The sequence below is a fragment of the Leptodactylus fuscus genome, chromosome 5 (assembly GCF_031893055.1).
Source record: "Leptodactylus fuscus isolate aLepFus1 chromosome 5, aLepFus1.hap2, whole genome shotgun sequence".
Lineage (NCBI taxonomy): Eukaryota > Metazoa > Chordata > Amphibia > Anura > Leptodactylidae > Leptodactylus > Leptodactylus fuscus.
The window spans coordinates 14,584,270-14,656,358 of NC_134269.1; the positions used below are offsets into that span (position 1 = coordinate 14,584,270).

The window sequence follows — 72,089 nt, forward strand, 5'->3', positions numbered from 1 at the left end:
ACTTGTCTCAGGGCCACTGTGGGGTATTACTACTTGTCTCAAGGCCAGAATGGGGCATTACTACTTGTCTCAGGGCCACTGTGGCCATTACTACTCGTCTCAGGGCCACTGTGGGCACTACTACTCGTCTCAGGGCCACTGTGGGCACTACTACTTGTCTCAGGGCCACTGTGGGCACTACCACTTGTCTCAGGGCCACTGTGGGGCACTACATGAGACTATACTGGGATTAATAAGGGAGCTGGGGATGGTTAGGTGGAAATTTTTTTTATGGGTGCCTGAGTTTGTGTTCCTGTGCTGCTTGGTATACAGGTAATATTTATTATGCCATGATCTGCGCTGGTCACGGCCCCACGTAGGATTGTGATCTGATGACTGGGGGTAAAATAGAGCGATTTTCAGTTAAAAAGAAAAAAAGGTGTGGGGATTATATCCCTGACCCTGATGGAACGAAACAACTTTTCTCGACTATATAAACTGCAAATGTCAAATGGGTTTAATTATGCGGAGCTTATACAAATGACCTTCATTCTCGATACACGGCGACGCGGATAAAAGAACTTTCCAGCCTCACAAGTTTCCGGAAACAGACTTTGAACTTGGAGGAGAAGAAAGCTTAGAAGTGCAGCGCTCGTCTAATCTGAACGGATTCTTTTTCTTCTACCTTAACAATAATTTGCAGACTATTACTTTTCTAATCGCTCTCTGGAGACATTTATGACTAACCCTCTGCTCCCCTCACAATTCCCTGACAGAGAGATAATAGCGTTCTCCGGGTATGTGACCAGCCGCTCTGAGTAATTTCAGACTCGTCACTCACCAGTTCAGTCACACTAACACTTTTCTAACTGCGGATTCATGTGCCTCTTAAAGGGACGCTCACTTCCTTCTTCTCGTACAATAAAAATATATATACATTACCTTTAGGAAGTCTTCGCTATTTTCACACTTGGTTATGTTGAGGAAAAAGAAAACCTCAATGCCCGATAGGTAGAATGTGAATTTTTGGAAAAATTTATTGAAAGGGAAAAACAAAACTTTTATATGGATGTGAGTCGTCAGATTTCTGCTGTACTAAAAAATAGCAAGGGCACAGTGGTCTCCATAATTCTTTAAAGGGGTCCTATCATTGCATACACTTTTTTTTCTGACTAACACGTAGGAATAGCCTTAAGAAAGGCTATTCTTCTCCTATCTTTAGATGTCTTCTCCGCGCAGCCGTTTGGTAGATATCTCGGTTCTTGTCGGTATGCAAATGAGCTCTCTCGCAGCTTTGGGGGTGGGCCCCAGCGCTCAGACAGCACTGGAGGCGTCCCCAATGCTGCGAGAGAAATCTCTACAGCGCCGCCTCCATCTCAGCAGCAGCATCCTCTTCAGCATGTTCTTCCAGCGGTGGCTTGTGACTTCTAGGCCTCAGGCAGAGCCGACTGCACATGCCCACAGGCCACGAGAAAATGGCCGCTTGCACAGTATTGTAAGCGGCCATTTTCTCATGGCTTGTGGGCATACGCAGTCTGCTTTGCCCAAGGCCCGAGGCCTAGAAGTTACAAGCCACCGCCGGAAGAAGGCGCTGAAGAGGACGCTACTGACAAAGATGGAGGCGGCGCTGGAGAAGACGCTGAAGAGGATGCTGTTGACGAAAATGGAGGCGGCGCTGGAGTAGACGCTGAAGAGGACGCTGCTGATGAAGATGGAGGCGGCTCTGGAGAGAGTTCTCGCGCAGCATTGTGAATGCTCCCCATGCTGTCTGAACACTGGGCCCGCCCCCAGTAGTACGAGAGAGCTCATTTGCATACCGACAAGAACCGGGATATCTACGGAACGGCGGCACAGAGAAGACGATGAAAGGTAGGAAACGAATAGCCTTTCTTAAGGATATTCCGACGTGGTACCTAGAAAAAAGTGTGACTGATAGAATCCTTTAAGGCTATTCCTACGTGTTAGTCAGAAAAAAAGGGTAACCAATGATAGGATCCCTTTAATGGAGGAAGCTTGAAACAACCATGATACTTCCTAGACGTAGCTGCCATTACGTAGTCATTATGACCAGAGGAGTTACGTTAGAAAGGATCCAAGATGAGTCAAAGCATCCAAATGGTTGGGAAACCTGACGCCACCCTAGATGGGTGCACTATGCAATTGGCTTCTTCAGTCAAACTCCACACCTAGAACTCCACACCTATGACCTGCATCAAAAACATCTTCTCCAGCCATCCAAAAACTTGCTCTGTAACAACCCGGTGCAAGACCCTCAAAACAATGGTCTACTGATGAGCGACTGTTCCTTTTCTTCTTCTCTGGTTTGGCTCATAAGATAAAGCACTAAGACAACCGCTTTACATGACCTGGATCTCTTCCATGAGAACCAACAGCATCAAACTGCATCAAAAGCAACTTTTACAGCCACATGGTATCCTGCTCTGTACCGATAAGGAATCCAAAACAGCTGCAAACAGGCGGGTTTCATTTGCTTTTTAGAAGTCTCTATTTTAGTTGGTATGTGAAGGTTTTCCACCTCCTTGCCTAGAGGAAGCTTGATTTCCATAGAGCAACATCTTTAAGTAAGTTCCCATATGCCACTAGATGTCATCCATGAGGAACCTCAAGCTGTGTGAAGGACGTCTTACTCAGCTAACCAGAACCTTGCTCTGTAGCCCAAGGGCGGGCAACCCGACAGATGGTTCTAACTGTATTAGGACATCTCTGGTTTGACTGATATAAGGATGGTTTCTTTCTTCCTCCGTGGCCCATTCTTTACAGTTGGAGCGCTCTCTGAATCTCTTCTATGAGTAGGAGTATCCCTCTGGTTTTCTTCTGGAGAAATCATGGGTTTCTGGGCTGGGTTTGATCTCAGGTCATATGATCAGAACCAACATCTGGACCCCAAATTGCTCCAACTCCTCTCCTGTGTTCACTTCTATTTACCTGCATACAGTGTTGGCCAAAAGTATTGGTCCCCCTGCAGTTCTGTCAGATAATCCTTGTTGTCCCCAAGATAATGATTACAAGCACAAACTCTTTGGTAATATCTTCATTTATTTTGCTTGCAATGAAAAAACACAAAAGAGAATGAAAAAAAGTCAAATCATTGATCATTTTCCACAAAACTCCAAAAATGGTCCGGACAGAAGTATTGGCGCCCTCAGCCTAATACTTGGTAGCACAACCTTTAGACACAATAACTGCACACAACCGCTTCCGCTAACCAGCAATGAGTTTCTTACAAGGCTCTGCTGGAATCTTAGACCATTCTTCTTTGGCAAACTGCTCGCGGTCCCCCCTGAGATGTGAAGGGGCCTTCTCCAAACTGCCACCAAGAGATCTCTCCCCCTCCCCCACAGGTGTTCTATGGGATTCAGGGCTGGACTCATTGCTGCCACTTTACAAGTCTCCAGGGCTTTCTCTCAAACCATTTTCTAGTGCTGACCTGAAGTGTGTTTTGGGTCATTGTCCTGCTGGAAGAGCCCTGACCTCTGAGGGAGACCCCGCTTTCTCACACTGGGCCCTACATTATGCTGCACAATGTGTTGGTCGTCTTCAGACTTCATAATGCCATGCACACGGTCAGTGCCAGAGGCAGCAAAGCAACCGCAAAACATCAGGGAACCTCCGCCATGTCTGACTGTAGGGACCGTCTTCTTTTCTTTGAAGGCCTCTTTTTTTTCCTGTAAACTCTATGTTGATGCCTTTTCCTACTTTTGTCTCATCTGACCAGAGAACATTCTTCCAAAACATTTTTGGCTTTCTCAGGTAAGTTTTGGCAAACTCCAGCCTTTCTTTTTTATGTCTCTGGGTAAGAAGTGGGGTCTTCCTTGAGATTGCTCATGCTTCCTCACAATTTTGCTTCTCAAGTCCTCAGACAGTTCTTTGGTCTTCTTTCTTTTCTCCATGCTCAATGTGGTCACACAAGGACACAGGACAGAGGTGGTGTCAACTTTAATCCATTTCAACTGGCTGCAAGTGTGATTTAGTTATTGCCACCACCTGTTAGGTGTCTCAGGTAAGTAACAGGTGCTGTTAATTACACAAATTAGAGACGCATCACATGATTTTTCAAACAGTGCCAATACATTTGTCCACCCCCATTTTTATGTTTGATGTGGAATTATGTCCAATTTGGCTTTTTGACAATTCTTTTTGTGGTTTTCCATTGAAGACAAATTAAATGAAGAAAATACCAAAGAATTTGTGATTGCAATCATTTTCTGGAAGAAAATGAGTATTATCTGACAGAATTGCAGGGGTGCCAATACTTTGGCCAACACTGTATGGGTGGATGGCTTTTCTATTAAAATGATGTAACCAGCCAGACACCATAGCACAGGTAACTAGCGGTGAGCATGGAAGAGGAGGAACGAAGAGGAGCAACTAAGGAGCTAAGGTCGAAATCAGTCCAGAAAGCCATGATCCATTCACAACAGAAAGTATGGAAGAGATAGGAATGACAGATACAGCAGATCTAAGGGTAGGCTACAGTTGTGCACTGGGTTGCGGCATTCAGTAGGTCACAAGCAATGTGTAAAACCCAGTCCAACGCAAGATGTAATAGTGAAGTCAGTATTAAGACAGCCTCACATCACAAGAGGAAAAAGATGGGTTAAGATTTGAGGTTGTCCCTCAGTATATTCTAGGCTTGGTCTATGAAATGACCCAGGTTTCGGCATTCTCCCCGTGTCCTATGACTCACAACAGTGATATCAGACATCATTATTACAGAGAGAATTCATATGGGTAAAAAGTTTCCCTTTAAAAAGGTTGTGACAGGTTTGGCGGTATTATCCAAACTAAATTAGGAAAAGCGTTGAAATGTTGAAGCTTTGCTTGGAGCCTGTGCAAGGGGATAAGGTAAATCCTATGCGAGGTAAATCTATTCCCCTTAGCTAGGCACAATTAATCTCTGAGGATATAGTGACTTACACCGAGCGCAGACACACTGCAGGCACACAGATGTCCAGATACCGCTAATATACACCCACAGGGCAAGTAATCCTTACTCAGGAGGAACAGACCGGGAATACTCATTAACAGCGCCACGATTTCATCACCGCTGCTCCGCATCAACTGGTTTTTAAAGGGCAATTCCAGAGGCATCCAACACAACTAATAAAGTAATCAATACATAATATACGGTATATATAATACATGGAGTATTTCCAGTTGTGAATGTCCCCTCACCCACTTCCCCATCATATATCTATCTAATCTAAGATATATCGTGCTCCAGAGTAACCACCTGCCGGGCAATTTATCAACAAGAATGGAGCAAGGAAAGTGACAACTACCCACAGCACATTACTGATAATAAATCTTCCATCTACAGCGAATATATTTACTACTATAATACTGCCCTCTATGTGCCAGAATAGAACTACTATAATACTGCCCTCTATGTGCCAGAATAGAACTACTATAATACTGCTCCTATGTACAAGAATATAATTACTATAATACTGCTCCTATGTACAAGAATATAACTACTATAATACTACCTCCTATGTACAAGAATATAACTACTATAATACTACCTCCTATGTACAAGAATATAACTACTATAATACTGCTCCTATGTACAAGAATATAACTACTATAATACTGCTCCTATGTACAAGAATATAACTACTATAATACTACTCCTATGTACAAGAATATAACTACTATAATACTACCTCCTATGTACAAGAATATAACTACTATAAAACTACCTCCTATGTACAAGAATATAACTACTATAATACTACTCCTATGTACAAGAATATAACTACTATAATACTACCTCCTATGTACAAGAATATAACTACTATAATACTACCTCCTATGTACAAGAATATAACTACTATAATACTACCTCCTATGTACAAGAATATAACTACTATAATACTGCTCCTATGTACAAGAATATAACTACTATAATACTACTCCTATGTACAAGAATATAACTACTATAATACTACCTCCTATGTACAAGAATATAACTACTATAATACTACCTCCTATGTACAAGAATATAACTACTATAATACTGCTCCTATGTACAAGAATATAACTACTATAATACTGCTCCTATGTACAAGAATATAACTACTATAATACTGCTCCTATGTACAAGAATATAACTACTATAATACTGCTCCTATGTACAAGAATATAACTACTATAATACTGCTCCTATGTACAAGAATATAACTACTATAATACTACCTCCTATGTACAAGAATATAACTACTATAATACTACCCCCTATGTACAAGAATATAACTACTATAATACTACTCCTATGTACAAGAATATAACTACTATAATACTACCCCCTATGTACAAGAATATAACTACTATAATACTACTCCTATGTACAAGAATATAACTACTATAATACTACTCCTATGTACAAGAATATAACTACTATAATACTGCTCCTATGTACAAGAATATAACTACTATAATACTGCTCCTATGTACAAGAATATAACTACTATAATACTGCTCCTATGTACAAGAATATAACTACTATAATACTGCTCCTATGTACAAGAATATAACTACTATAATACTGCTCCTATGTACAAGAATATAACTACTATAATACTGCTCCTATGTACAAGAATATAACTACTATAATACTACCTCCTATGTACAAGAATATAATTACTATAATACTACCCCCTATGTACAAGAATATAACTACTATAATACTACTCCTATGTACAAGAATATAACTACTATAATACTACCCCCTATGTACAAGAATATAACTACTATAATACTACTCCTATGTACAAGAATATAACTACTATAATACTACTCCTATGTACAAGAATATAACTACTATAATACTGCTCCTATGTACAAGAATATAACTACTATAATACTGCTCCTATGTACAAGAATATAACTACTATAATACTGTTCCTATGTACAAGAATATAACTACTATAATACTACTCCTATGTACAAGAATATAACTACTATAATACTACTCCTATGTACAAGAATATAACTACTATAATACTGCTCCTATGTACAAGAATATAACTACTATAATATTACTCCTATGTACAAGAATATAACTACTATAATACTACTCCTATGTACAAGAATATAACTACTATAATACTGCCCCTATGTACAAGAATATAACTACTATAATACTGCCCCCTATGTACAAGAATATAACTACTATAATACTGCCCCTATGTACAAGAATATAACTACTATAATACTACTCGTATGTACAAGAATATAACTACTATAATACTACTCCTATGTACAAGAATATAACTACTATAATGCTACTCCTATGTACAAGAATATAACTACTATAATACTGCCCCTATGTACAAGAATATAACTACTATAATACTACCCCCTATGTACAAGAATATAACTACTATACTACTCCTATGTATAAGAATATACAGTAACTACTATAATACTTCCCCTATGTACAAGAATAACTACTATAATACTGCTCCTATGTACAAGAATATAACTACTATAATACTACTCCTATGTACAAGAATATAACTACTATAATACTACTCCTATGTACAATAATATAACTACTATAATACTGCTCCTATGTGCAAGAATATAACTACTATAATACTACCTCCTATGTACAAGAATATAACTACTATAATACTACTCCTATGTACAAGAATATAACTACTATAATACTACTCCTATGTACAAGAATATAACTACTATAATACTACTCCTATGTACAAGAATATAACTACTATAATACTACTCCTATGTACAAGAATATAACTACTATAATACTACTCCTATGTACAAGAATATAACTACTATAATACTACCTCTTATGTACAAGAATATAACTACTATAATACTACCTCCTATGTACAAGAATATAACTACTATAATACTACCTCCTATGTACAAGAATATAACTACTATAATACTACCTCCTATGTACAAGAATATAACTACTATAATACTGCTCCCATGTACAAGAATATAACTACTATAATACTGCTCCCATGTACAAGAATATAACTACTATAATACTACTCCTATGTACAAGAATATAACTACTATAATACTACATCCTATGTACAAGAATATAACTACTATAATACTACTCCTATGTACAAGAATATAACTACTATAATACTACTCGTATGTACAAGAATATAACTACTATAATACTACTCCTATGTACAAGAATATAACTACTATAATGCTACTCCTATGTACAAGAATATAACTACTATAATACTGCCCCTATGTACAAGAATATAACTACTATAATACTACTCGTATGTACAAGAATATAACTACTATAATACTACTCCTATGTACAAGAATATAACTACTATAATGCTACTCCTATGTACAAGAATATAACTACTATAATACTGCCCCTATGTACAAGAATATAACTACTATAATACTACCCTCTATGTACAAGAATATAACTACTATACTACTCCTATGTATAAGAATATACAGTAACTACTATAATACTGCCCCTATGTACAAGAATAACTACTATAATACTGCTCCTATGTACAAGAATATAACTACTATAATACTACTCCTATGTACAAGAATATAACTACTATAATACTACTCCTATGTACAATAATATAACTACTATAATACTGCTCCTATGTGCAAGAATATAACTACTATAATACTACCTCCTATGTACAAGAATATAACTACTATAATACTACTCCTATGTACAAGAATATAACTACTATAATACTACTCCTATGTACAAGAATATAACTACTATAATACTACTCCTATGTACAAGAATATAACTACTATAATACTACTCCTATGTACAAGAATATAACTACTATAATACTACCTCTTATGTACAAGAATATAACTACTATAATACTACCCCCTATGTACAAGAATATAACTACTATAATACTACCTCCTATGTACAAGAATATAACTACTATAATACTGCTCCCATGTACAAGAATACAACTACTATAATACTGCTCCCATGTACAAGAATATAACTACTATAATACTACTCCTATGTACAAGAATATAACTACTATAATACTACATCCTATGTACAAGAATATAACTACTATAATACTACTCCTATGTACAATAATATAACTACTATAATACTACTCCTATGTACAATAATATAACTACTATAATACTGCCCCTATGTACAAGAATATAACTACTATAATACTACTCGTATGTACAAGAATATAACTACTATAATACTACTCCTATGTACAAGAATATAACTACTATAATGCTACTCCTATATACAAGAATATAACTACTATAATACTGCCCCTATGTACAAGAATATAACTACTATAATACTACCCCCTATGTACAAGAATATAACTACTATACTACTCCTATGTATAAGAATATACAGTAACTACTATAATACTGCCCCTATGTACAAGAATAACTACTATAATACTACTCCTATGTACAAGAATATAACTACTATAATACTACTCCTATGTACAAGAATATAACTATAATACTACTCCTATGTACAAGAATATAACTACTATAATACTACCTCTTATGTACAAGAATATAACTACTATAATACTACCCCCTATGTACAAGAATATAACTACTATAATACTACCTCTTATGTACAAGAATATAACTACTATAATGCTACTCCTATGTACAAGAATATAACTACTATAATACTGCCCCTATGTACAAGAATATAACTACTATAATACTGCCCCCTATGTACAAGAATATAACTACTATAATACTGCCCCTATGTACAAGAATATAACTACTATAATACTACTCGTATGTACAAGAATATAACTACTATAATACTACTCCTATGTACAAGAATATAACTACTATACTACTCCTATGTATAAGAATATACAGTAACTACTATAATACTGCCCCTATGTACAAGAATAACTACTATAATACTGCCCCCTATGTACAAGAATATAACTACTATACTACTCCTATGTATAAGAATATACAGTAACTACTATAATACTTCCCCTATGTACAAGAATAACTACTATAATACTGCTCCTATGTACAAGAATATAACTACTATAATACTACTCCTATGTACAAGAATATAACTATAATACTACTCCTATGTACAAGAATATAACTACTATAATACTACTCCTATGTACAAGAATATAACTACTATAATACTGCTCCTATGTACAAGAATATAACTACTATAATACTGCTCCTATGTACAAGAATATAACTACTATAATACTGCTCCCATGTACAAGAATATAACTACTATAATACTGCTCCCATGTACAAGAATATAACTACTATAATACTACTCCTATGTACAAGAATATAACTACTATAATACTACATCCTATGTACAAGAATATAACTACTATAATACTACTCCTATGTACAAGAATATAACTACTATAATACTACCTCCTATGTACAAGAATATAACTACTATAATACTACCTCCTATGTACAAGAATATAACTACTATAATACTGCTCCTATGTACAAGAATATAACTACTATAATACTACATCCTATGTACAAGAATATAACTACTATAATACTACTCCTATGTACAATAATATAACTACTATAATACTACTCCTATGTACAATAATATAACTACTATAATACTGCTCCTATGTACAAGAATATAACTACTATAATACTACCCCCTATGTACAAGAATATAACTACTATAATACTACTCCTATGTACAAGAATATAACTACTATAATACTACCTCCTATGTACAAGAATATAACTACTATAATACTACATCCTATGTACAAGAATATAACGACTATAATACTGCTCCTATGTACAAGAATATAACTACTATAATACTACCTCCTATGTACAAGAATATAACGACTATAATACTGCTCCTATGTACAAGAATATAACTACTATAATACTACCTCCTATGTACAAGAATATAACTACTATAATACTGCTCCTATGTACAAGAATATAACGACTATAATACTGCTCCTATGTACAAGAATATAACTACTATAATACTACTCCTATGTACAAGAATATAACTACTATAATACTACCTCCTATGTACAAGAATATAACTACTATAATACTGCTCCTATGTACAAGAATATAACTACTATAATACTGCTCCTATGTACAAGAATATAACTACTGTAATACTGCTCCTATGTACAAGAATATAACTACTATAATACTACTCGTATGTACAAGAATATAACTACTATAATACTACCTCCTATGTACAAGAATATAACTACTATAATACTGCTCCTATGTACAAGAATATAACTACTATAATACTACCTCCTATGTACAAGAATATAACTACTATAATACTACCTCCTATGTACAAGAATATACTATAATACTGCTCCTATGTACAAGAATATAACTACTATAATACTGCTCCTATGTGCAAGAATATAACTACTATAATACTGCTCCTATGTACAAGAATATAACTATAATACTGCCCCTTATGTAGTAGAACATATACTGCTATAATACTACCATCTTGCTTTGTTGTAATCCAGTGGAGGTGTTGAGCCTCTTGTACAGTATATCGGCAGGTTAGTTCTGATTGGTTTATAGGACGCCATTACATTACTACTTCATGTACGAGGCGCAGTTTTCTCCGTAATCCTTGTACTTTTGTTCGGTGTCTCAGTGCAGATTTATGACCTTGATTTCCTCTTACATAGAAACATTGGATATAAAACATTCCCAGTGACTTTGCTCTGTACCAAGGACGTTGCGATGCTCATTCACAGGATCCTTCCACCTATTTCTGAATCTGATGCTGCACGATCTGAACCACACATCGGCTGCTCACTGACATTTGAATGACACCATAACCAAGGCTCTTAAACGGATGGTTCCTACATGAAGAAGCTTAATACCAGTTCTGTAACTGAAGTGTCACACCCCAAAAACGAGATGAATGACCGTGTCATGCCAAAAAGAAGTCGAGAAGGAGCGGAGCAGGACACTAGGAGTCCAGGCCTCGTTCTGTGCCACACTCCGCCCCTCACTCTTTGCACTAGTGATTGGGTTTAGTGATCCAGATGAAGTCATGTGATCTGGAGCCTTCTCAGGAACGATGTGACATCACAGAAAAGCATGACTAGGAGTTGAGAAGGTTGTAAGGTGTACCAGGCCCCGCCTGTAGGGGGGTCTCTCTCACAGGACAATTGCCATTGGCAGTTCAAGTTGCCCTACTCATTGGCCGAAGTTTAGCAGCCACTTAGGAACCTATTTACAGCTGTCAGACAAGGAAGTAGACTGACCAAGAACTTACTGGGGACTATATTTATTACTGGCGGGTGGGAGGAGACTGACTAGGAACTCATTAGATCATATATATATATATATATATATATATATATATATAGATATATATATATATATATATATATATATATATATTATACACACAGCTGCCAGATGGGGAAGGAGACTGACTGGGAAGCATATTTACAGCTGCCAGGGGAGGAGGAGACTAGCTGAAAGCTTACTGAGGGTTATATTCAAAGTACCAGTAGGGTAGGAGACTGACTGAGGACCAAGGGTGTAGCTATCGGGGTTGCAAAGGTGGTAGTCGCTGCCATCCCCCCCCCAAGGGTACATCTGCCACATAAAATACACCACTAATTTCAATAGCACAGAAAAGGTAGGGACCCCATAACATATTTTGCATTGAGGCCCTTCAAGGTACATCTCTGCTGGATACTATAGTTACAGCTTCCAGAGGTGGAGGAGACTGACTGGGAGTTTACTGGGGACTAAAATATATATTACACAGAGCTGCCAGAGACAGGTAGGAAGATAGGAAACTGACTTACCACCCCTTTGACAACTGCAAATATAGTCAGTCTCCCTCCTCCTTTGGCAGCTGTATATATAGTCCTCAGTAAATTGCCAGTCAGTCTCCTTCCTCCTCTGGCAGCTATCTTCCTCAGTCTGCTTCTCAATCAGACTGGAGATGTGTACTGCTAATACTAACCCCCCCAGACAATGGCGCCAAACCGATCAGGTTAGATCTGTCCTTAAGTTTTTAATCACACTAGACTGCGGCCCTGTCTCCATTTCTAGCAGGAACCAGCCCGAACACTCTTGACAACCAATCAAACGTCTTTAATTTTTGAATTTCAGAAATTACAGGTAGTAGTGGATCAAGTGTTAACACTAGTGCAAACACGACGGTAGTGTAGTCCTAGCAGCCCAGAAACATTCAGTGCCCCTGACCAAACCATGGGTTAGGACATTCCCAAGTTTATGTACGTTTTAAGTAAAAAAAAAAAAAAAAAAAAAAAAAAAATTTGACCTGGAAACCATCAACAAGCAGCAGTGGATGATTTTGCTATTGATACTATGACTCTATGAAATGTTACATTCGGCATCTATATAACATTACTACTTTTTTTAGAAAGCAATATAAAATTTCTACCTGGAAACCATCAACAAGCAGGTGCGGAGGCGTTTACTATTTATACCATAACTGTGAAATGTAACATTCCGCGTTCTTCTATTTATTTTGTGTTTTATGCTCATCTTTTGCAGTTTCCAAAACAAAAAAATGGCACATTTGTTACTGGAAACCATCAACAAGTTGTAGTTGACAGATCCATGAGCTCCTTGCCCATCCCAGATTATTCAGATATTTGGTGGATTGGGTAGACTTCAACTAAACAGATGGAGAGTTACACAGTATGGAGGTCACGCTTGTCCTTAGGCTCCTTGCTGACTGTTTCCATCTAAAAACCGATTCTGGAAACTGGTGAAAGGTAATGCAGATATTAGGCATGTGTTAGCAAATATGAACCCAGCCATATGCATGGCCCCGGCAAACCTGTGCAAGCCTCGAACTAAGAGAAACCGGAGCAGAGGTAATTTAGCAGCACTCATGTTTTATTCCAGAAGTTCGTGCGATGGTGACGGGAAGGTAAAGGGGGCGCTGAGGATGTCTTATGGGGTGGTCGCGACTATCCTCCAATGGTCCAGGCTCTTATCGGAGTAGTCAGCGAGTGAGAGAGCGAAAACAGGTAAGTGCCCATCACCAAAGTGTGCAAAAACCAAAAAAATAAACTAAAAAAAAAAAAAAAATCAGCATGGCGTGCGGCGGGCAACCGACGGCGTACAAAAATGTGTTCAATTATTTGTCTCAATGCGTTCTGGAGGGCGGGGGGGAGGGGGAAGCTGATTGAGAAAGTGCAATTGGTCCCTTTCTTTGCTCGGAAACTGTACAGAGGGGAGGAGACAAGCAGCTACGCACAGCGACGCACGTATAGACACACAGCTATGGCGGGGAGTGTGCGTGCTGGTCACGTGATTGTAAAACGGGAAGGGGGGATGGGGGGTGTTCTGGGGAAACGGGATGTAAAAAGGGGGTTTGGTCAAAAACGGGGACGGGGATGGGGGGGAATGTCCTCTGTGTATCAAGCCAGTCCCATCTCTTCTAGAACGCTGCGCGGTGACTCATCCTCCTGCAGAGAAACAGAACATGGGGGTCAGAGCGGGCACAAACACAATGCAGCAAAGCTCCAGACCCACAACTACCAGTATACAGGATCAGCACAGCTCTATATACACACAGTATATACACACAGGGGTCACACATACATTACAGCTTATTAGTGCAACCCCAAATATAGTCTGATACATTATAGAGAATAATATACAACAGTGAGCGCAGCTCTGGAGTATAATACAGGATAAGTAATGTAATGTATGTACACAGTGACTGTACCAGCAGAATAGTGAGCGCAGCTCTGGAGTATAATACAGGATAAGTAATGTAATGTATGTACACAGTGACTGTACCAGCAGAATAGTGAGCGCAGCTCTGGAGTATAATACAGGATAAGTAATGTAATGTATGTACACAGTGACTGTACCAGCAGAATAGTGAGCGCAGCTCTGGAGTATAATACAGGATAAGTAATGTAATGTATGTACACAGTGACTGCACCAGCAGAATAGTGAGCGCAGCTCTGGAGTATAATACAGGATAAGTAATGTAATGTATGTACACAGTGACTGCACCAGCAGAATAGTGAGCGCAGCTCTGGAGTATAATACAGGATAAGTAATGTAATGTATGTACACAGTGACTGCACCAGCAGAATAGTGAGCGCAGCTCTGGAGTATAATACAGGATAAGTAATGTAATGTATGTACACAGTGACTGCACCAGCAGAATAGTGAGCGCAGCTCTGGAGTATAATACAGGATAAGTAATGTAATGTATGTACACAGTGACTGCACCAGCAGAATAGTGAGCGCAGCTCTGGAGTATAATACAGGATAAGTAATGTAATGTATGTACACAGTGACTGCACCAGCAGAATAGTGAGCGCAGCTCTGGAGTATAATACAGGATATGTAATGTAATGTATGTACACAGTGACTGCACCAGCAGAATAGTGAGCGCAGCTCTGGAGTATAATACAGGATAAGTAATGTATGTACACAGTGACTGTACCAGCAGAATAGTGAGCGCAGCTCTGGAGTATAATACAGGATAAGTAATGTAATGTATGTACACAGCAACTGCACCAGCAGAATAGTGAGCGCAGCTCTGGAGTATAATACAGGATAAGTAATGTAATGTATGTACACAGTGACTGTACCAGCAGAATAGTGAGTGCAGCTCTGGAGTATAATACAGGATAAGTAATGTAATGTATGTACACAGTGACTGCACCAGCAGAATAGTGAGCGCAGCTCTGGAGTATAATACAGGATAAGTAATGTAATGTATGTACACAGTGACTGTACCAGCAGAATAGTGAGCGCTGCTCTGGAGTATAATACAGGATATGTAATGTAATGTATGTACACAGTGACTGTACTAGCAGAATAATGAGCGCAGCTCTGGAGTATAATACAGGATAAGTAATGTAATGTATGTACACAGTGACTGTACCAGCAGAATAGTGAGCGCAGCTCTGGAGTATAATACAGGATGTAACTCAGGATCAGTACAGGATAAGTAATGTAAAGCAGCTGAGGTGTGTATTATGATGTCCTGTAGTAGCTGGGTTGGGTCCCTTGAGGTACTGCAGCAGCTGAGGTATGTGCTACCATGTCCTGCAGCAGATTATGTGTAAATAGACACATTCTGCAACAGTTGAGCTTCTGTATCGACTGAGAAAGGTCTATGATGTTCTGCTGTGGTTTGTATTGTGAGGTTCTGCAGCAGCTGTGGAATGTATTGTGAGACTCTGAAATAACGAAGGTGTATTATAAGACTCTGTAGCACTTGGGCTTCACATCATGAAGTTCTGCAGCAAATGAGTTGTGTATTACAATGTTATACAGCTGCAGAGGTTTCTATTGTGAGGTTCCGCAGCAGCAGAAGTGTGTATTATGAGACTCTGTAGCAGCTGGTGTTGATGTATGTATTACGAGACATGTTTATGGGGGAGGGGGGTCATCATTCCTGTTATAATAAGGGGTCCTCGTAGCCCCCGCTGATGTATCATCTCCCTTTACATGTAGCCACAGATGAGCAGGCAGCGACTGCTGTCCCGGTGATTTAACCATTTATCACTGCCGGGCCCTGCACTCGGCCCATACATCATCATCATCATCATCATCACCGCTGCCTTCATTTCCCCCTTCCCCTCCCTCACCCTGGATCATTAATGCCCCGACTCCCATTCATCATCTCATTGAAGCTGTGAATGGTGCACACACCTGATCCGCCGCTGGTCCCCGCTACCTCGCACCCCCCCCCCATTCTATTTAATCCCCCCCACTAGCTCGTAATCTCCCCACCACACACACTCTCTTTATCTCCCTCCCACTCTATCTCCAGAGTGGAAATTTCTTGCGATGAAAGTGAGTGGGTGGGAGTCAGTGAGCTGTGACAGGACCAGAGATGGGTGATTCATCCACTGCAGAGAAAGGAGGGGGCAGAGCGAGAGCGAGCGAGCGAGGGAGACACAAAGGAAGAAAGGAAAGTAAAAGAGACAAACTGAGACATGGAGAGAGCGCGAGACACAGACCGCAGGGCGCACTCACCTCCTGGAGCATGTCTGACTGCTCGATCGCCTTCAGGACGCTCTTCTTAGATGTGTCTTGGATTTCGCCTCCCATTAGGAACTCATCCAGGATGAAATAGGCTTTCTCAAAGTTAAATATGATGTCCAGCTCACACACCTGTAGGGGGCAGTATACACAAGAGGGGAAAGTCAGTGTCATCAGGGGGAGTGTTATAGTGGTTACATAGGGGGCAGTATTATAGTAGTTATATTCTTGTACATAGGAGTAGTATTATAGTAGTTATATTCTTGTACATAGAGCAGTATTATAGTAGTTATATTCTTGTACATAGGAGTAGTATTATAGTAGTTATATTCTTGTACATAGGGGCAGTATTATAGTAGTTATATTCTTGTACATAGGAGCAGTATTATAGTAGTTATATTCTTGTACATAGGAGTAGTATTATAGTAGTTATATTCTTGTACATAGGGGGCAGTATTATAGTAGTTATATTCTTGTACATAGGAGCAGTATTATAGTAGTTATATTCTTGTACATAGGAGGTAGTATTATAGTAGTTATATTCTTGTACATAGGAGCAGTATTATAGTAGTTATATTCTTGTACATAGGAGTAGTATTATAGTAGTTATATTCTTGTACATAGGGGGCAGTATTATAGTAGTTATATTCTTGTACATAGGAGGTAGTATTATAGTAGTTATATTCTTGTACATAGGAGTAGTATTATAGTAGTTATATTCTTGTACATAGGGGGCAGTATTATAGTAGTTATATTCTTGTACATAGGAGCAATATTATAGTAGTTATATTCTTGTACATAGGAGTAGTATTATAGTAGTTATATTCTTGTACATAGGAGCAGTATTATAGTAGTTATATTCTTGTACATAGGAGTAGTATTATAGTAGTTATATTCTTGTACATAGGGAGCAGTATTATAGTAGTTATATTCTTGTACATAGGAGCAGTATTATAGTAGTTATATTCTTGTACATAGGAGCAGTATTATAGTAGTTATATTCTTGTACATAGGAGGTAGTATTATAGTAGTTATATTCTTGTACATAGAAGTAGTATTATAGTAGTTATATTCTTGTACATAGGAGGCAGTATTATAGTAGATATATTCTTGTACATAGGAGTAGTATTATAGTAGTTCTATTCTTGTACATAGGAGGAGTATTATAGTAGTTATATTCTTGTACATAGGAGTAGTATTATAGTAGTTATATTCTTGTACATAGGGGCAGTATTATAGTAGTTATATTCTTGTACATAGGAGTAGTATTATAGTAGTTATATTCTTGTACATAGGAGTAGTATTATAGTAGTTCTATTCTTGTACATAGGAGGAGTATTATAGTAGTTATATTCTTGTACATAGGAGTAGTATTATAGTAGTTCTATTCTTGTACATAGGAGTAGTATTATAGTAGTTATATTCTTGTACATAGGGGGCAGTATTATAGTAGTTATATTCTTGTACATAGGAGTAGTATTATAGTAGTTATATTCTTGTACATAGGAGGTAGTATTATAGTAGTTATATTCTTGTACATAGGAGGTAGTATTATAGTAGTTATATTCTTGTACATAGGAGTAGTATTATAGTAGTTATATTCTTGTAAATAGGGGGCAGTATTATAGTAGTTATATTCTTGTACATAGGAGTAGTATTATAGTAGTTATATTCTTGTACATAGGAGGTAATATTATAGTAGTTATATTCTTGTACATAGGAGCAATATTATAGTAGTTATATTCTTGTACATAGGAGCAGTATTATAGTGGTTATATTCTTGTACATAGGAGGTAGTATTATAGTAGTTATATTCTTGTACATAGAAGTAGTATTATAGTAGTTATATTCTTGTACATAGGAGCAGTATTATAGTAGTTATATTCTTGTACATAGGAGCAGTATTATAGTAGTTATATTCTTGTACATAGGAGTAGTATTATAGTAGTTATATTCTTGTACATAGGAGTAGTATTATAGTAGTTATATTCTTGTACATAGGAGCAGTATTATAGTAGTTATATTCTTGTACATAGGAGTAGTATTATAGTAGTTATATTCTTGTACATAGGAGCAGTATTATAGTAGTTATATTCTTGTACATAGGAGCAGTATTATAGTAGTTATATTCTTGTACATAGGAGTAGTATTATAGTAGTTATATTCTTGTATATAGGAGTAGTATTATAGTAGTTATATTCTTGTACATAGAGCAGTATTATAGTAGTTATATTCTTGTACATAGGAGTAGTATTATAGTAGTTATATTCTTGTACATAGGAGTAGTATTATAGTAGTTATATTCTTGTACATAGGAGTAGTATTATAGTAGTTATATTCTTGTACATAGGAGTAGTATTATAGTAGTTATATTCTTGTACATAGGAGTAGTATTATAGTAGTTATATTCTTGTACATAGGAGGTAGTATTATAGTAGTTATATTCTTGTACATAGGAGGTAGTATTATAGTAGTTATATTCTCGTACATTGGGGGCAGTATTATAGTAGTTATATTCTTGTACATAGGGGTATTATTATGGCAGTTATATTCTTGTATACAGTGGGCAGTATATTTATAAACAACAATCATCTGTTGTGATTACTGTCTTGTACTGGCAGCTCTCTCTCTCCGATACAGTCATGCTGGTATTTGTTGTAATCGTGCTGCCCACTTCTGGAGACATGACATAGTATACAATGGAATAAGTGAATAGACGTGACAGACCGGTGGGGCTGAGTAATACACATGACATACTGCTTACGGGCTCCTGACCTGGGGGGATTACATATGCAGCCTGTGATCGCTGGTAAGCCTAATTAGCAGAGCGTGGCCTAATACTTGTGAGGAGGGGGTGTATGAGAGGTAAATACGGGGGAAGGGTGTGCTGTCCACCTCCAGCTTCTGTATTACTAAGCCCACGCCTGCGGCTGAGCGTGTCTGGCAGAGAAACTTACGCTGCCGAAGTACTTGTCCAGTAGCTCCACGTATCGGTGGATGAGCTCCAGGGTCAGCAACTCATTATCCTGATCTTCCACGGCACAACAGAAATACAGGCTGGCATATCTAGGATAGAGAGCTCGGATTTAAAGAAGAGACACCGGGAGGAGAGGGCAGAGCATTAGTGCAATGTACAGACAGCACATACTAGGGGGGGAGGGATGTCACCATACAACAGGCATCTATCCCAAGGAAGGGGGCGAGATCCATCAGGCATCATGTGCCAAGTGTACCCTCGTGATGGCATCCACACACAGCTAGCAGACATGCCGCATCATCACACAGAACCTGCCTCTAGCCACGGGCATCAGATCTATAAGCCAGGAGAAGGATGATGCCAGCGGAGGAGGACAGGAAGCGGCAAGATGCCAGGCACGATAGACGGCCGCTACATGTCCAGAAATTCATCACCTAACACCTCAACGTGTAGTGTGGGGAAGAAGTTTTATCACTCACATAGCAAGAAGCTTAATAGTGGTACCTGGCTCTGCACTCTCATAGTAGTACTATATAGCGGTATGTGGCTCTGCACTGTCATAGTAGTACTATATAGCGGTATGTGGCTCTGCGCTCTCCTAGTAGTACTATATAGCGGTATGTGGCTCTGTGCTCTCCTAGTAGTACTATATAGCGGTATGTGGCTCTGCGCTATCCTAGTAGTACTATATAGCGGTATGTGGCTCTGCACTGTCATAGTAGTACTATATAGCGGTATGTGGCTCTGCGCTCTCCTAGTAGTACTATATAGCGGTATGTGGCTCTGCACTATCCTAGTAGTACTGTATAGCGGTATGTAGCTCTGCGCTCTCCTAGTAGTACTATATAGCGGTATGTGGCTCTGCGCTCTCCTAGTAGTACTATATAGCGGTATGTGGCTCTGCGCTATCCTAGTAGTACTATATAGCGGTATGTGGCTCTGCGCTCTCCTAGTAGTACTATATAGCGGTATGTGGCTCTGCGCTCTCCTAGTAGTACTATATAGCGGTATGTGGCTCTGCGCTCTCCTAGTAGTACTATATAGCGGTATGTGGCTCTGCGCTCTCCTAGTAGTACTATATAGCGGTATGCGGCTCTGCGCTCTCCTAGTAGTACTATATAGCGGTATGCGGCTCTGCGCTCTCCTAGTAGTACTATATAGCGGTATGCGGCTCTGTGCTCTCCTAGTAGTACTATATAGCGGTATGTGGCTCTGCGCTCTCCTAGTAGTACTATATAGCGGTATGTGGCTCTGCGCTCTCCTAGTAGTACTATATAGCGGTATGCGGCTCTGCGCTCTCCTAGTAGTACTATATAGCGGTATGTGGCTCTGCGCTCTCCTAGTAGTACTATATAGCGGTATGTGGCTCTGCGATCTCCTAGTAGTACTATATAGCGGTATGTGGCTCTGCACTCTCCTAGTAGTAATATATAGCAGTATGTGGCACTGCGCTCTCTTACTGAGTACTGGGGGGGCTCACCTTCTATAGAGGACAGGGGCAGAGTACTGGGGGCGTTCACCTTCTATAGAGGACAGGGGCAGAGTACTGGGGGCGCTCACCTTCTATAGAGGACAGGAGCAGAGTACTGGGGGCGCTCACCTTCTATAGAGGACAGGAGCAGAGTACTGGGGGCGCTCACCTTCTATAGAGGACAGGGGCAGAGTACTGGGGGCGCTCACCTTCTATAGAGGACAGGAGCAGAGTACTGGGGGCGCTCACCTTCTATAGAGGACAGGAGCAGAGTACTGGGGGCGCTCACCTTCTATAGAGGACAGGAGCAGAGTACTGGGGGCGCTCACCTTCTATAGAGGACAGGGGCAGAGTACTGGGGGCGCTCACCTTCTATAGAGGACAGGAGCAGAGTACTGGGGGCGCTCACCTTCTATAGAGGACAGGGGCAGAGTACTGGGGGCGCTCACCATCTATAGAGGACAGGAGCAGAGTACTGGGGGCGCTCACCTTCTATAGAGGACAGGGGCAGAGTACTGGGGGCGCTCACCTTCTATAGAGGACAGGGGCAGAGTACTGGGGGCGCTCACCTTCTATAGAGGACAGGAGCAGAGTACTGGGGGCGCTCACCTTCTATAGAGGACAGGGGCAGAGTACTGGGGGCGCTCACCTTCTATAGAGGACAGGAGCAGAGTACTGGGGGCGCTCACCTTCTATAGAGGACAGGGGCAGAGTACTGGGGGCGCTCACCTTCTATAGAGGACAGGAGCAGAGTACTGGGGGCGCTCACCTTCTATAGAGGACAGGGGCAGAGTACTGGGGGCGCTCACCTTCTATAGAGGACAGGGGCAGAGTACTGGGGGCGCTCACCTTCTATAAAGGACAGGAGCAGAGTACTGGGGGCGCTCACCTTCTATAGAGGACAGGAGCAGAGTACTGGGGGCGCTCACCTTCTATAGAGGACAGGAGCAGAGTACTGGGGGCGCTCACCTTCTATAGAGGACAGGAGCAGAGTACTGGGGGCGCTCACCATCTATAGAGGACAGGAGCAGAGTACTGGGGGCGCTCACCATCTATAGAGGACAGGAGCAGAGTACTGGGGGCGCTCACCTTCTATAGAGGACAGGAGCAGAGTACTGGGGGCGCTCACCATCTATAGAGGACAGGAGCAGAGTACTGGGGGCGCTCACCTTCTATAGAGGACAGGAGCAGAGTACTGGGGGCGCTCACCATCTATAGAGGACAGGAGCAGAGTACTGGGGGCGCTCACCTTTTATAGAGGACAGGAGCAGAGTACTGGGGGCGCTCACCTTCTATAGAGGACAGGAGCAGAGTACTGGGGGCGCTCACCATCTATAGAGGACAGGAGCAGAGTACTGGGGGCACTCACCTTCTATAGAGGACAGGAGCAGAGTACTGGGGGCGCTCACCATCTATAGAGGACAGGAGCAGAGTACTGGGGGCGCTCACCTTCTATAGAGGACAGGGGCAGAGTACTGGGGGCGCTCACCTTCTATAGAGGACAGGAGCAGAGTACTGGGGGCGCTCACCTTCTATAGAGGACAGGAGCAGAGTACGGGGGGCGCTCACCTTCTATAGAGGACAGGAGCAGAGTACTGGGGGCGCTCACCTTCTATAAAGGACAGGAGCAGAGTACTGGGGGCGCTCACCTTCTATAGAGGACAGGAGCAGAGTACTGGGGGGCGCTCACCTTCTATAGAGGACAGGAGCAGAGTACTGGGGGGCGCTCACCTTCTATAGAGGACAGGAGCAGAGTACTGGGGGGCGCTCACCTTCTATAGAGGACAGGGGCAGAGTACTGGGGGCGCTCACCTTCTATAGAGGACAGGAGCAGAGTACTGGGGGGGCGCTCACCTTCTATAGAGGACAGGAGCAGAGTACTGGGGGGCGCTCACCTTCTATAGAGGACAGGAGCAGAGTACTGGGGGGCGCTCACCTTCTATAGAGGACAGGAGCAGAGTACTGGGGGCGCTCACCTTTTATAGAGGACAGGAGCAGAGTACTGGGGGCGCTCACCTTCTATAGAGGACAGGAGCAGAGTACTGGGGGCGCTCACCTTCTATAGAGGACAGGAGCAGAGTACTGGGGGCGCTCACCTTTTATAGAGGACAGGAGCAGAGTACTGGGGGCGCTCACCTTCTATAGAGGACAGGGGCAGAGTCCTGGGGGGGGGCTCACCTTCTATAGAGGACAGGAGCAGAGTACTGGGGGGGCTCACCTTCTATAGAGGACAGGAGCAGAGTACTGGGGGCGCTCACCTTCTATAGAGGACAGGAGCAGAGTCCTGGGGGGGGGGCTCACCTTCTATAGAGGACAGGAGCAGAGTCCTGGGGGGGGGGCTCACCTTCTATAGAGGACAGGAGCAGAGTACTGGGGGCGCTCACCTTCTATAGAGGACAGGAGCAGAGTACTGGGGGCGCTCACCTTCTATAGAGGACAGGAGCAGAGTACTGGGGGGCGCTCACCTTCTATAGAGGACAGGAGCAGAGTACTGGGGGCGCTCACCTTCTATAGAGGACAGGGGCAGAGTACTGGGGGCGCTCACCTTCTATAGAGGACAGGAGCAGAGTACTGGGGGCGCTCACCTTCTATAGAGGGCAGGGGCAGAGTACTGGGGGGGCTCACCTTCTATAGAGGACAGGAGCAGAGTACTGGGGGCGCTCACCTTCTATAGAGGACAGGAGCAGAGTACTGGGGGCGCTCACCTTCTATAGAGGACAGGAGCAGAGTACTGGGGGCGCTCACCTTCTATAAAGGACAGGAGCAGAGTACTGGGGGCGCTCACCTTCTATAGAGGACAGGAGCAGAGTACTGGGGGCGCTCACCTTCTATAGAGGACAGGAGCAGAGTACTGGGGGGCGCTCACCTTCTATAGAGGACATGAGCAGAGTACTGGGGGCGCTCACCTTCTATAGAGGACAGGAGCAGAGTACTGGGGGCGCTCACCTTCTATAGAGGACAGGAGCAGAGTACTGGGGGCGCTCACCTTCTATAGAGGACAGGAGCAGAGTACTGGGGGCGCTCACCTTCTATAGAGGACAGGAGCAGAGTACTGGGGGCGCTCACCTTCTATAGAGGACAAGAGCAGAGTACTGGGGGGCGCTCACCTTCTATAGAGGACAGGAGCAGAGTACTGGGGGGCGCTCACCTTCTATAGAGGACAGGGGCAGAGTACTGGGGGCGCTCACCTTCTATAGAGGACAGGAGCAGAGTACTGGGGGGCGCTCACCTTCTATAGAGGACAGGAGCAGAGTACTGGGGGGCGCTCACCTTCTATAGAGGACAGGAGCAGAGTACTGGGGGGGCTCACCTTCTATAGAGGACAGGAGCAGAGTACTGGGGGCGCTCACCTTCTATAGAGGACAGGAGCAGAGTACTGGGGGGGGCTCACCTTCTATAGAGGACAGGAGCAGAGTACTGGGGGGGCTCACCTTCTATAGAGGACAGGAGCAGAGTACTGGGGGGGCTCACCTTCTATAGAGGACAGGAGCAGAGTACTGGGGGCGCTCACCTTCTATAGAGGACAGGAGCAGAGTACTGGGGGGCGCTCACCTTCTATAGAGGACAGGAGCAGAGTACTGGGGGCGCTCACCTTCTATAGAGGACAGGAGCAGAGTACTGGGGGGCGCTCACCTTCTATAGAGGACAGGGGCAGAGTACTGGGGGCGCTCACCTTCTATAGAGGACAGGGGCAGAGTACTGGGGGCGCTCACCTTCTATAGAGGACAGGAGCAGAGTACTGGGGGCGCTCACCTTTTATAGAGGACAGGAGCAGAGTACTGGGGGCGCTCACCTTCTATAGAGGACAGGAGCAGAGTACTGGGGGCGCTCACCTTCTATAGAGGACAGGGGCAGAGTACTGGGGGCGCTCACCTTCTATAGAGGACAGGAGCAGAGTACTGGGGGCGCTCACCTTCTATAGAGGACAGGGGCAGAGTACTGGGGGCGCTCACCTTCTATAGAGGACAGGGGCAGAGTACTGGGGGCGCTCACCTTCTATAGAGGACAGGGGCAGAGTACTGGGGGCGCTCACCTTCTATAGAGGACAGGAGCAGAGTACTGGGGGCGCTCACCTTCTATAGAGGACAGGGGCAGAGTACTGGGGGCGCTCACCTTCTATAGAGGACAGGGGCAGAGTACTGGGGGCGCTCACCTTCTATAGAGGACAGGAGCAGAGTACTGGGGGCGCTCACCTTCTATAGAGGACAGGAGCAGAGTACTGGGGGCGCTCACCTTCTATAGAGGACAGGAGCAGAGTACTGGGGGCGCTCACCTTCTATAGAGGACAGGGGCAGAGTACTGGGGGGGCTCACCTTCTATAGAGGACAGGAGCAGAGTACTGGGGGCGCTCACCTTCTATAGAGGACAGGAGCAGAGTACTGGGGGCGCTCACCTTTTATAGAGGACAGGGGCAGAGTACTGGGGGCGCTCACCTTTTATAGAGGACAGGAGCAGAGTACTGGGGGCGCTCACCTTTTATAGAGGACAGGGGCAGAGTACTGGGGGCGCTCACCTTCTATAGAGGACAGGAGCAGAGTACTGGGGGCGCTCACCTTCTATAGAGGACAGGAGCAGAGTACTGGGGGCGCTCACCTTCTATAGAGGACAGGGGCAGAGTACTGGGGGCGCTCACCTTTTATAGAGGACAGGGGCAGAGTACTGGGGGCGCTCACCTTCTATAGAGGACAGGAGCAGAGTACTGGGGGCGCTCACCTTCTATAGAGGACAGGAGCAGAGTACTGGGGGCGCTCACCTTCTATAGAGGACAGGAGCAGAGTACTGGGGGCGCTCACCTTTTATAGAGGACAGGAGCAGAGTACTGGGGGCGCTCACCTTTTATAGAGGACAGGGGCAGAGTACTGGGGGCGCTCACCTTCTATAGAGGACAGGAGCAGAGTACTGGGGGCGCTCACCTTCTATAGAGGACAGGGGCAGAGTACTGGGGGCGCTCTCCTTTTATAGAGGACAGGAGCAGAGTACTGGGGGCGCTCACCTTCTATAGAGGACAGGAGCAGAGTACTGGGGGCGCTCACCTTCTATAGAGGACAGGAGCAGAGTACTGGGGGCGCTCACCTTCTATAGAGGACAGGGGCAGAGTACTGGGGGCGCTCACCTTCTATAGAGGACAGGAGCAGAGTACTGGGGGCGCTCACCTTCTATAGAGGACAGGGGCAGAGTACTGGGGGCGCTCACCTTTTATAGACCACCTTAAGATCTTTCCACTCTAGGAAGCTGCACATTTTGGGTTTTCGGCTCAGCACGGTCTGCATCAGGTCCCGCACCAGCTTCTTCTTGTCCCTCTCGGAGGTGGCCACGTACCACTTCTGTAGGCGCAGCTTCCCCTGCCGGCTGAACAGCAGCATAAATCGCATCTGTAAAGAGAGAGAGGAGAGAGACAATGAGTAGGAGAGCTGCGACCTCTAGTGGACGAGTCCTATTACTGCAGCCACCTAATCTATCTCACCAATCAGATCACTTCCCTGGTCTCATGTGGTGGCAGCTGATTGGCAGCCTTGTATATGGGGCTACAAATGCGGCATATACTATACAATAATAACCTGTCTCCAGTGCAAGCTACTACTCTCTGTTATCAGACATTTGTCTGCGGATCCAACAGCACAATTGGCTGTAAAACTACAATTGTGAGCGGTGATACAGCATGGGCAGGACTGGAAGGCATTAAAAGGCTCCGACCTTCTTCCTGCGGGGTGGTAGTAAGGTGCCCTGACTGCATCATTTAAGGGGTTAATTGTCTGTGACTGGAGCCGTCGCCAATCGATGACCCTGCGCCAGGTCCCTGCTGTATAATGGAGCTCCAGCACGAGGCACCATACACAGGTTTATATGCATTAAAGGGATCCCTGCTGTTATGGACCCCTCCCCTATCCACAGGAGAGTCTGATCGCCAGGTCCTTCAGTGATCAGAAGGACGGGGACTGAGAGTCCTCCTAAGGCCTCCTCGCGAATGGCGCAGCAATGTCCGGCGCTCCGTTCACTGTCATTTCCAGCATCGCCCTCAGCCCCGGAGAGCCCCGGACACCAGGAGGATTTAAGGGATACTTTTGGTCCTCCTGATCAGCGGTAGATCCAGCGATTGGACACTTATCCCCTACCCACAGGACATCCCCTTTAAGTGGCTGACAAAAGGGAACAATAGACCGCACCTTACTTTAGCACTAGGTGGACTGAAGGTTTAGTGTCCCTTTAAAACGTGGGGTGCAGGTGAGGGAGTCACATGACTACTGGTCCCAGCGGCCATGTTGGATATAGCGGTGCTAGAACCAGTGGCCCTTGATTATAAAAAAAAAAAAAGTTTAACCCTTTGTGGAGACTGTGGTGGCGGAACCACTCACTATAGAGGGGCCCTACACGCTACATCATGGGGGTCCTCCTCATTATGAAGACACTCTTATGAGGGCTCTATATGTTACGGAGGTGTCATTGCTATTATTATACTGTGGGGTCTCTTCAGGCCGGAACCCCAGGGGGAGTTGAGCAAACATAAAACCAGTGTTACTCACCTCTCCTGGGCTCCAGCCGTACTCCCTGCTGTCTGAGGGCCTCTTTAGTGATGTCACGTGGGTCAGGCCGGCGGCACAACACATAATGGGTAACCCAAATCTGTGATGTCTGTTATAGCGGAGCGCAGGAGAGGTGAGTGCCACGTTGTTATGTTTGTCACCTCTCCTGGGCTTCCACTCATTATACTCAGGGTCAGAGCATGATAATAGCTCTTGGGTGCTGAACCCAAAATTTTTGCAACATTTTTTTTTTCTAGATTGTGAGCCCCCTATAGGGAGCACAATGTACATTTCCCCTATCAGTATGTCTTTGTAGAATGGGAGGAAATCCACGCAAACACGGGGAGAACATACAAACTCCTTGCAGATGTTGTTCTTGGCAGGATTCGAACACAGGACTCCAGCGCTGCAAGGCAGCCACCGAATTTCCCCAATTTTTGCAATATCTGTAACAAACACCATCAGGGCCACTATACTGTGTGCAGGGGCCACTTTGAGATATTATACGGTGTATAGGGGCGCCTATGGGGCATAATACTGTTTGCAAGTGGACCCTTATATTATTATTATTATTGTTTATTTATATAGCACCATTAACTCCATGGTGCTGTACATTATTATATTAATTCCATGGTGCTGTACATTATTATATTAATTCCATGGTGCTGTACATTATTATATTAATTCCATGGTGCTGTACATTATTATATTAATTCCATGGTGCTGTACATTATTATATTAATTCCATGGTGCTCTGTACATTATTATATTAATTCCATGGTGCTGTACATTATTATATTAATTCCATGGTGCTGTACATTATTATATTAATTCCATGGTGCTGTACATTATTATATTAATTCCATGGTGCTGTACATTATTATATTAATTCCATGGTGCTGTACATTATTATATTAAACCCATGGTGCTGTACATTATTATATTAAACCCATGGTGCTCTGTACATTATTATATTAATCCCATGGTGCTGTACATTATTATATTAATTCCATGGTGCTGTACATTATTATATTAATCCCATGGTGCTGTACATTATTATATTAATTCCATGGTGCTGTACATTATTATATTAATTCCATGGTGCTGTACATTATTATATTAATCCCATGGTGCTCTGTACATTATTATATTAATTCCATGTTGCTCTGTACATTATTATATTAACCCCTTCCCGCCGATGGCACTTTTTGACTTCCTGACCAAGCTCGATTTTTCAAAACGGAAATGTGTCACTTTATGTGGCAATAACTTTGGAACGCTTTAACTTACCAAAGTGATTTTGAGATTGTTTTCTCGTAACACATTGTACTTCATGTTAGTAGTAAATTTTGGTTGATATGTTTTGTGTTTAATTATGAAAAAATAGGAAATTTGGTGGAAATTTTGAAAAATATGCATTTTATAAAGTTTGAAATGATGTGCATTGCATACAGATAGTCAGACCGCCAAAATTATATCATAAATCTCATGTCCCAGATCTCTGCTTTATGTCGGCATCAAACTTTAGTCAGCCTTTTATTTTTTACGGACATTATAAGGTTTACAAGTGAAACAACAATATTCAAAATTTTCAAGAAATTTCCAAAACCCATTTTTTAAGGGACTAATCCAGTTATGAAGGGGTTTTAAAGGACCCCTGTATTAGAAACCCCCATAAATCACCCCATTTTCAAAACTGCACCCCTTAAATAAGCCAAAGCAACATATACCAAGTATTTCAGCCCTATAAGTGCTTAACAGGAATTAATACAAAATGGAGGTGAAATTTTCAAATTTGATGTTATTTTACTAATATTTTCGTTTAGCCCTAGAATTTGCACATTTACAAGGGGTTAAAGGAGAAAACGCATCCCAGAATTTGTTAGGCAAGTTCTCCCGACTACCATAGTACCCCACTTGTGGGTGTAAACTAATATATGGACGCACAGCGAGACGCAGGAGGGAAGGCGCGCCAAAGAGCTTTTAGAAGGCAGATCTGGCTGTGAACAGTTTCAGGCACCATGTCGCATTTACAAAGCCCTTGAGAAGTCAAAACAGTGGAAACCTCTAGAAAGTGACCCCATCTTGAAAACCGCACCCCTCAAAGAATTTATCAAGCGATGTAGTGAGCATTAGTAACCCCGAAGTGAATGTGTAAGCTGTGCGGAGTAAATTGGGTAAACCAAATCCCATTCTATTTTCCTACTAGCTCCTATGACACGGATGGGGAAGAGGGGCATTCTGGGGGGTCAGCGCTGGTGTATTATCTCTCATAAGCTCTAAATATGGGGGGTCCCCTGAAACCGCTCGCAGAGATTATACATTTCCTTCTAGTCGCAGCCACTTATGTCCTAATGATTTGGCGACTTTTGGGGGTTTTGTCTTCACATTGTACAAGCTAGATTTTTATTTTCTGGCAATGTGGCCATATGAGGGCTTGGTGTTTGCGGTATTAGATGTACTTTTCAATGCCACCATTTTGGGGCCTGTAAATTATTGACTACATTTTATTAACTCTTTCTGGGTGGGATGTAAAAGGAAACATCAATTCTGGCATTGCTTTTTAGCATTTATTTTTTTTCCCGTGCAACGTACAGCATAAGTAACATGTTACCTTTATTCTGCGGGTCGGTACGGTTAAGGCGATACCTCATTTATATGATTTTTTAATGCGTTGCTATTTGTGTAGAATAAAATTCAATTTAGGGAAAAAAAATCTATTATTTTTGTATCGCCATCTTCTGAAAGGCGTAACATTTTTATTCTTTGGTAGACAGAGCTGGTTGAGGGCTTATTTTTTGCGGGAAGACCTCTTCTTTTTATTGGTACCATTTTGGTTTTCATCTGACCATTTGATTATTTTTTATTGAACATTTTGTAAGGGAAAGGTGGTGAATAATCATTATTTTGAGCAGTTTTCTACATTTTTTTTTTACGCCGTTCGGGTTAAATAATGTTTTAATTTTATTGTTCAGGTTATTACGGACGCGGCGATACCAAATATGTAATGTTTTTTTCTATTTTTCTTTATTTTACATAGTAAAACATTTTATATGGGGAAAAAGGGATTTTTGGGGCTTTATTTCTAATTTATTTTAAACTTTTTTATTTTTACTTTTTTTTCACTTTTTTTTTCTGTCCCCATGGGGGATTGAAGCAGTGATCGGCTGATCACCGCTTCAATACATATACACTGCAATACACGTGTTACACGTGTATTGCAGTGTAGAGGAAGCTGTCAGCCTGTGTGGACGCACAGGCTGACAGCTTCATTTACGGCAGGATCGGCCAGGCGCGAGGAGGAGGTAAGTGAAGGGGCAGACCCGGGGTCACTGATCAGACCCCGGGCTGCCCCCTACGAACACCGGCACCCCCCGAAACGGGCGCGGGGGGGGTGCCGATCGGCACCATTTTAGAACGGAACCCCGGAGGTGCCGGCGGTCATGTTGATCGCCGGCATATCAGGGGTTAACACCCGCGATCGGACCCGGTTCCGACCGCGGGTGTAACGGGACATTGTCAGCCGTGTATTACGGCTGACACCCGCTGTGCATGGTGCGCACACAGGTCCTGGGCACACAGGGCGCATGTCGGGAAGGGGTTAATTACATGGTGCTGTACATTATTATATTACTTCCATGGTGCTGTACATTATTATAGTAATTCCATGGTGCTGTACATTATTATATTAATTCCATGGTGCTGTACATTATTATAGTAATTCCATGGTGCTGTACATTATTATATTAATTCCATGGTGCTTTACATTATTATATTAATTCCATGGTGTTGTACATTATTATATTAATTCCATGGTGCTTTACATTTGGGGGTTACATACAATACACAGAATATACAGGTAGATATAATACTGACAGTGACGGACTGGCACAGTGGGGTAGAGGGCCCTGCCCGCGAGGGCTTACAATCTATAAGGGAAGGGGGTAGAGACAGAAGGAGAGGGGGAGACTGTACAGATGGCGGTGCGGTGATAGTGTTATTGGGGGGTGTAGGCCTTCCTGAATAGATGAGTCTTCAGGGCCTTCTTGAAGCCTGTGATTGTGGGGGTCAGTCTTATGTGTCGTGGTAAGGAGTTCCAGAGTATGGGGGATGGACGGAAGAAATCTTGGAGACGGTTGTGTGAGGAGCGGATGAGAGCAGAGCGGAGTAGGAGGTCATTGGAGGATCTGAGGTTACCTGTGGGCAGGTAGCGGGAGATTAGGTCAGAGATATATGGAGGGGACAGGGTGTGGATGGCTTTGTATGTTAGTGTTAGTAGCTTGAACTCAATTTGCTGGGCTATAGGTAACCAGTGGAGGGACTGGCAGAGGGGAGCAGCTGATGAAGATCGGGGGGTGAGGTGGATTAAGCGAGCAGCGCAGTTTAAGGTGGACTGGAGGGGGGCGAGGGTGTTAGCTGGGAGTCCATGGAGAAGGGTGTTGCAGTAGTCTAGGCGGGAGATTGTGAGGGCCTGGACGAGCATCTTGGTAGTTTCTGGGGTGAGGAAGGAGCGGATTCGGTGGATGTTCTTGAGCTGGAGGCGGCAGGAGGTGTTGAGGGTTTGAACGTGTGACTTGAAGGATAAGTCGGAGTCCAGGGTTACCCCAAGACATCGGGCCTGTGGGACAGGGGTAAGTGGGGTTCCATTAACTTTGATAGATGGGTCAGGCGGAGGGGCCATACAGGATGGGCTGAAGATGATAAACACTGTTTTCTCCATGTTGAGTTTGAGAAAGCGGGAGGAGAGGAAGGAGGTTACGGCCGCTAAACAATCTGGAACTCTGGCCAGCAGGGAGGTAATGTCTGGTCCAGTGATATATATTTGGGTGTCGTCGTTATAGCAGTGGTACTGAAAGCCATGAGATTCTATGAGTTGGCCCAGGCCAAGGGTGTAGATGGAGAACAGGAGGGGTCCTAGGACGGAGCCCTGGGGGACACCTACAGAGAGAGGGCGAGGTGAGGAGGTGGTGTGCAAGTGGGAGACGCTGAATGTGTGGTCGGTGAGGTATGAGGAGATCCAGGAAAGGGCCGGGTTTGAGATACCAAGGGATGAGAGAGTTTCTAACAAAAGGGAGTGGTCAACTGTGTCAAAGGCAGAGGAGAGGAGGAGGAGGAGGAGGAGGAGAGAGTAATGGCGCTTGGCTTTGGCGGTTAGCAGGTCATTGGTGACTTTTGTTTCTGAAGCCTGACTGAAGTCTGTCACAGAGCAGGTTGGACAAGAGATAGGAGGAGAGTTCGGAGTGGACATGCTGCTCAAGAAGTTTTGAGGCGTACGGGAGCAGAGAGATGGGACGATAGATGGCTGGAGAGGACGGGGCGAGGGACGGTTTCTTAAGTATAGGAGTGACAGTGGCGTGTTTGAAGGCTGAGGGGAAGGATCCTTTGGTTAGGGATAGATTGAAGAGATGGGTTAGGGCTGGAGTGATAACTTCAGTAAGTTTGGGGATGAGATGTGACTGGATCGGGGCGAGCGCACAGGAGGTGAGGTGGGATGTGGAGATTAGGGAGGAGAGTTTTTCGTCAGTGATGGAGGAGAAGCAGGTCAGGGATGAGGAACAGTAAGTAGTTGGGTAGAGGGGTTGTAGGGGGTGTAGGGGGGCCATGAAAGGGGATGTTATGTGACTAGAGAAGGGGGGGGGGGGGGAATGGGACGACAAATCAAAAGTTTGCTATTAGGTCCAGTCTCACTAGTTACACCCCTGGGGTAATCATTATGGAAACTCTATTATGGTGGAGGTCTCTACATTACAAAGGCTCCATTGGGGGGGGGGGGGGGGCACTCTTCATTACGGTGCTGTACTATGGGGGGAGGGGGGTCTCCATTACGGTGCTGCACTATGGGGGGGGTCTCCATTACGGTGCTGTACTATGGGGGGGTCGGTCTCCATTACGGTGCTGTACTATGGGGGGGGCGGTCTCCATTACGGTGCTGTACTATGGGGGGGGCGGTCTCCATTACGGTGCTGTACTATGGGTGGGGTCTCCATTACGGTGCTGTACTATGGGGGGGGGGGGGGGTCTCCATTACGGTGCTGTACTATGGGGGGGGGTCTCCATTACGGTGCTGTACTATGGGTGGGGTCTCCATTACGATGCTGTACTATAGGGGGGTCTGAATTACGGTGCTGTATTATGGGGGGGTCTCCATTACGGTGCTGTATTATGGGGGGGTCTCCATTACGGTGCTGTATTATGGGGGGGTCTCCATTACGGTGCTGTATTATGGGGGGGTCTCCATTACGGTGCTGTACTATGGGGGGGGTCTCCATTACGGTGCTGTACTATGGGGGGGGTCTCCATTACGGTGCTGTATTATGGGGGGGGGGGGTCTCCATTACGGTGCTGTACTATGGGGGGGTCTCCATTACGGTGCTGTACTATAGGGGGGTCTCCATTACGATGCTGTACTATAGGGGGGTCTGAATTACGGTGCTGTATTATGGGGGGGTCTCCATTACGGTGCTGTATTATGGGGGGGTCTCCATTACGGTGCTGTACTATGGGGGGGGGGGGGGGGCTCCATTACGGTGCTGTACTATGGGGGGGGTCTCCATTACGGTGCTGTACTATGGGGGGGGGGGTCTCCATTACGGTGCTGTACTATAGGGGGGGGTCTCCATTACGGTGCTGCACTATGGGGGGGGGTCTACATTACGGTGCTGTACTATGGGGGGGGGGGGTCTCCATTACGGTTCTGTACTATGGGGGGGGAGGGGGTCTCCATTACGGTGCTGTACTATGGGGGGGTCTCCATTACGGTGCTGTATTATGGGGGGGGGGGGGGGGTCTCCATTACGGTGCTGTACTATGGGGAGGGGGGGTCCCCATTACGGTGCTGTACTATGGGGGGGGGGGTCTCCATTACGGCGCTGTACTATAGGGGGGTCTCCATTACGATGCTGTACTATAGGGGGGTCTGAATTACGGTGCTGTATTATGGGGGGGTCTCCATTACGGTGCTGTATTATGGGGGGGTCTCCATTACGGTGCTGTACTATGGGGGGGGGGGGGGGCTCCATTACGGTGCTGTACTATGGGGGGGTCTCCATTACGGTGCTGTACTATGGGGGGGGGGGTCTCCATTACGGTGCTGTACTATAGGGGGGTCTCCATTACGGTGCTGCACTATGGGGGGGGGGTCTACATTACGGTGCTGTACTATGGGGGGGGGGGGGGTCTCCATTACGGTTCTGTACTATGGGGGGGGAGGGGGTCTCCATTACGGTGCTGTACTATGGGGGGGGTCTCCATTACGGTGCTGTATTATGGGGGGGGGGGGGTCTCCATTACGGTGCTGTACTATGGGGAGGGGGGGTCTCCATTACGGTGCTGTACTATGGGGGGGGGGGGGTGTCTCCATTATGGTACTGTACTATAGGGGTCTCCATTACGGTGCTGTAGTATGGGGGGGGGGTCTCCGTTATGGTGCTGTAAAATGGGGGGGGTGGGGGGGTCTCCATTACGGTGCTGTACTATGGGGGGGGGGTCTCCGTTACGGTACTGTACTATAGGGGGCTCCATTACGGTGCTGTACTATGGGGGGGGGGGGGTCTCCATTACAGTGCTGTACTATGGTGGGGGTCTCCATTACGGTGCTGCACTATGGGGGGGGGGGGGGTCTCCATTATGGTGCTGTACTATGGGGGGGGTCTCCGTTATGGTGCTGTAAAATGGGGGGGGGGGGGACTCCATTACGGTGTTGTACTATGGGGGGGGGGGGTCTCCATTACGGTGCTGTACTATAGGGGGGTCTCCATTACGGTGCTGTACTATGGGGGGGGGGGGGGGTCTCCATTACGGTGCTGTACTATGGGGGGGTCTCCATTACGGTGCTGTACTATGGGGGGGGGGGGGGTCTCCATTACGGTGTTGTACTATGGGGGGGGGGGGGTCTCCATTACGGTGCTGTACTATAGGGGGGGGGGTCTCCATTACGGTGCTGTACTATAGGGGGGTCTCCATTACGGTGCTGTACTATGGGGGGGGGGGTCTCCATTACGGTGCTGTACTATGGGGGGGGGGGTCTCCATTACGGTGCTGTACTATAGGGGGGTCTCCATTACGGTGTTGTACTATGGGGGGGGGGGGGGGTCTCCATTACGGTGTTGTACTATGGGGGGGGGGGGGGGGTCTCCATTACGGTGCTGTACTATAGGGGGGTCTCCATTACGGTGCTGTACTATGGGGGGGGGGTCTCCATTACGGTGCTGTACTATGGGGGGGGGGTCTCCATTACGGTGCTGTACTATAGGGGGGTCTCCATTACGGTGTTGTACTATGGGGGGGGGGGGGGTCTCCATTACGGTGCTGTACTATAGGGGGGTCTCCATTACGGTGCTGTACTATAGGGGGGTCTCCATTACGGTGCTGCACTATAGGGGGGTCTCCATTACGGTGTTGTACTATGGGGGGGGGTCTCCATTACGGTGCTGTACTATAGGGGGGTCTCCATTACGGTGTTGTACTATGGGGGGGGGGGGGGGTCTCCATTACGGTGCTGTACTATAGGGGGGTCTCCATTACGGTGTTGTACTATGGGGGGGGGGGGGGTCTCCATTACGGTGCTGTACTATAGGGGGGTCTCCATTACGGTGTTGTACTATGGGGGGGGGGGGGTCTCCATTACGGTGTTGTACTATGGGGGGGGGGGGGTCTCCATTACGGTGTTGTACTATGGGGGGGGGGGGGTCTCCATTACGGTGTTGTACTATGGGGGGGGGGGGGTCTCCATTACGGTGCTGTACTATAGGGGGGTCTCCATTACGGTGCTGTACTATAGGGGGGGTCTCCATTACGGTGCTGTACTATGGGGGGGGGGGGTCTCCATTACGGTGCTGTACTATGGGGGGGGGGCTCCATTACGGTGCTGTACTATAGGGGGGTCTCCATTACGGTGTTGTACTATGGGGGGGGGGGCTCCATTACGGTGCTGTACTATAGGGGGGGTCTCCATTACGGTGCTGTACTATGGGGGGGGGGGGGGTCTCCATTACGGTGCTGTACTATGGGGGGGGCTCCATTACGGTGCTGTACTATAGGGGGGTCTCCATTACGGTGCTGTACTATGGGGGGGGGGGGGTGTCTCCATTACGGTGCTGTACTATGGGGGGGGGCTCCATTACGGTGCTGTACTATAGGGGGGGTCTCCATTACGGTGTTGTACTATGGGGGGGGGGGTCTCCATTACGGTGCTGTACTATGGGGGGGGGGTCTCCATTACGGTGCTGTACTATGGGGGGGTCTCCATTACGGTGCTGTACTATAGGGGGGTCGGGGGTCTCCATTACGGTGCTGTACTATAGGGGGGTCTCCATTACGGTGCTGTACTATAGGGGGGTCTCCATTACGGTGCTGTACTATAGGGGGGTCTCCATTACGGTGCTGTACTATAGGGGGGTCTCCATTACGGTGCTGTACTATAGGGGGGTCTCCATTACGGTGCTGGACTATAGGGGGGTCTCCACCATCCATACCATATGACATGTCAGGTCCGAGCTGCACTGACCCTTGAACCCTCAGGTCATGTGACCCCCCCCTATGGTAACGTCTAGGCTAGCATTATACTATATGACGTGTCCGTCGTCGGGTCTGAGCAGTCACTGACACAAGGCGCCGCCACCTCAGCTCTGCCGCTCACACCTGTCACCTGAGCCCTTGTCTCATGCCATGCCCCTGTATAATGGCGGCACTGCGCACAGCCCGAGCCCTTCCCCTCACTCTCACCATCTTGCCGCCTATTCTGTGGACCGCCTCTCCCCGTGCTACGGCCTCTTCTCAGGCCTCGGTCCCCGGCCTGTCGTGGCTCACTGTCCGGACCCGGTGCCTCCTCCCCCCGGCCTCACCCCGGAGGGAGGAGGGAAGGGCATTTAGACTACGCATGCGTGGCCTCAGATTGCTTCACTGCGCGTGCTCAAGGTAAATTACGGAACGCCACAAAGGTCAATCTACTCTGGTAGAATTGCGTCATAGCTGAAGGGTGGAGTAACGGTGCTGTAGTTTCTATGGAAACAGCCGAGGCCGGTCATCTGAGCTATTGTGGGCGGAGTTGTAAGAGTGACCAGGCAGGAACGTGTCTCAGCCAAGGGTCAGGCAAGGCAGGACGCCATGTTATTGGTTGGATAAGTTACTATTATAGATTTGCAGATTGTTATTCTGTGTGAGAGAGCACCACCCAATGGAGTAAGGACCTAGTCATCCTCTTATTATCTCCTGTGTCCTTGTCTAACACGTACAATAAAGTTATAGCCATGAACCGTAGCAGAAAACGGCGACTTCTGTATATTAACGATAAAACGCAACTAAATCTTATCATGTGACCACTGACCGCGCTAGATAGAGGACGCCATGGCCACCCCTGGTCATGTGATGGATTTCCGCTGTATCGGCGGTCAGATGGCGCCGTCCTAAATCAGGCCTCAGGTTCCAAGCCCCGGGAGGACCCATTAACTATATGTCTACATGCCAACCGCTGTTCAGGTGAAATCTTTTGCAGTTTCGGATCATTGACCATAAATCGCTGTATTTGTTTGCATTTACCTGACTGCGATTCTGTTTTACCTGCAGGACTTTACCTGGTTATCCTACAGAATCCGGGACAGACGGGAGACATGTAAGTCACTGAGGTCATAGCTGAGCCCTGGACGAGAATAGCTGCAGTGTAAAGCATGGTGGGCCGACGAAGTAGCAACCTGACCAGAAAGAAGGAGGATTATTGACTACCTCGCTATGTCTAAGGGTCAGCAATAAGAAGTAGCTGATACTGAAGACACTGACTTGCAGGTAGGTACCACCCTGAATATGTTACCTGTGCTATAGACTTGTATTACATGATGTCCAAACCAATGTAGATCAAATGTGCATACCTCCCAACTTTTGAAGAACCGAAAGAGGGACAAAATGTGTTTTAGCCCCGCCCACTTTTGTGTTGACTCCGCCCAATCGTTAATTTTTCATGTGCCCGCACACAGTATAATCCTCCTACAGTCACCCGTAAATTATAGGTCCCCCCTCTATCTCTCCCCCAGTTTCATATACACCCTTCATCTGCCCCCAGTTTCATGTCCCCTCCATCTATGCCCCCTGCTTCATGTCCCTCCATCTCTGCCCCCAGATTCATGTCCCTCCATCTCTGCCCTCAGATTCATGTCCCCCCAGATTCATGTCCCCCATCTCTGCCCCCAGATTCATGTCCCCCCATCTCTGCCCCCAGATTCATGTCCCCCATCTCTGCCCCCAGATTCATGTCCCCACATCTCTGCCCCCAGTTTCATGTCCCCTCCATCTATGCCCCCAGTTTCATGTCCCCTCCATCTATGCCCCCAGATTCATGTCCCTCCATCTCTGCCCTCAGATTCATGTCCCCCCAGATTCATGTCCCGCATCTCTGCCCCCAGATTCATGTCCCCCATCTCTGCCCCCAGATTCATGTCCCCCCATCTCTGCCCCCAGATTCATGTCCCCCATCTCTGCCCCCAGATTCATGTCCCCACATCTCTGCCCCCAGATTCATGTCCCCCATTTCTGCCCCCAGATTCATGTCCCCCCATCTCTGCCCTCAGATTCATGTCCCCCCATCTCTGCCCCCAGATTCATGTCCCCTCCATCTTTGCCCCCAGATTCATGTCCCCACATCTCTGCCCCCAGTGTCATGCTCCTCTCCATCTCTGCCCCCAGTGTCATGCCGTCCTCTCCTTCATCTGCCCCCAGATTCACGTTCCACCTCCACATTACACTTACCTTCTCCTCCGCTCCCTCGCCGCTCTCTGCGCGCCTCTCGCTGACACATGCGGCTGAAGGAAGGAGCTGACACAGGTCAGCTCCTCGCTTCGCCGCTGCGTGTCTCTCTCGCTGACACATATGCGGCTGAAGCGAGGAGCTGACCTGTGTCATCTCCTTGCTTCAGCCGCATATGTGTTCAACTCAGATCTGCGTCCTCTGGACGCAGATCTGAGTTGAAGTCGGGACATACCTCCCTCCAACCGGGACCGCGGGACATGTCACCCAAATCGTGAATGTTCCGCGGAAATCGGGACGGTTGGTATATCCCTTTAAGTGCGCCTTAAAGGGCTGATCACCATGTCCATTACTCTCACCGCACATGCTCAATCTCTCCGCTGATCAGTATCACGATTGGCCTGTTATCACCGTAAAATGGAGAACAGTCTGACAGACGGAGGGCCTCACCATAGAGCTCCAAGTCATTTTTGGGACCGCCCCTTTAATCCTAAATAGGCCTGCCCTCATTGTCTTGATAGTGGTCTATGACATGCGGGAAGACATTAGAAAGATCACTGCCCGCCACCCAAGTCCAAGAAAAGCTAGAACAGATGGCTACCACCCAGCTTTCCCAGAAACAGACGCAATAGCACAGAATCCAGTTCCTCTGATAATACAGACGACACAAATCCAATAAAATATAAATAAATAGATTTATTAAATAGAAATTCCAAATAAAATGTCATATTGGTCTCTGTAATAGTTCATAGTACAATCTATAGCTTGCAGACATCGCACACATCCCATACACTCTTCCATTGCTCGCGTCCCCCATACTATATTGTGCTCATTCATACTACCCGTGTCGCCGTCACCCACCCCCCTCCCTAGTAGTCCGGTGAGCAGCTCCACCTTATTCGGCAGGGCTCTGAGTTGGAAGTCTCCTGCCCTCGAAGGTGGGAGAGGTGAGGTACTGGATATGGCCACTAGATGGCGCTCGGCTTCAGGGCTCCATGACTTGCCCCATAAATAGCAACGAACCTGGAAGAGTAAAAAACAGATTGTTACTAATGCGCGTCAAATCTCTATATGGAACCATGACTTTATACAATGTTTGGTAGAATCTATCATTTGTGTTCGATTTAGGATCCACACCGTACCCTGCAATACCTACCTCTAGCACTTTTTCATACCTATTGCATATTTTATTCCTAGGACTACAATTTCCTACTCTAGAAAACTGAACTAATATCACCCTTAGGGGGGGTTTCGCTTAAAGTTGGACTTCTTTAGTACTGGGTTTTTAATGTCTTGGGACAGCAATGGGGTTGACAGCTACCCCATAGGAACGTCAATGAGCCCATCGCTCTTCCTAATAAGTTAATGCTTGAAATCTGTGAACTATAAAGACAGGAGGCGCTATACCAAGGATTATACAAGGCATAGATGTCATATATATAGCAGTGCAGAGCATACTTGCCCAAAGGGCCTGTTTTTGGACCCATTGCGGTTCCTAATGAGTAACTGCCTGACATATGTACATATGGGGCAGTGGGGGCTATGGCAAGGAATAGTGAAAGCATAACAATCATATACAGCAGTATGGATGTTACTGCTCAAGGGCTTGTCTGTGGACCCATGGCTGTTCCTAATGCCTGAGATATGGCAGATACAAGGGGCGCTATACTAAAGAATATACAAAGTGTGCCATTCATCTATAGAAGTAGATGCTCAAAGGGCTTCTCTCTGGACCCATTGCGGTTCCTAATTTTTTCATATGCATTAATGATGGACAGGCATCCACCAGTGTCTTTATACGTTATCATACACCCCTCTACTTGTGAGCAGTATAACCAAAAATGTATACAGTCGAGATTTGCACAAATAGACAATCTGAAATTCTACATTTAAGGTCCTGGAATTATCACGATGTGTCTTTCTTGGTAAACACTCTTCGTAGTATGGAATTAGGTGTCAATACATCCAAGAAGAACCAGGGGTCTGACCTTTGTTAAGAGGGAGCCCCATTGAACTAGACTTGTGCATATGAGCGGCCTCACCTGTTGGATTGTGCCTGATGATGAACACAAATGGACGATCCATGATGACCTCAAGAGGAGCCATTCTGGCCAGAAGAATTGCAGCTGTAAGAGACAAATGACAAATATTGTAGCACTCTGGACATTTTTGGCCCAGATTGAGTAAATCTGGTCAATTTGTTGAGCCTATACTAGACTATCAAATCAGTGGCTGAGTAGCAATAGGTGGCCCAAGTAGCACCACATCAGCACATAGGAACCCACCATCTGAACATGACGTCCTGGACATGTCCCCTTACCTGTTGCTGCCGATGCTCTTGTTCCGCTCTCCGTCACCTCTACCTTGACTTTTTGGAATGCTTCTGATACGTGCAGGGGTCTTTCAGCTACCGGAAGTAAAGTTTTTGCATGAGATGACAAACCCTTGAATAAGACCTCCATGTCTTTAGAAGCCCCCTTCACCCATATCGTGCTTTACGGTGGTCATTACTTACTTGACAGCCGGCTGAAGTTAGCCTTTTCTGCCGAGAACATATCTGTGACTCCAAGACGTTGAAGAGGACTTTTTAAGTCGATTTCACTCATGAGGGAGAACCTGAGAACATAAGAGACGAGAGAACGTGACCACTGGGAAAGGTATTCATTAATATAACCCTACTTTTGTCAACCAAGGATGGTCCAAACCAGGTTGCTCTTGAGACATTTTCATATCTACTAGTTATTATGGTCAACATTGTCCCCAAATTTTTCTTCTTGTGTTGCACTCACTTGGGCAAAACGAGGAGACGTGTTGATCTTCTCATATTGTTTTTCCATTGGGTGATAAGTTCGGGAGTTAAGATGTCTGTGATGGTGGACAGTGGAACCCCTTTTTCGTAGGGGGCAGCTATCAACATGCTGACCTCATCTCCTTCGTATGGCAGCTCGATGACGTCATAATAGACTCCTTCTGGGGTCTCAAGCTCACCTGCAGAGACAATATCGATTGTGAACCTTTTCACTTAATAAGATAAGATAAGATAATCCTTTAATAGTCCCACATTGGGGAAATGTACGTATTTTATAGTGATATAGATTAAGTAGGAGACACTTACTGTAGTTGTATTTGGCCGTGTTTTCCATCATCTTTACTTGCACCTGAGAACCATCAGGTCGGTAGAATGGCCTCTCGTGAGTGTCCTTTTCTGGAAAGGGGAGGATCCATTTTCCATCAAAGTGGACAGCATTGAGAAGGACCAGACGAGTAAGGGGAGGAATGGATTTACTTCCCATTAAGTCTTTGATCATACCTAGACAAGAGAAGACATGGGTCACGATGTTTGATGGGTCAGAAGGAAGAAAAGAAGGCCACATGGAAGCAATGCATCTATTTCCAAATTCTCACCATTTGTTTGGTTCTCCACCCATTGGTTCAAGATGTCCTTGGCTTGTAATGGCTCGGCGAAGTTGACTTGAGTCACGTGTTGTCGGAAGGTAGAGTAGAACCTCTGAAGGAAACCTGGCATCAACTCAAGATCTCGCTGAACGAATAGTCCATCTGCCACGTGGACAGATTTTGTGTCTTCACCGGACGCAAGTGAACCGCAGATCTTTTGCCTCAGTTCACGGACTGATGCAGACACCATCCGCTCTGGAGAAAGAAAAAAAACAACAATAAGTGAAGGGTCTACAGAAATGAGCAGAATGAGGTGGAAATGGAGAAGACTCCATGTGATACAAGTGTGACCACTAGGACACCATTTTTTTTGATACCTAGAGGCCACAACTTTTTGTAAATATCCTTATGGAGTTATCTTACCTGAATATTCATAATTGAAGACCTTCCGTATTTGTTCCCTGGTCTTCCCAGCTGACCCGAGCATCATAAGGTTTAGAGATGAGAATACCCCATAGGGTGAGAAACCTAAATTTTTATCCTTGTTCTCCTGAAGGAGCTCCTTGAATAAACGCAACCCAAAGCTTGCATCTTTCTGAGACACGTTGGTCAAGGTTTTAGGATGGAGAGCTAGTACGGTCCATGAAAGCAGGACGAGTACGAGAAGCCTGAAGAAGATAGAGAAAGAGATCAGTGAGAATCCTACGCTTGGATATATTTTCAGGTGGTACCATCATGGGCACCGCAATGGGAGTCACTAAATATTGTAACATATCCTACCTAAAATATTGGCTATTCTTACGAAATGGCCACTTTACTCGAACCCTTCACGTTACTCGGTGCTAAACTAGGTTTATTATATATGTAGAGACCAATTCCAGTAATAAATTGCAATTGGCCTCAAACTTGCCCCCATTGCCATCCCCTTTAGAGCAATATTTAGAAGGACGATTGCTTAAAACAAGTTGTAAATACAATTATGCCCCCTTGTACTAGGGTTCATTTGGTACATGCCAAAATTGCCCCTAGTGCATATCCAATTTAACCATGACCTTAAAGCTATCCTCTATGTTTTCTAGCCCTCAACATTATAAATCTATATAAAATGATGTAAAAGTGTGAATTGTTTGATTTACTTGCTTTCTACTGATTTTGAGTTACACCATTCCTTACACTCCAGTCACAGCCAAAGCTGCATTCCAAAATCTGCCAAGTTCTAGTCATAGCCCTTGAAGGTAGACTATGTTATATGTACACGTAGCTGAAGGCTAAGGTTGTAGCGATCATCTGAGTAATGGAAAGCTAAAAGTTTTGAATGCAGCTTTGGATGTTAATGGAGAATAACTTAGAAATGAGTAGACAATAAGTAGAAGTTGAAGTCTTGACTTACCGCATATTGAGAGTCATTCTCGCTGAGTTGTGTGATGTTAGGGCTAGCAGTATACTCGCGGCTGTACAGTATTAGGAAGAGTTGGCCAGCTAGCTGCTGTGTGTATGAGTCTGACACAGCCTGGAATTTATATCCAGTCCTGCCGCCCCCGGGAAGGGGGGTGTTTCCTAATACATGAGGAAACCTCATGTTCAGTCTAGTAGTTCCAGATGTGAATAATAGCAACAGGCTGCGGTGTGTGATTGTTCATGCTCCCATATTTAGCTATCTGTCAGTAAGTGTGATGTCACTCGCAGACATGTATAGCTATGGCAGCTATTCTTATTACTGGAAGGTCTAGGGTACAGTACATACAGGCAATCTGGTCACCATGATAAAACCAACAGGAAAAGAGTGTGGCAGAAGATAGACACCAAATACACAGTCAAAATAACACTCATGGACTGCTAGACCCTATAGTACTTTTTTCCCTTGTGTAAAATGCTCTAAATTTATCAGTCTGGTGGTAAGGTCAATGCACTATTATTACTACTACGATTACTACTATTAGCACTTCTACTACTACTATTACTATTACTACTACTATTAGCACTACTACTACTATTAAAGGATTATCTTATCTTAAGAATTATCTTATCTTATTACTATTACTACTACTATTAGCACTTCTGCTACTACTACTACTATTAACACTTCTACTATTACTACTACTATTAGCACTACTAATACTATTACTACTATTACTACTATTAGCACTTCTACTACTACTATTACTACTACTACTATTATTAGCACTACTACTACTATTACTATTACTGCTACTACTACTAATACTATTACTACTACTACTATTAGCACTACTACTACTATTATCACTATTACTACTACTACTATTATCACTATTACTACTACTACTATTAGCACTATTACTACTACTATTACTACTACTATTAGCACTATTACTACTACTATTACTACTACTATTAGCACTACTACTATTACTACTACTATTAGCACTATTACTACTACTATTACTACTACTATTAGCACTACTACTACTATTACTACTACTATTAGCACTACTACTACTATTACTACTACTATTAGCACTACTACTACTATTACTACTACTATTAGCACTACTACTATTATTACTACTACTATTAGCACTACTACTATTATTACTACTACTATTAGCACTACTACTATTATTACTACTACTACTATTAGCACTACTACTACTATTACTACTACTATTAGCACTACTACTATTATTACTACTACTATTAGCACTACTACTACTATTACTACTACTATTAGCACTACTACTACTATTACTACTACTATTAGCACTACTACTATTATTATTACTACTACTACTATTAGCACTACTACTACTATTACTACTACTACTATTACTATTATTACTACTACTATTAGCACTATTACAACTACTATTACTACTATTAGCACTACTACTACTATTAGCACTACTACTACTATTACTACTACTATTAGCACTACTACTACTATTACTACTACTATTAGCACTACTACTACTATTACTACTACTATTAGCACTACTACTACTATTATCACTATTACTACTACTACTATTATCACTATTACTACTACTACTATTAGCACTATTACTACTACTATTACTACTACTATTAGCACTATTACTACTACTATTACTACTACTATTAGCACTACTACTACTATTACTACTACTATTAGCACTACTACTACTATTACTACTACTATTAGCACTACTACTACTATTACTACTATTACTACTACTATTAGCACTACTACTATTATTACTACTACTATTAGCACTACTACTATTATTACTACTACTATTATTACTACTACTACTATTAGCACTACTACTACTATTACTACTACTATTAGCACTACTACTATTATTATTACTACTACTACTATTAGCACTACTACTACTATTACTACTACTATTAGCACTACTACTACTATTACTACTACTATTAGCACTACTACTATTATTATTACTACTACTATTAGCACTTCTACTACTATTACTACTACTACTATTACTATTATTACTACTACTACTACTATTAGCACTATTACAACTACTATTACTACTATTAGCACTACTACTACTATTAGCACTACTACTACTATTAGCACTACTACTACTATTACTACTACTATTAGCACTACTACTACTATTACTACTACTATTAGCACTACTACTACTATTACTACTACTATTAGCACTACTACTATTATTACTACTATTACTACTACTATTAGCACTACTACTATTATTACTACTACTATTAGCACTACTACTATTATTACTACTACTATTAGCACTACTACTATTATTACTACTACTATTAGCACTACTACTACTATTACTACTACTATTAGCACTACTACTATTATTATTACTACTACTATTAGCACTACTACTACTATTACTACTACTACTATTACTATTATTACTACTACTACTATTAGCACTACTATTACTACTACTACTACTATTAGCACTTCTACTACTACTATTACTACTACTATTAGCACTTCTACCACTACTATTACTACTACTACTATTAGCACTACTACTATTATTACTACTACTACTATTAGCACTACTACTACTATTACTATTATTACTACTACTACTACTACTACTATTAGCACTACTACTACTATTACTACTACTACTATTAGCACTTCTACTACTACTATTACTACTACTACTACTATTAGCACTTCTACCACTACTATTACTACTACTATTAGCACTACTACTATTATTACTACTACTACTATTAGCACTACTACTACTATTACTACTACTACTATTAGCACTTCTACTACTACTATTACTACTACTACTATTAGCACTTCTACCACTACTATTACTACTACTACTATTAGCACTACTATTATTACTACTACTACTATTAGCACTACTACTACTATTACTACTACTACTATTAGCACTTCTACTACTACTATTACTACTACTATTAGCACTTCTACCACTACTATTACTCCTACTACTATTAGCACTACTACTATTATTACTACTACTACTATTAGCACTACTACTACTATTACTACTACTACTACTATTACTATTATTATTACTACTACTACTACTACTACTACTATTAGCACTACTACTACTATTACTACTACTACTATTAGCACTTCTACTACTACTATTACTACTACTACTACTATTAGCACTTCTACCACTACTATTACTAGTACTACTATTAGCACTACTACTATTATTACTACTACTACTATTAGCACTACTACTACTACTACTACTATTACTATTATTACTACTACTACTACTATTAGCACTACTACTACTATTACTACTACTACTATTAGCACTTCTACTACTACTATTACTACTACTACTACTATTAGCACTTCTACCACTACTATTACTACTACTATTAGCACTTCTACTGCTACTATTACTTCTACTACTACTATTAACACTTCTACTACTACTATTACTACTACTACTATTACTACTATTAGCACTTCTACTACTATTACTACTACTACTACTACTATTAGCACTACTACTATTATTACTACTATTACTACTACTACTATTACTACTACTACTATTAGCACTTCTACTACTACTACAATTGCTACTGCTACCACCAGTACTACCTCTACCACACCACTAAGACAGCCACCCTACTACTAATACCAGTATTACTTCTACCACTACTACTAACACCAGTACTATCAGTACTAATACCATTGCTACATCTACCACTACAATTTACACCACTACTATTACTATTACCACTATCAACGCTACTGTCAGTAACACCATTACTACAACCACTACCACTACTACTTCTACCACTACTACAAACACTACTACTAACACAACTACAACAGTACTAACCACTGATACTCCTAAGACTACTACTAAAGGAAATCACATCTACTCCACTATATTACAGTATATTATTATACTCTTGTATGTTGTAGTACGGTATATTATATTGATTTACCATTTTTTATTACTAATAGTTTTATATATTGTAGGTTTTTACTATTTTATATAGTATTTTTTATATTAGTATATAGGTAGTTTTTCACCTTTCATTATACAAAAACTTAAACATCTTAGGAAGATACTTGAACTGGAACCAGTACTACCGAGTCTTAGCATTCAATTTACCCCCCCCCCCCCACTCCCCGATGTGGATCCTGACGCTTAGGCTCCTCCTTCCAGATGTTACCTTCTTTCTTACCACAAGTGGAATTCCCCTTTAAACAATATCCTTTGTAGGCGGAGGCGCTCCTCATATCCACATGTGTTATACATTAGCTGACAGCCATACACTCCATTATGGAGCACTTTCTCCATGAGTCATGTCAAACAAGTGACATCACACCCACGCAATGTATATTGTACGCTGCAGACGTTACATCACCTCCGTACAGGTAAACACATGAAGTCCATAGTGACGTCAATACATGTATACAGACAGTATATTGTCCATTGTTTATGTGGATATATAACCTGACAGTATGGAGAACCAATGGCTGGATGGTTGGATGGATGGGTAGATAGATAGATAGTTAAGGCTGAAGGGTCTTATGTAATGTTCCTGTATGTTCCACCACTTCTCCGGTAATCAATGGAAATACACATTCATATTTCACCAACCATGTGCGATATGTCAGGAAGTGCAATATCTAATGTGTCTTGGGTGATAATAAGTCTGGTCCTTCTATAAATAGCCGTCCCAGTCATTACGACTGAATATTTATTATAGTAAAGGCCCCTTTGTGGTCGCTGGGAAGCTGACTCAGGCTTGGGAAAAAAAGAAGAGAATTCTCAGAATGCATTAGCACATCCTCAGAGGCTTCGCTAAAACGTTTGGACAGGGTTGGGGTGTTAGATTTGAGTCACCGACTGTCGAAGCCCAACTCATGGAGGGGAATCCATCGAATCAACGAGTTCCCACAGTGACACTTAGAGTAAGACTCTGCCACTTGCTTATGTCTTTCTGTGAGTCTCTCCAGTCATGATGTTCATAAGAGGGCCTTCATGTCTTGTGCTGATCCACTGTAATGCCTAAGGGACATAGTTAGACCCCAGCCCAAAATTCAGTCCCGGATCAGATCATATAATTTAGATTTAGATGGTGGACCCACCATGCCACCTATTTGGTTTCATGTAGTGAGAGGTTTGTCAGATATGAGCTGAGGACAGGGACTGGCAGAATGCGTCGTAACCAGGCGGAAGGTCGGGATGGGCAGCACAAGTTCAAGGGCCACAAACAAGCCAAGGTCAGACGTAATAGGTCAGCAGAACAATGTCAGGATCAGGAACGGAGTAGAGATTTCCTTAGGGTAAACCAAACAGGAGAGGAGGAATAGGGGATGGGTGACACACAACCAACCACTTCTAGAAGATTCCTTTTAACAGTTTTATTACGCACAACGCGTTTCGGGCACTGCCCTTTCTCAAGTGCAATACAAACCGAGCAGTCGTCTAACCTGTATGCTTTGCTAGAAAGTCAACAATCTGAGGTGTATGGAGGCTCTGAACTGTTCCGCAAAACCAGAGGCCTCAGAATCTGGCACATCCTCGGGTCATCTTCTGCCATCTTACAGTCTCCATGGGGATGTTATGGGCCCTAGGGGACTGGCGAGGGGGGTATAAGCCACCACCTAAGTTTTCTGAGCAGTGGGTGACTCTCCTTGACTGCACGACATACAAAGATCAACTTTCCAAGCCATCATTATACTTAGTTAAAACAATCAGTCCAAGCCTGGCCTGTTTGTCCAATATCTGTCTAGTAGGGTTGAGCGATTGGGATCGGAAAAGATCGGATTACGATCGGCGATCGAGCAAATTTCACGATCGGGATCAGGATCAGCTGGAAAATGGTCAGAAATCGGATTTTGAAATCTCAAGATTGGCTCAATCCTAAAAGTGACTTTTCCCGTAGAGAAGGGGTGAGCGATCGGGATCGGAAAAGATCGGCTTCCGATCGGCGATCCAGCATATTTCACGATTGCGATCGGCTCGGATTTGTAAAACGATCCTGAAATCTCAAGATTGGCTCAACCCCACTGTCTAGTCCTACAGGCACTGTATACATCGAGGGTACAATTGTGTTATCTAGCTTCAAATGTCTTCACCTTACCGTAGATGTTCAACAGATTTGACCCCAAACCCACCAATGATCATGAAGGATCTGTCGAGCTGAACTGATATATTATATGAAGGCTGATGGGCAGCTACCTGACACTATCGGTGGCCATAACTCGAACTGATAGGGTTGTTCACCTTCTAGACAACCTTAAGGTCAATTCTGTTGAAATCAGAGGGACCTACTATATGGTCTAATGTCTATGATATTATCGGTTAGTGCCCTTTCACGGAACCCAGTTCCAGCTAACCATGAGCAATGTACCCGTCACTATTCACGCATGGCATCACAATGGGCAGCAGCATGCGGTACACACTACCTGTATATTCAGTAAGATTTTCCCAGCCGATAAGGCTGTCCTCAACCCTGGCGTCCACCCTATTATCTAACATCAATGTGTGTCGTGAGTCACCTTCTTGGAAATAAATCAATAAAAAAGAACACTACTCATCATATATTAGCGACGGTACGCCAGCGACCACTGCCAGGATTATGTGTCAGTCCTTCGCTCTTTTTGAAGAAGCGCTGGGTAGATCGAATATAACTCATGTCCCTCTTACATAACTTGGCCACACAAAACAAATGTTCTGTTTTTTATAGTGACTCATTTCTACAGATCCCAAATTACTTCGGGGAACATACTTTTAACCTCAGTAATGAATTATTAGTCAGATCGTAGAATCGCTGATCCTCTTTCCATATGCCCGACTAGAGACGGTTTTCATCGCTTCGAGGCTTCGAAGTCGATCAAATTCAACCCAGATGTTCAATTCAGAAGAAGGCCAAGGAACCCTCCGTCATAAAAAACAATCCATCCTGGACGCCAGTCAGATAAATTCCTTGAATGAAATAGACCTCATTTTCTGGCCTCGGAGCCTCATCCCTTTTAGTGGTGCCATTTGCAATTCTAAAGCTTGGCCACTCTTACTGTAAAGATTCCTTCCATATACGCTCCTATCCATCTTGTCATTATATAAAGTAAGTGATGGAAGAACCTCATGGTATTCTTTTTGTCAAGATTTGCAAGAGTCACTGGGTAAAAAAAAAATTTTGGAAACTTTAAGGCCCCGTTCACACGGGGAGCGGATTGGTGGATTTTGTTCCTGAGAGTGACGCGGGAAGCCGTGTCACAATAGGGCCAAAATGCGCTTGCCACGACTGTCGCGGCTTCCGACAGTCGTTGCTTCCCCTTCCGGAGTAGGCTCAAATCAATGGGCCTAGTCCGGAGGGTGCTGCCACGAGGCAGACGCCGGGGCTGAATCAGAAAGGGCAACTCACATGCTGCTCACAGAAAAAAGTAAGCTGGCGGTTTACATAGACCTCCATTGTGAGGGGGTGGAATATGATGTGGATTCAGCGCCATAATCAGCCCCCTTTTGCCCCGTGTGAACGAGCGCTTAAGATCCGACAATAAAGAAAAAAAATTCTCCCCTTCCTTGGACTCTACCTCAACCTCCTTTGGTGTTTCTGTCTTCTTCCAAAGCCCTCCACCATCATCTTCTTCCCACAGGTTACCACTGAGGCCTGTGATTGGACCTTAGCCTCAAATGGTGATGACATTCGTTGTTGCTCCCCCATTTGGTTGGCCATGTGTTTGGGCCTCACCGGTGACATGGAGGAAGAAGAAGAAGATGGCCAGTGGCCTGGGAAGTAGACTGGAACACCTGAAAAGATGAATTCCTTTTACCTTCCCAGCACACTAAAATGGACAGCAAAATGGCGACCAGATGAGTTCATGTGAGGTGAGACCCAAAAATTTAACGTTTGATAGAACCCAAAATTTTGGGAAAATTTGGAATGAACCGAGTAAAACATAATAGGCAATAACACATGATATGAGGGATTTAACCTATTCAAAGAATGTGTACCAAAACTTGAGAAGGCTCATTTCATGCTATCAAACGCTGAAGAAAATGAGGACATTACTACTGAGTTGTCCTGAATGTGAATAAAGCACTTGGGTGAGATAGAAGACTAACTACTAGTTCCAGCAAACCTCTGTTTTCCCATACCTGTGCTTCTCTGTCACTCTGTCCCCCCCAATGATCTTCTATGGTGAGCTGTACTGATGTAAATAAAGCACTTGGGGGGAAATAGAAAACATACTATTAGGTCCTGAAGCTTCTGTTTGCCTGTCTCTGTGCTTCCCTTTCACTTTCTTCTGCCTCCCCTCTCCTCTCTACATGTTTGGCTGTGTCTGTGCTTTTCTATCACTCTGTTCCTCTTCCCCTACATGGTTTGCTATGGTGAGTTGTATTGCTCTGAATAAAGCACTTGGAGTGAGATAGTAAACTTATTATTGGTTCCAGTAACTTCTGTTTGCCTGTGTCTGTGCTTCTTTTTCACTTTGTTCTGCCTCCGCTCTCCTCTCTACATGGACTTTTGTGATGAACTGTATTGATCTGATCTGAATGAAGCACTTGGGGTGAGATAGAAGGCTTAGTATTAGATTCAGAAGCCTCTGTTTGGCTGTGTCTGTACTTTTCTATCACTCTGTTCCTTCTTCCCCTACATGGTTTGCTATGGTGAGCTGTATTGCTCTGAATAAAGCACTTGGGGTGAGATAGTAAACTTATTATTGGTTCCAGTAACTTCTGTTTGCCTGTGTCTGTGCTTCTTTTTCACTTTGTTCTGCCTCCGCTCTCCTCTCTACATGGACTTTTGTGATGAACTGTATTGATCTGATCTGAATGAAGCACTTGGGGTGAGATAGAAGGCTTAGTATTAGATTCAGAAGCCTCTGTTTGGCTGTGTCTGTACTTTTCTATCACTCTGTTCCTTCTTCCCCTACATGGTTTGCTATGGTGAGCTGTATTGCTCTGAATAAAGCACTTGGGGTGAGATAGTAAACTTATTATTGGTTCCAGTAACTTCTGTTTGCCTGTGTCTGTGCTTCTTTTTCACTTTGTTCTGCCTCCGCTCTCCTCTCTACATGGACTTTTGTGATGAACTGTATTGATCTGATCTGAATGAAGCACTTGGGGCGAGATAGAAGGCTTAGTATTAGATTCAGAAGCCTCTGTTTGGCTGTGTCTGTACTTTTCTGTCACTCTGTTCCTCCTTCCCTACATGGTTTGCTATGGTGAGCTGTATTGCTCTGAATAAAGCACTTGGGGTGAGATAGTAAACTTACTATCGGTTCCAGCAACCTCTGTTGCTGATATCTGTGCTTCTCTCTCACTCTGTCTTACTCTGTTCATTCTTCACCCTCCATAGACTTCTATGGTGAGCTGTAATTTGATACATCTCTGAGCTGTCTTGGGAGATCAAGACAGATTCATCATACATTTCAGAGTGAGGAGGGAAAGGAGGAATGAATTGGGGAAAGAAGCATTTTTCTCTGATAAATACACATTACAAAGTTCCAGATACCATTCAACTCTGATCCTTCAATACCCAATATCCAGATTATTTGATATTTTTCTGTATATTCTGCCATCATAGTGAAGCAGAGATTTTCCTGTGCTCATGTGAGTGGTTTCTATCTGTATACTGCTCTGTATCTGTATACAGACTCTGGAGTAATATTGAAGACATAGACTAAAAGAATGTGGATGACCCAGCACATGACGTATTGAATCGGCAGCAGAGGGGATTTGTCGGAGTCCCTCCTCATTAATCTGTGTCAGTCGAGGGTCTCACAGCGGGGCAGCACTGCTATAGGATGACTGTACACTTGGTAGGAATTGAATGAAGTGTCACAGAATTGTAACTGCACTCGACTGACAGTACTGAGTAATGAGTGTTGGGTAATAGGTGTGACCTTGTCACCTCCCTGGGACAGAAGAGCATTGTCAGTGTGACGGGGTCTGGGGAGACTCCCAATAAAGACAGTGTCAATTAGGGTTCAGGACAATGGCACGCTGACACTTGGGGTACAGATAATGACAGGCTGACACTTGGGGTACAGGATAATGACAGGCTGACACTTGGGGTACAGGATAATGACAGGCTGATGCTCGGGGTACAGGATAATGACAGGCTGATGCTCGGGGTACAGGATAATGACAGGCTGATACTCGGGGTACAGGATAATGACAGGCTGATACTTGGGGTACAGGATAATGACAGGCTGACACTTGGGGTACAGGATAATGACAGGCTGATACTCGGGGTACAGGATAATGACAGGCTGATACTTGGGGTACAGGATAATGACAGGCTGACACTTGGGGTACAGGATAATGACAGGCTGACACTTGGGGTACAGGATAATGACAGGCTGACACTTGGGGTACAGGATAATGACAGGCTGATACTTGGGGTACAGGATAATGACAGGCTGATGCTCGGGGTACAGGATAATGACAGGCTGATACTTGGGGTACAGGATAATGACAGGCTGATACTTGGGGTACAGGATAATGACAGGCTGATACTTGGGGTACAGGATAATGACAGGCTGACACTTGGGGTACAGGATAATGACAGGCTGACACTTGGGGTACAGGATAATGACAGGCTGACACTTGGGGTACAGGATAATGACAGGATGATACTTGGGGTACAGGATAATGGCACGCTGATACTTGGGGTACAGGATAATGACAGGCTGATACTTGGGGTACAGGATAATGACAGGCTGACACTTGGGATGTACTTGGGATATAGGAAATGCTGACACTTGGGGTACAGGATAATGACATGGTGACACTCAGGGTACAGGACAATGACATGGTGACACTTGGGATATAGGACATGCTGACACTTGGGGTACAGGATAATGACAGGCTGATACTCGGGGTACAGGATAATGACACACTGACACTTGGGGTACAGGATAATGACAGGCTGATACTTGGGGTACAGCATAATGACAGGCTGATACTTGGGGTACAGGATAATGACAGGCTGATACTTGGGGTACAGGATAATGACAGGCTGACACTTGGGGTACAGGATAATGACAGGCTGATACTTGGGGTACAGCATAATGACAGGCTGATACTTGGGGTACAGCATAATGACAGGCTGACACTTGGGGTACAGGATAATGACAGGCTGATACTCGGGGACAGGATAATGACAGGCTGACACTTGGGGTACAGGATAATGACAGGCTGACACTCGGGGTACAGGATAATGACACACTGACACTTGGGGTACAGGATAATGACAGGCTGACACTTGGGGTACAGGATAATGACAGGCTGATACTCGGGGTACAGGATAATGACAGGCTGATACTTGGGGTACAGGATAATGACAGGCTGACACTTGGGGTACAGGATAATGGCAGGCTGACACTTGGGGTACAGGATAATGACAGGCTGACACTTGGGGTACAGGATAATGACAGGCTGACACTTGGGGTACAGGATAATGACAGGCTGATACTTGGGGTACAGGATAGTGACAGGCTGATACTCGGGGTACAGGATAATGACAGGCTGACACTCGGGGTACAGGATAATGACAGGCTGATACTCGGGGTACAGGATAATGACAGGCTGACACTCGGGGTACAGGATAATGACAGGCTGATACTTGGGGTACAGGATAATGACAGGCTGATACTTGGGGTACAGGATAATGACAGGCTGACACTTGGGGTACAGGATAATGACAGGCTGACACTTGGGGTACAGGATAATGACAGGCTGACACTTGGGGTACAGGATAATGACAGGCTGACACTTGGGGTACAGGATAGTGACAGGCTGATACTTGGGGTACAGGATAATGACAGGCTGACACTTGGGGTACAGGATAGTGACAGGCTGATACTTGGGGTACAGGAGAATGACAGGCTGATACTTGGGGTACAGGATAATGACAGGCTGACACTTGGGGTACAGGATAATGACAGGCTGATACTTGGGGTACAGGATAATGACAGGCTGACACTTGGGGTACAGATAATGACAGGCTGATACTTGGGGTACAGGATAATGACAGGCTGACACTTGGGGTACAGGATAATGACAGGCTGATACTTGGGGTACAGGATAGTGACAGGCTGATACTTGGGGTACAGGATAATGACAGGCTGATACTTGGGGTACAGGATAGTGACAGGCTGATACTTGGGGTACAGGATAATGACAGGCTGATACTTGGGGTACAGGATAGTGACAGGCTGATACTTGGGGTACAGGATAATGACAGGCTGATACTTGGGGTACAGGATAATGACAGGCTGACACTTGGGGTACAGATAATGACAGGCTGACACTTGGGGTACAGTATAATGACAGGCTGATACTTGGGGTACAGGATAATGACAGGCTGATACTTGGGGTACAGGATAGTGACAGGCTGATACTTGGGGTACAGGATAATGACAGGCTGATACTTGGGGTACAGGATAATGACAGGCTGACACTTGGGGTACAGGATAATGACAGGCTGACACTTGGGGTACAGTATAATGACAGGCTGATACTCAGGGTACAGGACAATGACAGGCTGATACTTGGCATGTAGTTGGTATATAGGACACGCTGACAGTTGGGGTACAGTACAGTGATATTTGGGGCCGTGTCAGTCTAGACTCTGCAGGATCCCTCCCGGCAGTACAATGACCGCTCTCTCTCAGACATTTCGCACACATATGGGATTTTTTTGTGTGGGTTTCTGTTTGTCTCCATCTCCACAACAGGCTCTATAAATAGTCTCGCCCATCCTTCCACCACCTTGTCGTAGTCAGGGCGAGCACAGGCCGACTTCTGCGAGAAGAGGAAGATCAGATGATGAAGTCACTGCTCTCCATACATAAGAACCATTGATGTCTGACTATGGAGGACTGTGGGATCATCAGAGGTCCACATCGGAGCTAAAGGAGCCCTCCATCCACAACCTCAGATGTGCAGAGGATTTCTTCCTCTATACCCCATATTAACTAGAGAATAGTGTAGACTTATAGCCATCTACTACTGCCATACCGACCCCTGCGGGGACAGATACGACACCCCCATATACACAGGATTGTGTGACATACTTGTAATGTGTATAGACAGACGCACATCTCTCATAGTCATAGTCACTCTGTCATCCGCCTGGAAGAAGTGAATGTCTTCCTTATCAGACGACTGCACTTATTAAGTACGACATCATTACCTGTAACAAGCGCAGAGCTGTACAAGACGTTACATAACACGTGAGACAGAATACTAAGATATACAAAAGACGCCAGCGGAAGATTCCAGCACAGAACACAAACTGACGTCTGTGTAATAGAGTGGCATCAAAGAGTCAATACAATATCACTTTCCATCTCATGAGAAAGATAGATAGATAGATAGATAGATGATAGATAGATAGATAGATAGGAGATAGATAGATAGATAGATAGATAGATAGATAGATAGATAGATAGGAGATAGATAGATAGATAGATAGATAGATAGATAGATAGGAGATAGATAGATAGATAGATAGATAGATAGATAGGAGATAGATAGATAGATAGATCGGAGATAGGTAGATAGATAGATGCTAGATAGATAGATAGATAGATAGATAGATAGGAGATAGATAGATAGATAGATAGGAGATAGATAGATAGATAGATAGATAGATAGATAGATAGATAGGAGATAGATAGATAGATGATAGATAGATAGATAGATAGATAGATAGATAGATAGATAGGAGATAGATAGATAGATAGATAGATAGATAGATAGTAGATAGATAGATAGATAGATAGATAGATAGATAGATAGATAGGAGAGAGATAGATATCTTCAATATCTTGTACATATTTGGGTGTTTCCTGACCTCTGACGCTATATGTCCCCACTGGGTATAGTAGGACCTGAGAGTACAGGAGACAACACCGCAGATATGTAGTACAGACACTGGGAATACGTCATTACTATGCGGATTATCTAATTACAGGAGGATAATGAGCTTCACTTTATTATGTGGGATGATATAATGAGTTCCTATTACATCAGGGTATGGCCCAGAAATAGCCCTGACGGCAGCAGTTCTCATTATATCAGGAACCGGAGGAATAATCCGGATTACTTCTATATTACACAAATACATCTACTGTAGTCTGCAAGCTTTAAATATTATCTATCTATCTATCTATCTATCTATCTATCTATTTACAGTGTTGGCCAAAAGTATTGGCACCCCTGTAATTCTGTCAGATAATACCCGTTTTCTTCCAGAAAATGATTGCAATCACAAATTCTTTGGTATTATTTTCTTCATTTAATTTGTCTTCAATGGAAAACCACAAAAAGAATTGTCAAAAAGCCAAATTGGATATAATTCCACATCAAACATAAAAAAGGGGGTGGACAAAAGTATTGGCACTGTTTGAAAAATCATGTGATGCTTCTCTAATTTGTGTAATTAACAGCACCTGTTACTTACCTGAGGCACCTAACAGGTGGTGGCAATAACTAAATCACACTTGCAGCCAGTTGAAATGGATTAAAGTTGACTCAACCTCTGTCCTGTGTCCTTGTGTGACCACATTGAGCATGGAGAAAAGAAAGAAGACCAACGAACTGTCTGAGGACTTGAGAAGCAAAATTGTGAGGAAGCATGAGCAATCTCAAGGCTTCAAAGAAAAGAAGACGCCCCCTACAGTCAGACATGGCGGAGGGTCCCTGATGGTTTGGGGTTGCTTTGCTGCCTCTGGCACTGGACTGCTTGACCGCGTGCATGGCATTATGAAGTCTGAAGACGACCAACACATTGTGCAGCATAATGTAGGGCCCAGTGTGAGAAAGCTGGGTCTCCCTCAGAGGTCAGGGGTCTTCCAGCAGGACAATGACCCAAAACACACTTCAGGTCAGCACTAGAAAATGGTGGTGAGAGAAAGCCCTGGAGACTTGTAAAGTGGCAGCAATGAGTCCAGCCCTGAATCCCATAGAACACCTGTGGGGGAGGGGGAGAGATCTCTTGGTGGCAGTTTGGAGAAGGCCCCTTCACATCTCAGGGGGGACCGCGAGCAGTTTGCCAAAGAAGAAGGGTCTAAGATTCCAGCAGAGCCTTGTAAGAAACTCATTGCTGGTTAGCGGAAGCGGTTGTGCGCAGTTATTGTGTCTAAAGGTTGTGCTACCAAGTATTAGGCTGAGGGCGCCAATACTTCTGTCCGCACCAGTTTTGGAGTTTTGTGTAAAATGATCAATGATTTGACTTTTTTTCGTTCTCTTTTGTGTTTTTTCATTGCAAGCAAAATAAATGAAGATATTACCAAAGAGTTTGTGCTTGTAATCATTATCTGGGGACACCGAGGATTATCTGACAGAACTGCAGGGGGGGCGATACTTTTGGCCAACACTGTATCTATTTCCTATCTATCTATCTATCTATCTATCTATCTATCTATCTATCTATCTATCTGTCTATCTCCTATCTATCTATCTATCTATCTATCTATCTATCTATCTCCTATCTATCTATCTATCTATCTATCTATCTATCTATCTATCTATCTATCTATCTATCTGTCAGTCTCTCTTCCTTCAGCCCCCCTTGATTTTATCCGTCATCTCTTACACCCATGTGATTTCTTTCTTTTCCTGACACCATGAAGGTAAACACGACTCTCATTGTCTCCAGTAATTCTGATGACCGTTCTCGTTTGACAAGGTTTTGTAATATCTCTACCGGGATGACCAATCTCTGACCTTAGCAGGTCACTATTAGGTCAGGATTTCCTGTGTGATAATAAGGGGTTACCTAAATGCTGTACAGTGGGGAGAACTCATTGACCCCATTTTATCAGAAGTAGAAAGTTGGAAAATTCCGCATAATGAATCAGCGCGTGCCCGATACACATCACACATGGAGAATCTCATTCTGTGGTTAAAAGGAACATCTAAAATGAGGAACCTGCACTTGAGTAACCATCTCTGCTATCTTCCCGACAAAATTCACCACAAGCTCTTGGGCCACCATGTCATATATGGAACATGCCCCACCTACTGCGTGTCAATACTATATATCTGCTAGTCTTTCGGACCTCTAGTGCCCAGGACTAGTAGTCCATCTCGTTGGCCAGTAGCCTAAACTAAGCATCAATTTAGTAGCGTACCACTCAGATAGGCCAAGATGGGTCTCCATGACTATTTGCTGGCCCTGGTGACATCACCTTGTGGTGGCCTTAAGATGAAACATCCAATTGAACATTCTTTCTAGTTACTTTACCGAAGTTTGACCTTGACTTTTACTTCTACATTTCATCTTCATCATCTTGCTCCTTTAGACATGTATCGTCTGATACTTCTAGTTTGAGAGCCAAGTTTTGGCATCTTGGTTTCATCTAGTTTGATACCTATTGACAGCTTTCCAATTGTTGACCCTAACTCTGCACCTCTCCAGCATCTTCCACCAGTTGGTTAATACTCTTGGAATACGACTTCCTTGCAGGATCTCCAGAGACAAGAACGGGGAGACTCCATGTCCTAATTTAGTAAACACCAATGGGTAAAGGGTGCCCTAAGAACCGTAACAGTATGTAGAGCTAGTAGTCAAAACCAATGGTCCATCCGATGTATGGTGTCCAGCCATGTGCATTAGATTGGTGGATCCCATTGACGTAGCATAGGTGGTACAAAGTTAGAAGGTACACCCAGACCTTGGTCTCTAAAGCCCCTCTGCCACAGAGAAAGACATCTTTATTAGAAATGACACATAGGGTAAAGGCACATGTTGCATTTTTTTCACTGGGGCCAACGAACTTCAAGTTGAGTTATTTCCTTAGGGAGCCTTCACACGGCGTTACGCTGCGCTCATTCTGAACATAAAAACAGGTTCAGAATGAGCGCATAAAAAGCAGCTCCCATTGACTTGAATGGGAGCTGGCATAAGTGCGCTACCCATTGAAATCAAGGGGCGCCCAGACCCTGCCCTCACTCGCAGTGCGGAGAGGATGGTAAAGCCCGGCCTGGTGTGAGCAGTGTGCCGCCGTGACAGATGCTGTGTGCGTGTCACTGCAGCCGCAGCATCAGGGGGTGACGTCCGGCTTCAACGTGTCCTCCGGGCACTGGGACGTGCAGCCCAGCCGCTGACAAGCTTGTGCTCACCAACAATCACCGCAATGCCCAAGTCAAGCCACATCCCCATCGGGACCTGGGTTGACTTGGTGATTGTCGGTGAGCTTGTGAAGCCGGACGTCACCCCCTGATGCTGCGGCTGCAGTGACACGCAGACAGCAACTGTCACGGTGGCACACCGCTCACACCAGCCCGGGCTCCACCATCCTCTCCGCACCGTGAGTGAGGGCAGGGTCTGGGCGCCCCTCTCTGGCATCCTTTGATCCGCTGCTCCTTTATACACAGCTCCAGTGCCAGCCAGCATTGGGCCAGCAGTCAGCAGTTCAGCATGTCCCGATGCTGATGCTGAACTGCGATGCTGGTCCGATAAGGGAAAAGTACCAAAAAGGCCTCCCATTGATTTCAATGGGTAGCCCACGTATGCCGACTCCCATTCAAGTCAATGGGAGCTGCTTTTTACGTGCTCAATCTGAATGTTTTTTTACGTTCAGAATGAGCGCAGCGTTACTCCGTGTGAAGGCTCCCTTAAGGGGCAAATTAATCCCTAAAGTAAACCTCCCGCCTTACTTCTATTTGACTTCATTAAAAAAAATTATATTTACCTATATACTTGGAGCGCCCCAGGCACATTTTCTGATGATTTGCTGACATTCCTTTTCCACATTTCTGTCTTCTGGCACCAAGCATCACTTTCTCAGACTCCACCGGCGCCCGCGTAATAGAACTTTATTGTACAGTCGCCAGCAAAAGTAAATAACACATACCACGCATGCGCAATAAGTCCACAGAAGAAGATGCCAGCGTGACCTTAGAAAATGGTCTCCAGGACACAGAAGACAGTTAAGTATGATTGGGGGAGATTGGAGCTGAAGAAGGTAGGTAGATAGGGCTTAGAAGTCTGCAGGCTAGCTAGGGAAACAGGGAGGGGTGTGAGAGAGTGAGTGAGAGGGGCTCATGGGAGTTGTAGGCTAGGGAAGTATGTAAACAAATGCAGAAGATGCCAGGAGCTCCCAGAGAGGGCCAGGAATCACTCAAAACACTGCTAAAGGTATTTTGGTGAAATTGTTAACCCATTAATAGCACTAAAGTACCTTTTTGCCCAGAAAACCCCTTTAAGGATCTGCTATAGAGTCGATTGGCATAGGGGTAGCTTAACTGTCGTCCCATGTCTGACCGTGTTGGTGGAACATTGTATAAAGAGGACAGAAACTGTATCTCTTCTAGTGGGGGATCTTCAAAAGACATCTTAAGGTCCATTGAAGGCCTGCTGACCATGTTTGGTTTCTAGGCAATTGGTTGCCTTCACCTCCAACAACATCTTTTGCCGTCCACCGTGGCCGTTCTGGGTTCAAATCAATGGTTCAGATTGTCAGAATTTCTAGTGCCCTTGGATGATGTTGACCACATTACTCTTTTTATCCCAAATTGTTCCCGTCGCTATTAGACCTCGTATCGGACTCTGATCCTGACCTTGGTTTTCTCCTCTGGTTGGGTTTGTAGCCTTTGGTTCTGCTGTTCATATTGACTCCTGGCCTGTCTCATCCTGTCCCGTTATCTGTTACTCCTGGTTATGTTTCTGACCTAGCTACCACTAATTTTGATTATTCTTTGGACGTTACCTGCAAATCTTACCAGAACTTGGTAAGAACATGATATTGGGGGTGGACCTTCTCACTCGAGGGGAGAACAGAAGAACTGCGCTCACCCGGGCAAATCAACAAACTTTATTTGCACAACGTGTTTCCAGCCTATCTTGCTCTTTCTCAAATGCATGCAGATAACCTTCCCACAGTGGATGATGGGTGTGAAAGTAAGAACATGGACATTTAGGTTGAAGAAGAGGGACGTTCCTTAGACTTCACACCTCATTCTAACCAGAACTTGACATTTACGGTTCATAGGATTGAGTATTTGCCTCAGATTGTTGGAAGATCCTTCCAAAATTTCCAAGCGTTGCTCATCCAGTACTTTGGTCTTCCAAGGAACATGGTTCTCTAAGAATCAGCAAAACTTGGCATAGGGGAGGTGTATGGAGTCACCTAACATGGGAATATTTTCTCAGGGGTTCCTTCTTGGTTCTGAATGTTCTTATGCGATGGCCAATTTTGGTATCCAATTTTGATGATCCATAAAGGTTTGAGTTGGACCTCATCTGGGAGAAATTGGGTAACTTTACCACAACATAGAAAAACTTGACCACATTTCCTGTCCTCAAACGCTCATATTCCTGGCATATTTCTCCTCTGACCCGGCCTCGTATATCTCGTTGCATAATTCTGACTATTTTTACTTCCCGGGCCGATTCTGATGCACATTCCACCCTGCTCATAAAACTTACACATAGAAGTTAATGCCAACATGACTCCAGGCGTTGTCTGTGCTGACTGTTGGCCTGGTATTCTGTACTCTACAATCCTCACGTCTTCTCTGTATCTTGGATATTGTTCTTATCTGTTTTCTTCCCCCAACTCTGACTTATCATTTTTTTCTCATTCTTGACCCTTTCTTCCTTTTGAGTCAATCGATCCATTTTCCATTTCCACACATTCTCTCTTTTTTTCTAAAAATTTCCATGGTTTGGTAACTTATTCCTGTATTCCTCCAGGTCTCCCCTCCCTCCCCCACATGCTCTTCTTCTTGGTGTGACTCCCCCATACTATATTATCAGCTTCATTTCCTCACATCCTCTTGGTGTTGACATTTCAAGCAAATGTTGTTGAAAACTTAACCCCTTACATTCTCCATTGGGGAACATGAAAGGTAAATAGGTAAAAATCAGCATTCAGAAATAGAAAGTATTATAGCAGTTATATTCTTGTACATAGGAGGTAGTATTATAGTAGTTATATTCTTGTACATAGGAGCAGTATTATAGTAGTTATATTCTTGTACATAGGGGGCAGTATTATACTAGTTATATTCTTGTACATAGGAGTAGTATTATAGTAGTTATATTCTTGTACATAGGAGTAGTATTATAGTAGTTATATTCTTGTACATAGGAGTAGTATTATAGTAGTTATATTCTTGTACATAGGAGGTAGTATTATAGTAGTTATATTCTTGTACATAGGAGTAGTATTATAGTAGTTATATTCTTGTACATAGGGGCAGTATTATAGTAGTTATATTCTTGTACATAGGAGTAGTATTATAGTATTTATATTCTTGTACATAGGAGTAGTATTATAGTAGTTATATTCTTGTACATAGGAGCAGTAATATAGTAGTTATATTCTTGTACATAGGAGTAGTATTATAGTAGTTATATTCTTGTACATAGGAGGCAGTATTATAGTAGTTATATTCTTGTACATAGGAGTAGTATTATAGTATTTATATTCTTGTACATAGGAGTAGTATTATAGTAGTTATATTCTTGTACATAGGGGCAGTATTATAGTAGTTATATTCTTGTACATAGGAGTAGTATTATAGTATTTATATTCTTGTACATAGGAGTAGTATTATAGTAGTTATATTCTTGTACATAGGAGGCAGTATTATAGTAGTTATATTCTTGTACATAGGAGTAGTATTATAGTAGTTATATTCTTGTACATAGGAGCAGTATTATAGTAGTTATATTCTTGTACATAGGGGCAGTATTATAGTAGTTATATTCTTGTACATAGGAGTAGTATTATAGTATTTATATTCTTGTACATAGGAGTAGTATTATAGTACTTATATTCTTGTACATAGGAGCAGTATTATAGTAGTTATATTCTTGTACATAGGAGGTAGTATTATAGTAGTTATATTCTTGTACATAGGAGTAGTATTATAGTAGTTATATTCTTGTACATAGGAGTAGTATTATAGTAGTTATATTCTTGTACATAGGATTAGTATTATAGTAGTTATATTCTTGTACATAGGAGTAGTATTATAGTAGTTATATTCTTGTACATAGGGGCAGTATTATAGTAGTTATACTCTTGTACATAGGAGCAGTATTATAGTAGTTATATTCTTGTACATAGGAGGTAGTATTATAGTAGTTATATTCTTGTACATAGGAGTAGTATTATAGTAGTTATATTCTTGTACATAGGAGTAGTATTATAGTAGTTATATTCTTGTACATAGGAGTAGTATTATAGTAGTTATATTCTTGTACATAGGAGTAGTATTATAGTAGTTATATTCTTGTACATAGGAGTAGTATTATAGTAGTTATATTCTTGTACATAGAGCAGTATTATAGTAGTTATATTCTTGTACATAGGAGCAGTATTATAGTAGTTATATTCTTGTACATAGGAGTAGTATTATAGTAGTTATATTCTTGTACATAGGAGCAGTATTATAGTAGTTATATTCTTGTACATAGGAGGCAGTATTATAGTAGTTATATTCTTGTACATAGGAGCAGTATTAGGGTGCATTCACACTGAGTAAACGCTAGCTTATTCTGAACGTAAAACACGTTCAGAATAAGCGGCGTCTAAAGCAGCTCCATTCATTTCTATGGGAGCCGGCATACGAGCGCTCCCCATAGAAATGAATGGGCTGCTTCTTTCACTCCGTGCAATCCCATTGAAGTGAATGGGGAGTGCCGGCGTATACGGCAAGCTCTGCTCATGCCGGAGCGTACACGCCGGCACTCCCCATTCACTTCAATGGGACTGCACGGAGTGAAAGAAGCAGCCCATTCATTTCTATGGGGAGCGCTCGTATCCCCGCTCCCATAGAAATGAATGGAGCTGCTTTAGACGCCGCTTATTCTGAACGTGTTTTACGTTCAGAATAAGCTAGCGTTTACTCAGTGTGAGTTCACCCTTATAGTAGTTATATTCTTGTACATAGGAGTAGTATTATAGTAGTTATACTCTTGTACATAGGAGCAGTATTATAGTAGTTATATTCTTGTACATAGGAGTAGTATTATAGTAGTTATATTCTTGTACATAGGAGGTAGTATTATAGTAGTTATATTCTTGTACATAGGAGTAGTATTATAGTAGTTATATTCTTGTACATAGGAGGTAGTATTATAGTAGTTATATTCTTGTACATAGGAGTAGTATTATAGTAGTTATATTCTTGTGCATAGGGGGCAGTATTATAGTAGTTATATTCTTGTACATAGGGGGCAGTATTATACTAGTTATATTCTTGTACATAGGGGGCAGTATTATAGTAGTTATATTCTTGTTCATAGGAGCAGTATTATAGTAGTTATATTCTTGTACATAGGAGTAGTATTATAGTAGTTATATTCTTGTACATAGGAGTAGTATTATAGTAGTTATATTCTTGTACATAGGATTAGTATTATAGTAGTTATATTCTTGTACATAGGAGTAGTATTATAGTAGTTATATTCTTGTACATAGGAGTAGTATTATAGTAGTTATATTCTTGTACATAGGAGTAGTATTATAGTAGTTATATTCTTGTACATAGGAGTAGTATTATAGTAGTTATATTCTTGTACATAGGATTAGTATTATAGTAGTTATATTCTTGTACATAGGAGCAGTATTATAGTAGTTATATTCTTGTACATAGGAGTAGTATTATAGTAGTTATATTCTTTTACATAGGAGCAGTATTATAGTAGTTATATTCTTGTACATAGGAGCAGTATTATATTAGTTATATTCTTGTACATAGGAGCAGTATTATAGTAGTTATATTCTTGTACATAGGAGTAGTATTATAGTAGTTATATTCTTGTACATAGGAGGTAGTATTATAGTAGTTATATTCTTGTACATAGGAGCAGTATTATAGTAGTTATATTCTTGTACATAGGAGCAGTATTATAGTAGTTATATTCTTGTACATAGGAGTAGTATTATAGTAGTTATACTCTTGTACATAGGAGTAGTATTATAGTAGTTATATTCTTGTATATAGGAGTAGTATTATAGTAGTTATATTCTTGTACATAGGAGGTAGGATTATAGTAGTTATATTCTTGTACATAGGAGCAGTATTATAGTAGTTATATTCTTGTACATAGGAGTAGTATTATAGTAGTTATATTCTTGTACATAGGAGTAGTATTATAGTAGTTATATTCTTGTACATAGGAGCAGTATTATAGTAGTTATATTCTTGTACATAGGGGCAGTATTATAGTAGTTATATTCTTGTACATAGGAGCAGTATTATAGTAGTTATATTCTTGTACTTAGGAGCAGTATTATAGTAGTTATATTCTTGTACATAGGAGGCAGTATTATAGTAGTTATATTCTTGTACATAGGAGTAGTATTATAGCAGTTATATTCTTGTACATAGGAGTAGTATTATAGTAGTCATATTCTTGTACATATGAGCAGTATTATAGTAGTTATATTCTTGTACATAGGAGTAGTATTATAGTAGTTATATTCTTTTACATAGGAGTAGTATTATAGTAGTTATATTCTTGTACATAGGAGGTAGTATTATAGTAGTTATATTCTTGTACATAGGAGCAGTATTATAGTAGTTATATTCTTGTACATAGGAGTAGTATTATAGCAGTTATATTCTTGTACATAGGAGTAGTATTATAGTAGTTATATTCTTGTACATATGAGCAGTATTATAGTAGTTATATTCTTGTACATAGGAGTAGTATTATAGTAGTTATATTCTTGTACATAGGAGTAGTATTATAGTAGTTATATTCTTGTACATAGGAGGTAGTATTATAGTAGTTATATTCTTGTACATAGGATGTAGTATTATAGTAGTTATATTCTTGTACATAGGAGCAGTATTATAGTAGTTATATTCTTGCACATAGGAGTAGTATTATAGTAGTTATATTCTTGCACATAGGAGTAGTATTATAGTAGTTATATTCTTGTATGTAGGAGGTAGTATTATAGTAGTTATATTCTTGTACATAGGGGGCAGTATTATAGTAGTTATATTCTTGTACATAGGAGTAGTATTATAGTAGTTATATTCTTGTATGTAGGAGGTAGTATTATAGTAGTTATATTCTTGTACATAGGGGGCAGTATTATAGTAGTTATATTCTTGTACATAGGAGTAGTATTATAGTAGTTATATTCTTGTATGTAGGAGGTAGTATTATAGTAGTTATATTCTTGTACATAGGAGTAGTATTATAGTAGTTATATTCTTGTATGTAGGAGGTAGTATTATAGTAGTTATCTTCTTGTACATAGTTGTGTATCTGAGCCAACATTCCCCTGCAGGGCAGGATGTTCTACAAGGGTGACTGTAAGATCAGCTGTCACCCAGTTATATGAGGGCATTAAGGTGAGGCCGCTGGTCTGATGTTCCTACTGGCCTGGATTTATTTTGATGTATTTGTAGTGTTCGGCCTGCGGCAATATTACACAATGACAATTCTTACACAATTCAGACCTGTGAACAATGTACTTATGAGATTAGTATCCTAGAGAACAGATGAGTCTTATATATACTGTATGTTTATGTTGAATATTTCAATGTTCTTGTCACTTTTCCCTTCTGTTCATGTCTCTCACTTTTTGCTCTGTCCTCCTTTCTCCTGTGTAGTTTTCTCTATTGTATTACATTGCATTGTTGTCTCTCTGGCAGTGACTGCGCTCTTGCTCACTGTACCAGGTAATGTTTGTCTGTGTCTATCTTCTCCCTATCTGATCACAGTCACGCTATTCTCATACTCACTATCATTTTCCTCGCTGTCCCACCTCCCGCTCCAGCCATCACTTTCCAGTTCTAACAATGGGGTGACATGATGTAAGCGCCGTCTGTATTTTCTGGTATTTATAGGGTTGTTGACATACAGCTCAGACATTGTTAGTGTCTGGCTGAGCGGATAAACAAGGAAAGGAGGACACGCATAGGAATGGACTTTATCCCATGTAAGGTCTGATCGGTGGACACTATAGAGGGTCATAGGTCTGGCACCATTGCCATACCGTCTATAGGTACATGTCTGGAAAAGACACTGGTGGGCGTCCATACACTGTGACGATTGCAGACTAAACATAGTAGGACTGGTCAGATATTTGCTAACAAAGTTCTTCAGAAATCCTTTAGAGGAAGTTCTGTGACTTCAGACAATTCTAAGAAATTAGGGTTTTTGGAAATTTTTGTCCAGTACCCATGGTTTTCAGGGTGCAGCAAATTGAGCAATCTTTTTGTGTTTGGTTTGGGCAGGGTCCAAATTCCTGGACCATCACTAGGGTTGAGCAATTGGGATCGGAAAAGATCGGCGATGGAGCAAATTTCACGATTGGGATCGGCTGGAAAATGATTGAATATCGGATTTTGAAATCTCAAGATCGTCTCAACCGTAAAAGTGACTTTTCCCATAGAGAAGAGTTGACTAGGGTTGAGCGATCGGGATCGGAAAAGATCGGATCCCGATTGGTGGTCGAGCAAATTTCACGATCGGGATCGGCTGGAAAATGATCGGAAATCGGATTTCAAAATTTATCCTGAAATCTCAAGATCGGCTCAACCCTACCCATTACTAATCTCTAATACTTTACTAGGTACAATTCCCTTTAAGGCTAAGGCCACACCCATTAAGAGGCAAGTAAAGAATGTAGAAAAAAAATTCCTTTTCACAGATTTTTTGCTGAATTTTGAAATGGGGAAAATTCAGTTTTCAAATATTTTTCAAAATGTTTTCAAAAACTGCAAGATTTTCATTTTGTTGGTATTGTAAAAAACCATTGTCCTGCAGTTACTAATGCGGGATGCCCCTGGAAAGTGGGCAAAAATGCATACTCTGGCGTCTCTGCCCCTGCACTACACTCGCCACTTTTTTAGACAGTGTGGCCTAGGTGGGTGGAATCTAAATGGGTCAAAAACGCCCCAATCCACCACCAAAAAACCGGTGCGAGGTCTACCACAAATCTACGCCAGGCCGGAGCCATCAGGATTGCCATTCTTAGGGTAAGTTCACACAGGGTTTTTTTGGTCAGGATTTTGAGGTCGTATCCGCCTCAAAATCCTGACCAAAAAAACAGCTCCCATTGAAATGAATGGGAGCCGCTCAGAAGCGACATGCTCATTCTTTCTCGCGACCTCCGCCTGAAGACACTCCCTCCCGACTAGGCCCAATCCGGAGCGGAGTACTGTATTTTGGACCAGAATGCCGCCTCAGGTTCCAGTCCAAAAAACCCCATGTGAACTTACACTCAGGCCGCGAAACACTGTAAAAAAAAAAAAAAAAGGAGAAAAACCTTTGTCCAGGAATGACAGTTTCCTGCCAGGAGGACAGGTGAGTATGTTTTTTGTTGTTTTGTTTTTTAATTTTTGCACAACTCCTTTAAATAAAATCTCATTATTTTGCTGGACTGTGCAACAAAAGGGCTTTTCCTTCCCCATGGCCATGAAAAATGAATAGAAGCTCTAAATCGCTGCAGAACATCAACTGTGCTCACGGTTTTCCCAAGGATAGGTCATTCATAGAAGATCAGCGGGGGTACAACATCTGGGATACCTGCTGATCAGCTGTTTGTAGAGACTGCAGAATTCATGAAAATCCAAGTACAGCGCCATACATTGTATAGTGGCTATGTTTGGTATCACAGTTTAGCCCATTCACTTGAATGGGACTGAGCTGCAATCTCCTATTGTGACCGATTATAACATCACATGACCTGTAAGGCTTCAAAGAGCTGATCGGTGGGGGTCCCTGGTGTCAGACCCCCGCTGATCTTCAGTTCTAAGGATAGCTTGGCTATAATATACACGCATAGCTCCGGATACTTTGTGTTGGTGATGTACGGTCTGACCTTCCTTCTTATAGATCACTTTCACATCCACTTTGGTAAATCCCAGTAATTGGTCATCGACTTCTCTGGTAAATCTGATATCTCCACCTTGTCTAAAGATAACTTTTTCGAATTCAAACAAAGCGTCCATAGACAAAAAATGGGAAGAACCTTCTGGAAGGGACAGATCATGTCGCATCATCAGCCATAGAACAATATCCAATCTTAAAGGGGAAGTCAACAGGGAGACAACAAGATACATAGTAGCAATCTTAAAAAGGGCCTTTCATACAGGTCTGCTACTTCCCCTTTAAGACTTCCCCTTTAAGGGGAAGTAGCAGAAGACCTGTATGAAAGGCCCTTTTTAAGATTGCTACTATGTATCTTGTTGTCTCCCTGTTGCCCTATGACAACACTTCCTGCTTTAGTCGCTGTAGGTGCCGTAGTGTCGCTGAGCCGCAGAGCAGCCATCGCTGGAATCCACCTCTTACAATGTCCTTATGATAACACTGAGCTGTGGGACAGGAGGTGTTATCATGGGGACAGAAGGTTTTCACCACATTCCTTACAATAACCAAAGGTTTAAATAACGTGACATAACAAGGAGATTGTTCTTCACGGATGGAAGGAAGAGCCATGTAAATGCCGGAACCGTATGGAAAATGGAAATATCCCCTTGTCTGACATCCCCGACAGTGGCTTCAT

At 43.1% G+C, this 72,089-nt stretch overlaps 2 protein-coding genes across 2 annotated transcripts; both read right to left on the reverse strand.

Moving 5' to 3' along the window:
* Positions 1-13,110: 13,110 nt before the first annotated feature.
* Positions 13,111-37,860, reverse strand: AP1S1 (adaptor related protein complex 1 subunit sigma 1). The gene is made up of 5 exons (XM_075272475.1): positions 37,724-37,860; positions 26,673-26,851; positions 19,989-20,097; positions 17,026-17,163; positions 13,111-14,483 (listed from the first exon to the last, which is right to left on the reverse strand). The coding sequence occupies exons 1-5, from the start codon at positions 37,724-37,726 to the stop codon at positions 14,436-14,438; spliced, it is 477 nt and encodes a 158-aa protein (XP_075128576.1). The 5' UTR covers positions 37,727-37,860; the 3' UTR covers positions 13,111-14,435.
* A 2,549-nt stretch (positions 37,861-40,409) lies between these two features.
* Positions 40,410-44,607, reverse strand: SERPINE1 (serpin family E member 1). The gene is made up of 9 exons (XM_075272476.1): positions 44,520-44,607; positions 43,553-43,797; positions 43,139-43,384; positions 42,849-43,043; positions 42,523-42,721; positions 42,249-42,349; positions 42,054-42,140; positions 41,776-41,859; positions 40,410-40,756 (listed from the first exon to the last, which is right to left on the reverse strand). Exons 1-9 carry the CDS (start codon positions 44,534-44,536, stop codon positions 40,719-40,721), a joined length of 1,212 nt encoding a protein of 403 aa, XP_075128577.1. The 5' UTR covers positions 44,537-44,607; the 3' UTR covers positions 40,410-40,718.
* Between the last annotated feature and the right edge of the window lie 27,482 nt (positions 44,608-72,089).

What these genes read in the sequence shown, in the direction of transcription:
- AP1S1 (XM_075272475.1), bottom strand. An exon ending in CTTAAGGTGGTCTATAAAAG is followed by an intron (nt 20,098 to 26,672) that starts GTGAGCGCCCCC and finishes TCTCTATCCTAG; the next exon opens with ATATGCCAGCCTGTATTTCT. An exon ending in TGGACAAGTACTTCGGCAGC is followed by an intron (nt 17,164 to 19,988) that starts GTAAGTTTCTCT and finishes TGCCCCCTACAG; the next exon opens with GTGTGTGAGCTGGACATCAT.
- SERPINE1 (XM_075272476.1), bottom strand. An exon ending in CTTCAATTATGAATATTCAG is followed by an intron (nt 43,385 to 43,552) that starts GTAAGATAACTC and finishes TTCTTTCTCCAG; the next exon opens with AGCGGATGGTGTCTGCATCA. An exon ending in CATCAGGCACAATCCAACAG is followed by an intron (nt 40,757 to 41,775) that starts GTGAGGCCGCTC and finishes TTACTCTTCCAG; the next exon opens with GTTCGTTGCTATTTATGGGG.